Source organism: Lepidothrix coronata, unplaced genomic scaffold (genome assembly GCF_001604755.1).
Source record: "Lepidothrix coronata isolate B3197 unplaced genomic scaffold, Lepidothrix_coronata-1.0 Scaffold24, whole genome shotgun sequence".
Classification (NCBI taxonomy): Eukaryota; Metazoa; Chordata; class Aves; order Passeriformes; family Pipridae; genus Lepidothrix; species Lepidothrix coronata.
Window position 1 is genome coordinate 6,523,532 of NW_016690204.1, and position 72,089 is coordinate 6,595,620.

Sequence of the window (72,089 nt, forward strand, 5' to 3'; positions counted from 1 at the left end):
CTGTAAAGGAAGTACATAAGCAAACAACAAAAAGAGGACAACCTTGCAGAGATATACTAGAAAAATCTTGCACATGTGGGCTAAATTAGTGTCTACATGGTACAGACCTCGGTTCTTTTCACAAGAAATCATGCCCTGTGTGCTTAGGAAGGAGTGTAAAAATAAATCTAAACTATTTTTCTGGACCCTCCAAATAGTAAAACTCTCACCAGTACACAATTTCTCTAAGTTCCACCTCTATACTTAATGAAAACCACTGATAGCTCAGTAAATCCTGGGTAGTTTACCCATTTTTGGATGAAAATTAGTTTTTCTCTCCCATAAACCTGCTAATTCTTAATTTCTGTGTGAAGAAAGCCTGTTACTGTTGAAAATCCCACCACTTCAACCAGCGCTTGTGAACCCCAAATTTTTTTAAAATATCTGGGCTACAGATGCAAATCAAGCTGCTTCCTCATTTGGAAACCAGGTAAAAATAGCCAGTATTTTCACCACCAAAATTACCTGGACAGGGTTTTGTGTATATATATGAAAAAGACTATTACTGTAAAACACAAAAATTATGGACCACCATGATTATGAGATCAATGACAAATTAAAAAAGAAAAAGCAACATCCACTCACAGCGAGAGATTCAATCATGCCCGAGGTGGGCTTAGGAATGAATGCAAATGACCAGAAGAAATGTTCTACTTTGTCTTCCTCGACTTCTCCAGAAGCCACAAGTTCTTTCATTAGGACAACACATGCCTCTGTAGCACAAGATGGGAGAGCATCTATTAATGGTTGCCTGTAACACAAGAAAAAAGTACAGCAAATCTAAAAATGAACAAAATACTCAAGAATCAAATTTGCTTAAAACCAGCAGCACTGATTTCCCTCTAAGCCATGACTCAGGTTTCCTGTTCCCCTTGTTTCTGAAACGGGAAGTCTGTCTGTGGGAATAGGCATGGGACAGGAAAGTCTATTTTGTACACAACAGTCATTCAGTGAGGAGAGAATATCATCCCTCTGATACAGAAACAAGATCTGCTATACAAATGCTTCCTTTAAAATGCTCCAAATATAAATCCAACATCGGGGCATAGATTTAAAACACTGAACTATTTTAGACAGGAAAGAAACCTTTTCTGACTATGTAATTTTTGAATGCAATTACTAAAGGAGCCTTACCAGTTGTCTCTGCACTTAAATGAAGATCTTTGCCATAGTGCTCTTAAGGCCTCAAGAGAAAGATGTCGGAGCTCAAACACGAGGGTCATGAAAAGGCCTGCAGTCTGCAAGTGCACAAAACCAGGTGTAATATTTCTGCTGTGCAGAAACCAGCTTCAGAGAACAGAGCACAACAAGCTGACACCAGCATTGCCATTGATTTACAATTTAACCTGAGAGCAAACCCCCTGTTCTTCCCTTTGTTCCTACATTCCTTCCCTCACTTGCTTTTCTGTCCAGACTGCAAACATACAGGGAGAGGGCTTTTACTTTGGATGTCAGTCAGTCCCTCAGTGACCACCATGCACACCACTGGCATACAAATGAATAATAAACCCAAATGCAACACTGTGGTTACAACCCAGAAGAGAAGATCATAATCCTCTCTGAGTTTGCACAGCAAGATCCTGATTTATGGCCAGAACTGCTGACATAGCTTTAACACTGAATGAAACAATGGTCAACCTAACTTTATATTAGTCTTAGGTTTGCGTGAAAGATCATTTAGCTGAGGTTTGGACAACACTTAGAAGCTTCTTTTTCCTTCTATCTGCAGAATTGCTATAGTTCTATTTAAAAAAAAAGAAAAAAATTCCTCTGAAAGCATAAACATGATATTCTTTACACCCAATCAAGAAGTAGCTAGTAACTATAATACCTTACTAGGGAAAAAAAAGAAAGAAAAAACCTTATCATGCCCTTTTTTGGGTCAGACTGGGGTATAGGAGTGAGGCAGAGCAAATCTGACATACTCTTGCCCACCCTGCTTAATGCACACACAGTGCATTCACTGGAGTTACAGACCAGGCATCAAAACCCAGACAGTCAAATGGAAATTCAGCCTCCAGCAGAAGTGGTGTGATCCTCAAGCCTCTCTGAAGTGAGGGTCCCTTCTCCCCATCCCTTTTTCCATTCTTTGTGAGTATGTAGCTTGTTCACTTAATGGTCCATTAGCTAATCTACATCCACATTGAAATTCAATCTTGTTCCATAATAGCATTAAAAAATTAAACAACGACTTTGCTTCCTTGGAAATGACAGTCTCCACCTCCATTTTCTCATCCCTTCACTGTTTTCCCTGGAGTTGGGGATTTTTCCCTTCCACTTATTCTTGGCTTTGTGTCCTGAAAGAAATGCATAATCTCACCTCATTCAGAGTCAAACAATAAGGGGACAAACAAGCTGTACACGCAGAACAACGCAGCTGTCTCCCAAGCAACCTGTGGCCATTCCCATAACTTCTTTCCTGGCCCAAAGGACGTTTTATTGGTTGAAATGAGGGATAATAAAGATTCTCTTTGAAACGTCTTGTCACACAGAAGGAACACCCTGAAACAGTGGAAATGGTTCGCGACCAATCGAACCCTGTGCTGGGACAGGCATATGATGAATAATTCACCTCTCTTTTAGGCAGTGGCACAGACAGCAGCCACTTGTGCTAATCCTAGTGATTTACTAAACAAATTTCCCACACATGGAGCCAGTAGGCCTCTTTGGAGGCAGAAGTGACATCCCACTGTTACTGGGAAAAATCATCTACCATTCTTTCAAAGACAATGAATTATGGGTGAATTTAGAGAAAGTTTCTCAGATCCACTGCAGTAATTTCTTCTTTCAGCATTTTCCAGCCAGTGTGTAGCCCTCTAGTCTGTGCCTAAACACCATTATATACTGCTGTCACACTGGCAGACACCTAGAATTAAGCATTACAGTACCAAAAGAGGCTGCTTCCATTCTACCTTAGCAAGAACCAACATATATATGGCTCTGTTAGCTCTCCATAGCCCCAGTCTCCACAGCATGCAGCTAAAAGACAGAGCAGACTTGCTTGTAACTCAGAAACAGAAACCTATCCCATACTCCACCACCCAGGAAGGCCACCTGCTGCTTTCCCCTGAGCCCCGGGCATTGTGCCTTCCCCTTAAGTCTCACATCACATATTAAATGCCTATTTGTGCTTGTTAATCACAGCTAAAGACAAGAGAGAGGTGAATACACACAGTGTATTACTGCAGAGCTGTAATCCAGCAGTGAACTCTTCTCCAGTCCCATAGAGCCTTTACTCCATCTCCCAGTATCTGTGTCCCACCCCAGTAAAGAGACAGGCAGAGCTTCTGTTCCTTGACCTGGGACTTGCTCTAGACAAAGGAAGGTGAAGTGCCCTCTATGCTAGGCCTGAAGCTTTCAGTTAACATCCCTTGTGCCTATGAGCATTTACAAGAGATATGATGTTTTGACACCTTGGTTTGATTTACTGTTTATATAGGAAAACAACACTTCAAAGCATTTTATCTTTCTCTAATTTTACATTTAAAAAACGTCCAAAACAATGAATTGCTTCAGTATTTCAAAATTGCTGCTCTCCTGGTCACCTCTTATCTGTGTAAGAGAATTCCCAGACCACAAAGAGCCTCAAGGGAAACAGAGGCTGTGTATAAAAGCTCACCTCATAACTCGCACTGTGTGCTAAGCAAAGCTTCCACACCAGTTCAGTCACTTCCCTTCCTTTGACCTCCCTCTCCATTTCTTCCCTTTCATAGAGAATGCTGGTCACGTACAGATCCTCATAGTCCACTGGAAAGACATAAGGAAAAATCAGAGATCTGCTGGTTGCTGGCCATTTGCTGTGGTTAACCCTCTATGCTGGGGGGGAAATTTCTCTCTGAGTCTTTATTTTTACCTCTATGAGTCCCTCTAGTCCCAGTAAAGCCAAGGGATGAATATAAATGCCTGCAGCCAGCTTGAATTTAAGAACTCAAGAGAATAAAATCTAAAGATAACCGTGACCTGTGTGAGTCAGAGAAACAAGACAAAGATACACATGAAAAAAGTCCTACTTTCCATCAATATGCCTCTTAGAATGGCCCTGCTACATTACATTCAATGTCATCTAATCACTCATCCCACGCTTCAACCTCCCAAAAAATCAACAGGAGATCTGGGTGCCAAGAAAAATAAATGGCTTGGCTCTTAATCTCTTCCTGGGGAAGAATCTTGTCATCTTATGTTGGCATAACTATAAACAAAAGGCATCCTGGAAATTTGGGGTTTCCTTTTAAAGAAAAAAACCAACTATTTAGAAGCAGACAAGAATAATACAAAATGTTTCTCAACATTTAGAGCCCAACTTTAAAATCTTTCCTCAGGCAAGTTGTTTGTTGTAAAATCATTCTCCTAAGGAGAAGCACGCAGAGCAAAGAAGGAGAAAAAGTCAAAACAGCTCTCAGACTGTGTGTGTCAGTTCCATTAGGACTTACAATTAATTAGGACCCATTTGCATAATAATTAGGAATTGTCCACAGGCACAGGAAGGCTGATGCTCTGTGTACAAGGCACTAGGTATGTAAAGTAGGCAAAAAGGAGTTGGCCATTACAGAAAGTCATTTTTGGAGACCCACCCTGCTTTGTTATGGCAGGCTCCAGCTCTTGAAGAAGGGACAGCTCAGCCCAGCCTGTAAAAACACCCACTTCCAAATCATTTAATACATTGGAGGAAATACCACGGGCAAAGAGCTCTCACAGGCAAGACACAGTCCCAAGACTTTTCTAGGAAATAAATTTATTTTATTTTAGCAGAAACCTTTTTTGTGCAGTGTGTCTGCTTCCACCTGAAGGAGCTGCAGCGAGGACTGTGTCTGTGTGTCTGTCCCACCACCCTTCTGAGGGAACAGCGTCACACGGTCGGACTCGGTGCATTTGGCCTCTGCCAGGACTCCATCCTTAATGCTCTGAACACATTCCAGTTTGGAAGACAGGACCTGCTGCTCAGACTGGGAAGAACAGATACTTCAGGTAAAGTTATTGATGACCTGTTTAATCCTCCCAATCCTTCCTCTCCCAGCTTCACAGAGGATTCCAGCTCTGGGAAAGCTGCAGTCCCTTGTCTAGACCTCTGACAGTGCCCAGTCTGGGGAGGTTAACGTGCTCTTTATTTTCAGTCTAGCTTTTCAACACTGAAAAGCAACTGCTGCTAACTTTCAACATCAAATGGTCTCAATTAATTTCAGTTCACAAAGCCTCAGTGTTAAGCAGCTCTTTTTGGTCAGTAGAGCTGAAAAAAGCAAAAGGTTGGTAAACTACAACTAGCTAGTAAACAAGAAACAAGTAATATCCACCTAATAAAATGGCATAAGATACAAACATTGACTGTATTTGCTGTCAACAGTGGAAAGCTGCAAGTCTGGCTCTTAGAAAAGCTCCTATCTTTCCACAGTTTTCTCAAAAGAATAACTTTCTTTTCATAATGTGTTTTTTTCTTGTTCACATCTCTCTATTCCCCTTTTCCATGCTCCACTTTCAGTTTATCACTATAACATGTTTTAATGAGAGTTTAATCCAGGTCCCTAAGAACCTCTTGCCTTTATACTGTAACATTCATCAATTACAGTGCAAATTGGCATGAAAACAAATTCTGTAAATAACAGGCATTTCAGGCAGAATTATATTCGTAATTTCTTTGCTAAGGACTCAAGTTTGGGCAGACACACACTCTTCAAACAAGCTAAAAGGTCCCGTGGAATAATCAGTGTCATTCCCCTGAAACTCACCGACACATGAGGAAGAACAACAGACTGCACAGAAGTAAAACCAGAATATCGGTGGGAGCAGAGGTTTAAGTCCCTTGTCTTTACAAGAATGGGACCCTTTCGCTGGTACTTGGTTGGGCATATTCCCAGAACGTCCACCTAGTAACAAACATACACTGCTGAATCACACATCCAATACAAGGAGGTATTGTGGGTTATTACAATTCATTTTAATAATTACTTTTCTGTAGTAACAACAGAGACCTGAATTCTCCCTGGCAGAACACTGGCTTTGCCACAAAAGCTGTGAAAAGGCAAATAATTTTAAAGACCTTGGTCAAATTTTATAGTAGCCAGGGCCTGCTGATCTGTTTAACCTCTCTGTGTTATTGTGAATCAGATCATTTACAGTTGTATGCTTTTTCAGTTGAGGTTTTGTGGGTGTACAGGGAAGCATTAATTCAGAAGAATGTTACTAATCAGCATAAATTTAATTACATATGGATGTCTCAAGCCTTATAGCAGAAAATCCCTTTAAGCACTGACATGCAGCAATAGCAGGAGAATGAGGTAGTGCACATCATGCTGAAGGTCAGCCTAGAGACAGCTCTTCACAACAGAACCAGAGCCCTTGAGGTGTCTCAGCTGCACTCGTGCAAACACACAGGTGATAGCAGGGTAGGCTGGCCTATTGTTTCAGTCTAACCCAGCAGAACTTGAGCTTAGGCATTAAAATTATTGCAAAGAACTCCGAGAAGCCAGATCGTAAAGCCTCCTGAAATTAATGAAAAAAAGAAAGGAGAAGTAACCATGAATAATGAATATAATATTTTCCCCAGAGAACAGGTAAAGCCCTGGTGTTACAACCCTGGTAACCAAGCAGTGGATTCAACAAGAATGAGAATTTATGACATCCACTACAAAAAACAATTAGGTGACTGCCGCTGTCTGCTGAACCAAGTGGAAAAAAACTATATTTATTCACAAAAGGCATAGACTTAGCATGTCCAAGGGCCTCAGTGAGCTCAGAGCATGACTGTAGTGATGGTCTCACCTCCTCAACGATGGCACCGGCAGCGGGTGCTTGCGCTGTCTGCAGGACACTGAGAATGCCTCGTTTTATGTTCAGTGCCCAGGGCTGCTCACTCCTCACAGGGCAGAGCTTCAGAACTTTCCCATCATGGAAAGAAAAATGAAGAGGATGCTGTTCTAGTATTCCCCTGCAATAAAATAGTTTATTGCTTCTTGCTTTGAATAGTGCAAGTCGGTCTATGACAGGCTCAGATTCCTCAACAGAGCTGTTCCTCCACAATGGATCTGTCTCATTCTGTATCTCCACTCTTTGTAGCATGCCTCTATTCTTCATAAATCCACCCTGACACTAGGAGTCCTTAAAAAACCCCTCATAAAACCCTAAAAATAAATCCTCTCAAGATAATCACAGCATCCTTGACATAATTGTAAAGAATTCACCTGGAGCTGCTTTTATTAGATGTTACAAGTGAATGCACTTAATGTTCTTGTTCAATGCAAGAAAGAAATTCCATTTTATAATTCAGGGTACCTTTGGCATTGGAAGGCCTGTCTGAACTGCAAAGTAACATTATGTCTCTTCAGGTGTCATACACAAGAACAACTGCTTTCCAATGAACCCATACCTTCCTGCTCTGCTAGGTGTTTATACCTGGGCTTCATCCCAAATTTGTTCCCCCACCTCTGCTGTCAGTACACTCCCTAACTGCTTTTGCTATCCCAGAGTACACAGCATTTTCTACATTTGCAAGAGGTCACTTTTTAACACTGATTTTCACTCCTTATATAATGTACTTTAATCATATAATTCCCCTCTAGATGGGGAAAAACAAGCCATCCAAAGGAAGAATTCTGCAGTAGCCCAGTGTTCAGCTCCCATACAGGGAGACAGACAGTTCACCTGCCCATTAACTGTGGAACTAATCGTTCATCTCATCAGCCAGGTCACAGAGTAAGAGGTAAACTTTAAACACACCAACATCTGGATAAAGTCTTTCCAGAGGAAGAGACTGGGCCCATGGGATAAGGGGTTCTGAACTCCTAGGCAACTGTGGCTGCTTTTGCTACTATCTGTGGAAATTACATGCGTGTTCAGAGGACAAGACAGGCTACTGTATGTTCACAATAGGCTGAGGCAAATGCTAATAAGGTTTACTCATGTGAATAATTATTTTCAATAGCCAAGCTTCACTGAATGCTTTCTTTGCTATCTCTATTTTTTGGCTTCTCTGCAAAGAACGAGGCACAACTGCTCTTACAGCTATGAAAATCCTGCAAAGAACTTCACAGAAGATGTGCCTGTACTCTCATTTGAACTCTGATACCACTGCCCACACTGGGGAACACAAAGTTCTTCCTGATTAATATAAAAAGCAATGCATTTACTCCAAGCTTGCTCTTTTTGACCCTTTGAATTGAGTCAATTACCTCAGTTTTCAGTGTTGTTTAAAGGCTGAGAATCCAAGTGGCAGGACAAAGAGGAAGATTACAAGGCTGAGCTTAATCAGACAACAGAACTGCTTTTCTTTTGACAACACAAGAAGCGTCAGCTCGCTGGGAAAATGCCAGACCTCCACAGTTTGAAGAGATCTTTTTGTATAGGCATCTACACTGGAGACTATACCTTGGCAAGTCAACGAGAAACACACTGACATATGTTATGAATGAGGTACTAAAACCAAGAACATAAAAGGAAGAAAATTAAATTAGATAAATAAATGCAATTTAAATATTCTGGAAGGAAAAAAAAACACCAATGTTTTGCATTGTGAGACTCTTCCAAACCAAGAACTTCTGAAACGTACTTCAAAACTCAAGAGTCTGTACAAGTAACAACCACAGCCTAGAGATCTCTGATCCATACAGGTTGCTAACCAGCTAGAGGCCTGGTAATTTGTGCCCAGAATAATTTTAATAGTCTGCTCTCCAATTGTTTTTACATACCAAGGGATGAAAACTAGGTTTAAAAAAAAACCCTGTTTGGACCAAATACCTCTCATTTTGCTGGTGGTGTGTACATCTTGATCCTTACTTTTTCAAAAAAAAAAAAAAGGAAAAAGAATCAAAAGAAACTCTAAACCTAAACATAGTATGAAACACAGTGAACGATGTCCAGTCAAGTTGCTGCTAAGCCATATAGCTTCAAAAAAAACCCAAAACTACACCAGATTAAGTTTTCTACCTTAGACTGTCCATTTCCTTCAGAGGCTCCTCTCTGGATGCAAAACTTTTCTTAATCTGTACATCTTGCACCTAGGAGCAAAGATATAGGCAATGTATTTCATTGTCAAAAGGAAGTTGTGTCACATCAAAGCAATGCTGCAATTCTAATTATGAGATCCAAGATTGAACTGGATCTCATCTTTTAATTACAAGAAAAACAAGGGTCTCAAATGTAGCAATAATCCCAAAGAAAGGTAAGGTTCCATGTCAGCTCCTCCAATCTCTCAGATTGTTATGACAATACTTACTTTCAAAACCATCTGGCAATTCCCCAATACCTCGATGATCACTGTGCTCTCCAGAGAGATGCCACTTCTTTTGTGAATACTTCCCTGCAGGAATGTGCTGGTGACTGCTGAATACCTGTAGCTGTATCTAGCTCTTTTGGGGAAGTACCATTCACTGTGTCCTAGGAAACAAACAAAAAAAATGGGGTGTTTTTTTCAGTTTATTAGGCTTTCCCCTTCCCCTATTTTTTTTTCTGCCTTTTAATCTTTTTAAAAACCCAGAAAGCACCTGGGTTTTTCAAAGCACCCTGTACACTCGCCATAGCTCCTGCACAGAAGGTGAAAATCCTTCCCCTCTCTCCTATGCACAGAACCTCACCAACTCCTTCGAGGCAGGAAGACAATTTCCAAGGGCAGAAAAGGGATGCAGTGCATTCACAGTATGATGTTCTTCTGACACCTTTCAGAGAGCAGCAAGAGCCAGATGAAGTAGATCTGCTGATGCATTCACAGTGCTCTTAATGCCCATGGCTGGGTTTAGTCCTGCACTCGTTTAGACCTTGCTCAGCTTTACAGTCTGGGAGCTTTCTGAGTGCACAGAATGAGAACTTTAGGCAAGTGTGGGCCTGGTAAAGCTTAGTGGAACTTCTCCTCTACCTCCATGAATGCTGATTCCTAAGACATAGGTATCATTCCTCTCAGAACACAACATCCCTACGGAAGGGAAGGAAAAATCCCTCCTTCCTTATCACATAAAAGGCCTGAGTACAATTTTGTTTTACTCACCTACACACTCTGCAAAACAAGAAGCTCCATAACTTAAACTCTCTGAGGATCCTGCAATGACAGGTAAGAGAACAGAAAAGCACTGAAAATGTGTGTACAGCTCAGTACAGACCCACTGCTTTTAAATTTCAATGAAATAACTGAAATCAAAGCATGGTCCTAAAAACAAATAAATAAATCCTTGACGGTTTTTCTACTGAGTACACAGGGACAAGACTTTGCTCTCACCTCATTCCACACATCTTACTCACAAGCACATACATAAAGGAATGACCTGCCTTAGTGTATTTATTGAGGTAAGCATGGAAATGCAACAATACAGTGGCTACCAAGTAAATTTAAAAAAGAGTTTCTTAATCCAAGAAAGAATTACGTATTATCCACCACACTTCTTCATATCCATGGTCTTTTAACTTTATTGCAGTTCAGGAAAATTTCTACACAGCTATGACTTTTACTGCACATGGTCATTCAAGAAATCCTAAGCATCACTGAGAACAAGAGCAAACTTTACTGCCTAAGAAAAACTTTTGCTGCAGCAGCACACTAAGGAACACAAACATCACAACTTGAGCGTGGCAGTTGGTTCAGATGTCCTTTAACAGTGGGGAGCCTGTTCTCCAGCATGACTTTCACTCAGACTTTGACTGGGAGGGCAGCGAGTTCAAGGGGATGTAGAACACACCACACAGATGGAACTGCTGTAGATTCACGTTGGCACTAACAGGGGAAACAGCTGGGGCTGCTGGTACAGAGCTTCCACTCCTCCTCATTCTGCGCACACATCTCTACACACTGAGCTAGCAGGACTTTCATTCCAATGCTCCGATGCTGAATGACCCTAAATGAGCCTGGCAGAATTACATGCAGCAGTTATTGAAAGCACTGCTAGACAGCAAAACATCCACGATGAACTGGAAGAAAAAGACTCTTTTCACAGAGGAGTTTTTGAGGGTGAATGAAATTTTTAGGGTATCCATTTCCTCTGCATCACTGTGATTGCCCCTGCAGGCATGACTGGGAACTCAAAAGGGCTGGGCTAACAGGAACAGCCAAAATCAGATACATAGTCCTGCTGCACTTGTATGTGCCACAGCGAAAGAAAATGTCCCAAGCAATTCAATAATAAGTACAATCATCCCAACCCCTATGCCATGAAAAGCTAATGAGCCTCCCTGTGAAGCAGTAACTAACACCCCTGTGCTGCTCAGCTTTGTCTCCCACTGGAGACAGAAGGTAAAAGAACCTCTTTATTCTGGTTCTGGCTTTTGGGTGTTTTACATATGCCCAAAGGAAACACCCTTGTCAAATTACAACACTTAAAAATCCACATTAATATTACTTATTTCAAACTAATTTTCCCTTCTCTTAATCCCTTTTGTTAAATGTCAGAACTATTGGCAGGAGGAAAGAAGGGAATTCACAGGATTTAGGAAAAAACAAGAAAGGGTTTGTTTCTTCACCCCCCCTCAATCTTACATACATTTTTATTCCCAAATTAAAATTTAAGTTTCTAGAGAGTAGAATTATATTTTTCTTGAAAAGATCTTATCCCACACTTATATTTCTTCCCATCAAATGCTCCTTTTCGTTTTGCAGAATTAATTCTCTGTATAGAACTTCAGGTTTTACCTTCCAAAAGTATGAATAACATTATTTTCAAGCAAACCTGATCTAGTGCTAGAGATACCTGCAAAGTGATAAAACTTTTGGGCACAGAGAGATCGGGTCATGTAATACATGAGAATTATTGCTAGACTATAAATTTTTATAAATATACCTATCTGTACATAAAACATGTGCATTAATTTCAATATTCCAAACATATCACATTTCTCAGTTTCCTTGGAGGGGAAAAAAATCATCCCTAGATCATCCTAGAGTGTGGATCAGGTGAAAAAAGGGCAATTCAGCCCCCCTTTCTTTTAAACAGTGGGAAAAGGCAGTGTTAAGTTAACGACTTTTAACAAAGAAACCTGTACAACTTATTAAAGAACCTTAAAACAAATATGGTAAGACAAACTTGGAAAATCCAACTGTTCAATGCAGCAGCGGGAGGCACCTGAATGCTGAGCTCAGCATTGTTAAACGTGCTCATCACTGGCAGAGTGTGGGAGGCTGAGCAGCCTGGACAATCAGGCACCTGATTAACTTTGTTAAGGTGCCTAAATTTAGGGTTTCTGCTCTTTGTTTTGTTCTTTTTAAATTTTAAATTTTCTTCCTTCATTTATTTTGGTTCTGGAAACAGCCCACACTTATCTCCCTTCAACTGATAAGAGTAACAAATTACTGACAGTTCCTGATCTATTCACACTTTTCAGAATCCCTCATCTGCCAAATAAAGTGAGCACAATTTTAGAACACGATACTAACATACTATTTTCAGGCGAGAATAATAAAATGACTGGCACAACCCCAGTGTTTCTGCTGCTTTCCCTAAAATGCTGAAGGAAGATGCACCCCTTTCCAGGAAGAGCTCTCCCACTTGCCCGGTGCCACCCAGAGAGCTCAGTAAAGCAAACTGCTACACCACGCTGAAAATCGAGACAAAGCTGCTACAAGAATTACCACAAACCTACAAGCTGCAACATAATTTACAACATCTCAAGAGTTTCTCTAGCGAGATCATTCCTTAGCAGAAGTATTCTGCATTGAGAGCAGAGGAAAAAGTTTCTTCTACTTACTCCCTGAAGCTCCTGCCACAACAGCACAGAGTAAAATGATGGCGTGCAACCCCATGGCCATCGAAAGCACCTCCTCTGGCCAGAAGTTAACAAAAACACATCAGTTCTCCTCTCAAAGGCACCTCTGAGCAAGGCAGTGAAAGAAAATTTCCTTCACAAAGCAGGATCTCACTATTTCAACTCCCCTCTTGCAGCCAGAGGAGGGGCTCTGGCAGAGGGGAAGGGGCGCATGTATAGCAAGGGGGAGAGACAGACACACACAAACAATGGTCCCATCTCCAACAGCATTCCAACCCTTTTGCAAAAAAAGAGAGAAGTTAACATATTAGAAATTCCACAAAACTGCAAGGGAAAGAGATTAAGTATATGGCATCACAGCTGAGCAAATGCTCTGCTCTCCAGTTTACCCTGAGCTACTGTTTACTTCAAGCCAGATTCACAAATAGAAATCATAGATAACATATGATAATCCCATACTACTCCCCTCTGCTAAGCCTGCACTGTTACAGCCTCTCTCCTGAATTTACTTGCTCCAAAAGGTAACATTTGCTCACAAAACGCTTACAAATATTAAAGGGAAAGCAACTTCTCACATGTGCTTTGCAAACATCAATAACTAAAGACGGTGTGAGAGAGCAATCCCAGTCTAAAGAGTTAATAAAATATTCCATGATGAAAGCTGGGCTCCTCTGTCAAAATCCCTGATCTACCAAACGCCAAACTCAGAGTCAGCTCAGGTCTGAAACTGAATTAAAAAAAAAAAATCTTACAGGTTTCATGCAATGGCTCAAATTTCCCACAATCGACCCAAAACAGTAACTGAGAAATCTTTCTTCTTCCTTCATGGTGATTTTTTCAGACTATTCTAATTTTGAAAACTGCTTCAGAGATTTGGATGTGGAAATCTTGTGACTTGTTGAGTTTGCCATTTTTAATCTGCTGAGTTACTCAGTCTGGTATTCATTCTAGCTTTTCACCGAATTACAGAATGGGTTCCTTGTCAGCTTATTGAGAGACTCACAGATCTGCCTTATGTTCAAACTCAGATTCAGGCTGCGACCCTGAGGTATGTTATATCTGGAAAGGACTGCTGGAACAGAGCAGCTTGAGGATCTGGGCTTGGAGAAAGAAAATAGAGTGCAATGTCACCTGGTAACAGCATCTAATTTTCTATTTTGTTCAAATTGTCTTGCTCTGATTTTTCAGTCAGAGGTGCAAATCACACTTTTCTAAAATAATCAAATTTGTATTTGAATTTCAAGTTTTAGATTTGCAGCTTCCCATTTCTTAGGGAAGAAACTATATTAATAAAAATAAAAGAAAAATGTTTCATTGTGGGTATATGAGCACACTCCAGAATTTATAAATCTGAGCTTGCTTGAATCTTGACTTTCATAGACCCAAGAACAAAGAAATTTGCAAACGAAACTCCAGGGCTTTTTTGCTGAAAATATTTCAGCTGCTTTCAGTATAGCAGAGATTTGGGGCCCTTTGAATTGAAACTTCTAAAGTAGGAATTAAATGCCTGAATTGCAGTTGACTCTTAAATGCATTCTGGAGCCAAACCTCTAAGATAAAACATGGGTGGCATCAGTGTCCTGTGCACTGGACTGACTTCCCTCATGTGATGGTTGGTAAGTGCAGGATGCAGCCCAAGACTCAAATTTAACATTTTTTAAGCATTTTTTCTACCTCCCCCAAATGAGATTTTTCTAAAAAAAACAATCAGAACAACTCCCCCAAAAGAGGCTGACAAAGAACCTCCTGAAGAGAAATTTCCCCCATGTTGCTGTCCCAGGTAATCTTAAAGTACTGAAGAAAATACTGGCCCGTGTGCTACAGACACACTTTAATGACACACAGGAGATCCACGCTGGCTGTAAGTCTCAGAAAAGTATTCCTCCATTTTAATGGATACAGTACTCAAGTTCGGAAAACGAATTTAATAAAAATCACCATCTGGCACACGACAGGGTAAGCCTGTCCGGGGACACCTGAAAACGGTGCACCAGTATTGCCAAGAAAATCCGACCTTTAACAAACTGGGAAAGTCTGTTCTGTTAAAGCCCCCACAGATATTTTAAACGCGGTGTCATTGTAACACTGATGTTTAACCCCGACAGCCCGAAGCAGGAGGGAAGCGTCCTCGGAGACAGCTCCAAACTCGACTCCAGCGCACTCCCCTCCCTGTGCCTACGGAATAGGGTGTCCGGGAGCTTTGGCTGGTTCCGGACCCAAAATGGGCCTGGAGCGACCCCCGGAGCCCCTCAGGGCACCGAGCCCTGCCCAGCGCTCCGGGAGCGCCGCATCTCCGGGGAAAACGCCCCGACACCGCGAGGGGCCGGGAGGCACCGGCACTTCCCAACCCGCTTTCCCAGAGGAAATCAAGCCATGGAGGGGTCACCTGAAAGCCCCAGGGCTGTGGCCGCTCCCCGGAGCACCGGCCCCGAGCGCCGGCGAACCCGCGGACGAAAAGGGCCAACGAGGGCTGCGGGGAAACGGGGTGATGTGTCCGCACCTCCAACCCTGTGTCCAGGTCTGGGCCCCTCGCTCCAAGGACATGGAGCTGCTACAGAGTGTCCAGAGCAAAGCAAAGGAGCTCCTCATTGCTCTTGATGAGGAGCAGCTGGGGGGTTCAGCCCAGGTGTTTAGAAAAGAGGCTTCAGGGGCGACCTCTCTCTCTACAACTCCCTGACACGGTGGTCAGGCATTGGAAGGGAAGGGTGGAATCGCCGTCCCTGGAAGCATTCAATAAAAACATGTGGATGTGGTGCTTGGGGACACGGCTGAGCGTTGGACCTGGCAGGGTTAGGGTAATAGTTGGGCTCGAGGATCTCAGAGGTCTTTTCCAACCTTCATGACTCTGTGATTCTGTTATCCTGGAGAGAGGAAAATCTTCAGCACTACTTTGTGAACAACACAAGCATTTTACGAGGCATGAGCCTGAGGTAACTTTAGTACAACTAGTTGTCAAGACAGCCCACCGGCCAGGAGAAGGCGCTTCAGAGGCTGTGTGGAGCGAGAGGTGGAAATTGCTTGAGGGTTGTCTTTTTTTCCCCCCTAATGTTTTTGTGACCGCCCTGCAGCCACACCCAAATGCACCACGGCTTTAGGTCCCAGAGCAGTGCCTGTCACACACCCGTTAATGCAAAAGTCCTCTGGAGGTCGCTGAAGCTGCTTTTTTGGGGATTTTTTTGTTACAACGATCAAGCAGACAACCACAAAAGGACTTTAAAAACCGCCTACTCATTCTGAGTTCATTCTCGACACAGGCACAACTACTTTTAGCAATTCCAGACCACACACAGCCACCTGTTCAAACAGACATTAGATTTTCAGACTGTTAAAATCAATTACAAGTGATAACAAGAAGCACTTCCTTTGAAATCAGTAGGTTTCACATGCACCTTTTGATGTCCTGCTTTGAAAAAGTAATAAGATGCTCATTGGCAAATTTATTTCTATACTGGATTCACACCCAGCATATCATACAGGAGGGTATTCCTCTCACAAAAATAGATTAAAAGTCATCCTAAATTGTATAAAATACAATTCACCTGAACACTTCACACCTTCGTCACAGGACTTTCACTTCTTAGTTTTTACTTCCAGAATGACAATACTCACCTCTTGCTGCTCAGTTATGAAGAATGTTTAACTGGGTTTGAGTAGACAAATCACAATTCATTTCTTCAGAAAAGAACTTGTGGTTAGACTGACAGAAGTATTTTCGCAAACACTGCAATAAATAGCAACTTTTGGAAACCACACTGAACTTGCTAACAACTCCCTCTGGTAAGGCTGTCAGCTGCTTTTTACTGGTTTTAACATCTTTTATTTTGGATGACAAATCAAATTGTATTTCCTTCTGGCTTAAGCCTCATCAGAATTTTAACATTGTGTAAGATTCTCTCTATGAAAAATAGAAATCCAATAGAAATAACACTGTCAAAGTCTAACAGAAAGCAATGTCATCCTGGAAAACTAATGCAGGTGGGAGCAGGGGAAGGCTTCACTTGAATTTGTCATGGAAGGCCGGAGGATTTCAGACAGCCTATGCCCTTCCGTACTTATTTGTGAAAATAGGATGAGCCCACAAAGTCAGCATGTCACCTCTGTATGTGGCAACAGAAGAAAAACCATTTGTTCACCACTTGCTTACTACTAAAATAACCATAAAGAAAAATAACCATTAAGAAAATAAATCCCAATGCATTAGAACAAAATTGTTTGAGGTATTAACATCACCCTCCTGTATTTTCTGCACCTCATAAAAAAAAAAAGTGCTTCAGACATTAAAAAAACCCCAGGGTATTCTTACCTGATTAACAGGGATTCTTTCCATCTAAATACAGTGACATTTGATATCTATTTTCTCTCCACTGGTTACTGGTATGTGAGTGTGGAGCCATATTTATGTGTGTTTGTTTAGTTGTATTGCAGGTGAAAGTTTTACCCAGAAGTGTTTTAACTGAAAAACTATTCAATGTGCCTGAGTTGCAGGAAAACAACACATTTTCCATGTGGCTCCGTGTGTGACAGTTGCTCTGCAGGGCAGAGAATGCCATTCATCAGAGACTTGGCCCAAGTGACACTCTGAAAAATTTCTTCCTGTAATAACATTTCTTAACATTTCAGCTCTCCATATGTTTGGAAACAGTCCAAGTGTTACAATTTTCCAATTACAACCACTAGATAGGAAAGACAAAGTTTTTATTTTAAAAAGAGTCAGTTTTAAAAGAAAACCCAAACAATAATTTCAACATAATAAACACAAAGTGCTTTCACACAAGGCAAGTTATATCCTGCATTTGTTTTTCCAAGATAAGTTTAACAAAGTGGTGCATTCTGTAGATAATTCCATACGCAAGAGAACAAACACAGGCTTTGCATTTAAGGAAATTTAAGTACAGAAGGGGCAGCAGAAAGTTTTGCATAATGCTGAACTAGACTGAAGAGCTGCCAACATTGTATGTCCCACTCTCAATCCATACAAGGAACTCAAAGAGAAGCAATGGACTGTGCACATAAAAGAAAGAAAAACACTTTTGTTTTGGTCAGTGTTCTATATTCTGGTGCCACCACCTCAGATTTTCCAACCATCACTCTGGAGAGAAAAAGGGAGCTCAGAGAATAACAACTAGAAAACTTACCAAATTAATGTATGGGAGGATTACCCAGACCAGATTGACTAACAGGGGTACTAACAGAACTAAAAATCCTCCCCACCGTGCAAGCAAATACCAAGTTTGGGAACTCTGCAACCTTCATTGCTTCCTCCTGCCTTGCTCTGGTGATAAACTGACAAGCAGCACATTTTCTGTGACACCCAGTGGGGTTGTGCTGCTTTCCAGTAACACACTTTTGTCTTGCCTATGCCACCAGAACAGAAAATTCAATGCAGCATCACCCAGGCCCCTCAAGAACACGGAGAGCACTGTGGTGGAGCACCAGCAGACAAAAGCACACGCTGGTGCTGCAACATCAACGTGGAAAGCTACAAAACTACCAGCTTTTTATCTCCTTCATTCTTTAGACAGTTAGTAGCTACTGATGTAAATTCTTACGGTATGGGGAGACCACAAACCTTTTAAAATTGCACAAGGAAGCTCTTAAACCACTTGCAGACTGACTCACAAGCAGCAGCAGTTTACAGAAACTAATTAACAGGAGGCCTAGAGGTTGTATGTGATCTACAGAATTATTGGATTTCAAACCTGAAGTGTTGAAAGGCTTTTGAAAAACTAACTTATAGCAGGTATTTACAGAAGGCACATTTGGCAAGAACAGTAAATGCAGTATTTTTTATTTGTATTTATTTTAGTTTTTTGCTTTTACAGAGGTTAACACAGTGTTACCATCATAGCCTTGTTTAAACACCTGTCTGCCTTTTCTGGACAGGTATCATTCAAATGCATCAAATCTGCTGCTTATGACATGGAAATTACTTCAACCTTCAGAGCCTCATTCCCTAGTTTTTTATGATTATTGTCTTAAATAAGCATACCTGAAAACAAAATTTATCTTTTATTTCATTTTAAAAAAATCATAGTACAAGTCAGAGAAACTCCTTAACAAACATTTAGCCTTCTTAATGAAGAAATAGTAATGAACGAGCAGATCAACAGCTAGAAGCCCAGGTCCTTTATCTAATGTTTTTCAGGCAGAATTCAAGCCTTAAGAAAAGGCTGAGGTTTGTGCATGATCTGTCAGTTGACTTATATAAATGTACAAAGAATTTTTCCAATGCTATAACCAAGGCTCTCTGGGATGAAGAGAACACTTCACAGACTTGCAGTCAATGGTAAAAAAAAACTCCAGCCAAACACTGGACAAGTATCTCTTAAAAATTCCTGTGTGAACACCTTTACTGCAGATTAGAGACTTGAAACTGGTAAGAAAATTCAGATACTGGATTTAGTCACCACTGATGCACAATAACCTGAGTTGTCCATTTGGTAAAGCAACCTCCAAGAAAGAAGAAGCCTTTAGGTTTGGTTCTCTTCCAAGTTTTAAAGTGAATTCTAGTGCTCATGAAAAGATGCCAGCAAATAATTTCTTTTGTCAAAGAAGGGCACCTGTCTCTGAGGCAACTCCCTGCCAGTGTGTAAACAGTGCTGTTGCCAAAGCACTGACACCAAGCATGAGCCTAAAGAGTTCTCCATAGGCATCCTCCTCTCGGTCTGTGCTGAGACTGCAGCAAGAACAACAGGCAATGTGATTGAGATAAGATTACCTGCAGAACATCACCAACCTGTTTTGCATAAAGCAAAAAGGGAAATGTTCCACTGCTCTCAGCTGCTGCTGGACTGAGTGGCCCATACAGATTATGTAGACTTTTTACAGACCTAAGTGAAAATCCCCTCAGGCAAACTTGTATTCAAACAACCTAGTAAGAAACATTACTTTTTATTGGTTTCCAGTGACAAGATGCACAGAAACGAGCAGTCTCCATGAAGCTTCAGAGAGGGCTTGTAGAGGTGCTAACCAACTTCATCAATCAATGTTTTAACAGTGCCTAGAAACGTTTGTAAGCACCAAGAAGAGTATTGCAGTTCGGACAGGTGTGATCCACGTCCTTGAGAGCATTAATGCAGAATGGAAACAAGCAGCAGCCTCCTATACACCTGCAAAGGAAAAAAAAAAAAGAGAAAAACACTGGTTTGCCACTTGTTCCATACACAAAAAGTTAAAATATAATTCCTGTGAAATCCATCAGTAAAACTGGTGCTGTGAAGCTTTAGGAAGAACACACATGGCTCTGGAGTCTATAGTGTTCCAGACCTGCTTTAAGGTCCTACAGGACTTAAATGCACATGTAGGCTGTTTGAATCACAAAGGCTCAGGCCTCAGACAGAAAGACAAAGCAAAGCTGAGAGCTCTGTTACTCTTTAGAAATATAAAAGGTCAGGTAAGAAGTAAAAAAGGGGGAAACTGGACTTGACCTACCCCAGTAGGCAGAGGCCACCACAGGACAGCCAAGTCAGAGCTCCTGCCTCGTAGGAGAGACGTGTCACTATCATCTGGTTACAGGAGGGGCAGCACATCTGAACTGGGCGGTCATAAAACACCACTGGTTGCTGCACATACACCGTCTGAACTCTAACTGGGCAGAGAAATATGCTGTTTAATCAGTGAGCAAATAAGGAAAAAAGAACACTAAGCAATTTCCCCTGAGCCAGAACCAGCTATAACTTTGAAACATTAGGGGCTCAGAGCAATGAAATGCACAATGACAAAGAGAAACCACCGTGGCATTTGCTAATGCAAAATACATTGTCTTAAGAATAAGGGTGCACTAAAAACTGTAGAAAGCCAAATGATGTCATTGATGTTAGTGCACCCTGACGGATTCATAAAAATTGGTTCACGTTATTCCCTTCAAAAGTATTTTTTGGAAGGTGGTGAACACCTGTGAACCAGATCTTTCATCTTCTGACAGCACCTGTCCCACAGCCACCTGACACCTCCTCAGCCTGAGGTACAGAAGAGTTTTTGAGGCTTACTGGGGTTATTTGCTGGTCCAGGCTGTCCCATGTATGGGGGAGGGTTCATTCCCTTCATATCTGGCTTCACTCCAGGGCCAGGAACAGGATAAGGGTGAGGGTAGTTCATATTGATTCCTACAGTTTCCTCATAAGAAGGTGGTGCAGATGGGACAGGGTTGACACTCGGAGCAGACATGGTATCTAAAACCTAATAGAGAGAAAATTGTAACAAAAGACATTATTTATTAAGGGCAAGTAGTAAATAATTAGGTTCAATTCAGAAGCAAGAATATAACTAGATTAAAATGGACTTTTACCAGCATAAAGTCTATTGACTGGTATGTGTTTCTGACAGAATTAAAGGCTGATATTGATTTCATTGTTGTTGTTGCCTATTTCCCACTTCCTTCTCACAGGGCAGTAAATACCAGTTCTCCCTTTCTAAGTTAAAAATGCTAAAACAGGGATGAGGGGCATGTTTACTAGTACACTAATCTATCTGGCAGTCTCCTAATTCTCCAAGAACAGTATTTCTGATCCCTCTTGTTCACCTGAAAAATCAAACAGTACAATAGGCCACGTGGTAGTTGCTAGCCAACATGAGCCTGAGTGTTTGAAATGAAGCTCAAATATTTAAAAAACAGTATTTATCTCTGCTGTGACTTGAAATAAAAAATATTTACATTGAAGGAAAAAGAAACCCAAACAATTAAGTATATCCAACTCAACTCAAAGCTTTTATGACCCTCAAAGATATCTAAGCTTGCCATTTTTGCCATTTAACAAAGTTTTAATGAGTTTGTAATGCAACTCTCCTCCACCAATTCTTATTTCATTCCAGAGTATAAGAATGCTGACCATGGCTTTTTCCCAAAATGGAAAGAAACAACTGTGGTTTCAGTGCAGACTTCCTCTCCTCCTTCCCACCTACGCACTTCCTATACTCTGCCCACCATTTTCTGTGGAACATCAGTGCTGACTTCATCATCTCCCTTTTTTTCCTCCCCTTAAGGACCATCAGACAGCTCTCCAAGAGCCACATTCCATTCTGTTGTTGCACAATCACTCTGTGTTCATGCAAATCTTTTCACTCAGTACTATCTGGGAAGGGCAATCTGTATTTGGAACATATGCACACACTGGAAGAACACTGGGACAAAGCACCCCTCCAGTCCATGCCTTTCTGCAGTTCTACTGCTCTGTATACAGAACCAAGCTGGCCTAAAGGGGGGGAAAAGGTGCAGCATTCAGAAACCATTCTACTGAAGTGAAAGCAGATTAGTTACTTATGCTGGCTGCAGAGACCAACAAGCAACAGATCCTGCTTTCTTCTGATTCTCCTCCCCACCAGGAGAGTGGTGAGCAGTTTTTTGGTATTGAGCTGCTGGATGGGGTTAAACCACAACATAAAGCAAGGACCAGAAAATAAAGCAAGTCTGTATCTGGCTACCCAAGTGATGAACCAGGTGGCAATATCACCAACAAAGCATGCTTTTTGTAAGGGCATAACAACTGGTTATTTTCTTAGATTTCTTAGCAGCTTTCATTATCTCAGGACTTTTATTGAATAGTGTGTTTGGGGGATGAAAAGAAACAAGACGTATGTAAATTTGGTTATTCATGTTTGTGTACAAGAGAGCAGATCTCAAGCAGGGCCATCCTGGCTTCTGCCCAGGATGAAGACAGTGCTGACAACTCCTGCTGGGGGCACAGCAGAGGAGCTGGCAGGAGAAACGGGGCCAGAGGAAGGCTGTCAAACAGCACAGCATGCGAGGGACTTCAGCTGAGCAAGGGAGCAGACACCACTGAGAACAAAACCAGAAGATCCATGTGGCTGCCAGGAGCACGAGAGACAAGCCACTGTCTCTCTGCCACTGCCATCCAAACCTAAGAGCTCACAGCTTGTCTCAGAAACTCCTGCCAGGCTCTGTACTCCTGCTGCCCTATTCCCAGCCCAACCACCTTCTCCTGGATATGGCATCCTTCACATACTCCCACTGCCCAAGCTTATTCCAAGAAGCTATAGCCCTCAATTTGAAGGACTTTACCTTAGCAGGCCTCAAGGTGGTAGAGAGCACAGCACAGCCTGCACTTGGCAGGGAGAGAAATAAGGGGGAAAAAAGTTCAGGCAGTAAGAAAATTTACTTGGATTGTTGCACTTTTGTTACACACAGCACAAAGTTGCTGCCCACAGATGACTCTGGTACCTAATCTTTAGCTCTGAGAAGACACCCCTTAGGAATACCAGCAGAATCTGTAGGCAAAACACACAAGGGCACAGAAGAGATTGGCTGGAAGGAAACAGAAACTACAACCAGGGAGTTTTTACCAGAAGCAAACAAAGGGAGTAGTAAACAAGCCAGATAATAATGCAGAATTTCCTCATCAGGACCTTATCTGGCTCTAAATAATTCCATAACAAGAACAAAAGTAGGAAACACACTTTGGAATGAAAAGATGTAACAGTGAAAGTAAAGGTGCATACAAAGTCCAAGGACCTTGAAGAACGTCACCTAAGTAGGTCCTAAGCAGGTGGCTGCTCCAAACAACACCTGTCCAACCTAAATTACTCTGTAACAATCCAGGAAACAGAAGTTAGTTTATTCTTCTAGAAAAAGGTTACAAAGGTCCAGTTCTGATTGTATCCAAGCACTAAAGACTAAATACTAAGTTATGACAAAACTGATGCAAAAGATACCAATCATGATGGAAATCAAACAAGTTCATTTGCTTTAATGAATTCTTCACTGAGGACAATCCTCCAGAAAACTGCCACTTGCTGAACTGCCTCCACTGCTGCCAGCTTGGTTCAGGTCACAGAAGCACTAATTCATCTCAAGTACAGACTGGCAGCAACAACAGGAACTGTATGACTATTCAATACTCCCACTGCCCCAAATACTGGTGTACACCTAGTGCAATGCAGACTCTGGATCGGTATCTTGATACCAAAAGGAAGCTGGGTTTTATCAGTGCTCGTGACTATTTTCCCCCTTTCTTCACAAGACATCTATTTGAGAACATATGAATTTCTGACCATTATAAGACAAGCTTGATTTTCTTGCATTTTTGTGAGATGCTCTAGAAACTCCCATCTATCATGGCTCCAAACTTTGTAGTAAGTTTTAGCCTTAACTCATCCCCTCTGCTGGTCTGACAGTGTCCATGCTGCCTCCTCACCACTCACGTCTGTACCTGTCCATGTGGACACTGCTGCCCTCCAGGATCAGCTGTCTTTTCCTTCCACATTCCACCTGGGAATAATCAACTCTGACCACACCAGGCAAGCACAAGCAGAGCTCAGCTATGCAGCCAGTCTCCCTCAGTGCCTCATCAGCCCTGTGAGCCAATTCCTCTGCTGAGTCAGCAGCCAGTCCTTATCCCTCTTATCGTATGTGCCACCTGTCCACATATCAAAAAGAAAAAAAAAAGTAATCTAAAATTCTTGGTGGTTCCTCTTTTGGTAGCTATTTATTCAGCCTTTCCTCACTCACCATCCAAAAATCTCCCCCTTAAACCCTCAACTACAAGGATAAGGCTCTGTGGACACACATCTCCAGACTGCAAACCTCAAAAACAAAGCAATTGTTATTTCTAAGCAACAAAACCAAATCCACTTGCAATCCATGTCTGCTCTTCTCTAACCAAGCCCATTCCTGTACACATTTCCATGGTCATTCTTCAAAGTTCTCAAAACAGGCTCCAGGGAGCACCTCTTAATTTTACACTTTAGCTGACTATGCTTCTCAAGTCAAAAAGCCCTTTCAGCCTACAGAGAACTTTGCAGGGACAAAAGACAATGTGCAAAGAAAAAGAATTTCAGTCTTAAGCATCCAATTAGGGCTGGAGTCACTCCATCCGGGGTTCCCAACAATGACACACGCCTTTCTGCTTTCTGCAAAGTCTCTGGAATATCGGCAATTGCCTTCCTTATGCAGCACAGGTTTCATCAGGATTTCAGTGACGTAAACACTTCTGCAGAGACCTTGTCACAAGTTTGTTCACCCTTCCAGGTTACACAGGGCTAATCTGCTGCACTGGAGGCGTGGTGATACATCAGCAAACACCAATGTTTATACATTTCAGTAGTCCAACAGTCTTCCCAGTAGACTAAGTGGAAACGTGAAAAGGTTTGTTAGAAAGGGAACTGTGTACTCAGTCAAGTGTGGGATTTACAGTAGCTCAGACAAACTAAGTAACCAGAAGCTTGTGCAGAAGGACAGACGTGGCTACATGCACAGTGTGTAGGCAGGGACAGTAATTTGGTAACCCTGGGGACAGGGACTGCTCCTTCCCACCATTCTCACACTCACACTGCAGCTTTGGCAGACTGACAAGGGAACAAGGCAGCAGCCAAAGATGTCTAAACTGAGTAAGTTCTAGTGACAGTTTTTGTATTATCAAGTATCCCACAGCTATACTTTTAAAAACCACTGACCTTCTGTTTTCTTTAGAAAAGTTTTCCCCTTGTGACTAAACTACAGAGCTGAATCAGGATCTATCGCCCCCAGTCACAGTGGCTGGTTTTGGCTGGGGGTGCACTAGGAACTGGGAAGGGATGCTGCTGAGACAGCTGACCCCAGCTGGGATATTCCAGACCATACAGCATCACACTCAGCAATAAATCTAGGAAGAGGGTGGCTGGGAGGGAAATGCTGCTCAAGACGGGCGTCAGTTTGCTGGTGGTAATTGTTCTCTTTTGCATCACTTGCTGGGTTTTATTTCTCTCTGTAATTTTCCTTTTCATTACAACTATTATTATTATTATTATTGTTGCTGTTGTTGTTGTTATTTTATTTGAATTATGGAACAGTTCTTATCTCAACCCATGAGGTTTCTCACTTTTACCCTCGCAGTTCTCTTCAGCCGGTCCTGCTGAGGGAGCAGTGAGTGAGCAGCTGCTGGTGCTCAGTTGCCAGGAGGGGTTAAACCACAACACAGCTACTTCTGCTCAAAGACCATCCTCAGCTCTGCGTCACTGAAGGGTGAGTTCTAAGAAATCAACGCCCCTTCACAGATTTCAAAATGATCATGATCATAACTTCCAACGTGAACACTTCTAGCCTCGATAGTTAACTTTCAATACTAATTTTTAAATTATGTTGTATGTTCACTTCTTACTACTGCTTGCTTTTGAACAACTGTTTCTATTTAAAAATGATCACTGTGCTTTTCCTGCACTTTCCTTTTTTTTTTTTCCCCCCCCTTTACTGAAGACAGATGCAAACAGGTCTCAGGTCTTCACAGCACTTTGTGGCAACCACCTCTCCTATACCTGCCTTTTTTTAAAGTTAAAGTTTCAAAACTGTAATACATATAACATTTACAAAGTACTACAGTGAATAGTATAATACTAAAAGCACATGAGTCCCTGTAAGTTATCTATCAAAACGAAAACTCCTAATAAAGATCAAGAGGACATCAGGACTACAAAAAATCTCTTCAAAAATACTGAGTATTGTGGAAGTAACCACAACTTCAGCTTTTCAACTTCATTTTTCTAATGTTCCTTCTGCTTTAAATGTGAACTGAGAGACTGAACTATCACTTCACACAGTCAGTGCAAGCATGTGTCTCAGTCGGGGTCACTACTTGGATATTACGCAGGGGACAAGGGAAAAAGAAGGTAATAACTCACCTCTCTGCTTGGTATGCAAAAAACAAACCAATCAACCAACCAACCAACAACCCACCCAGTAAAGAACTGCTTACAAATACAGCTTTCCTAACCCAGTTTAGCCAAACAAATCTGTTGTTGCCCTTCCCATAATCTCTTGCTAAGAATTAACACAATTTAATCCTTAAATTAAACAATTTCTATACAGTTCTCTTCACTAGAAATGCCAAGCTGCCCTCCAACACCACGTGTAATTAGAGGGGCTCCCTGCACAGCAGAGTTTAAGACAGCTACCGATCAGTACCTGGAATGAAACACCGGTTGAAGTGAATTTTTGTTAAAAATCCAGCAGGATATACAGGTTTATTGCAGTACTGGGGACTTTTCCAGTTCCCAGCAGCAAGCCCTAACCCAGCACTCATTTGGGCCACCACCCTGGTTATCTGAACTCTGGACAACTTCCTAGTTGGCCAACTTGCTGAGAAATATTATCTTAAAGTCGTTTAAACTTCTCAGGCGTCTTTGAGAGAATAAAATTCAGTAATAATTACAAAAAAAAAAAGACTTTGACATACTATTATTTTAGTAAGACAAACAATGGCACTGAGGTCACACGGAATTTTATACCGGTAAAGTAGAAATAGCACCACACGCTGAGTTCTCCCCGAAATAAACCAAGTAATCAAGAGCCTCGGAATAACCCTGCGAGCGGCTTCACCCCGGCTGCTGGTGGGGCCGGACACCCCCTCCCCGGGGTAGGGCAGGGCCCGTCCCAAACGAGCCGTTCCCGAGCGCATTCCCGGAGCCAAGGGGCTGTTCCGGCTGCCGCCCAAAACTCTCGGGAAAACGAAACTCCTGCCTGGCCGGCCCCGAGCCCGCTCCTCCCGGGCAGGAGCCACCGCCCGCGGGCTCCCTGCGCTGTCCGGACCGTCCCGGGGCCGCCCGCCCGGGTCTCCCCTGCGCCCAAGCCCCAACCAGCCCGCGGTGCCCCGGGGGCTCCCCCGGCCCGGCCGGAGCGCCGGGAGCGGCTCGGGAAGGGCAGCGCTCGGGGCCGGGAGCAAAGCCCCCCGCTCTGCTCTGCCCTGCCCTGCCCGCGCCCGGCTCCGGGCACAGCCCTTACCGCTCCGGGCCGTGCCCGCCGACCCTCCTCGCTCTGCTCGCCGCTCCGCTCCGCTCCGCTCGCCGGGTGCACCCCCGTCAGCAGGGCTTGTCCCGTCCAGTCCCCACCCGCGGTTCCTCCTCCCCTTCCCGCGGCTGTCGGAGGAGCCGCCTCGCCCGAGCGCTCCCGCGGACCCACCGGCAGCGGGAGAGGCGCGTCTGGGCGCGGGCGGCGGGGAACGGGAAAACTGGGTGGAAGGACAGTCACTCCTGACGCACTTGGCAGTCGCCGGGACCGGGAACTCCGCGGCTCTTGCCAAGAGTTCGCTCACAGATTGACAAACCAGTGGTCTTCAACTTTCCAGGCTCCGTGTTCTGTAACTCTTGAGGAAAAAAACCCTCCCCTAATTCTACGATGTCCCGTAGGTTACCAAATCAGTTATTTCAGACAACGTGCAAGAGCACATAAAATGATCAACAAAACCTTCAACAGGTTCAGTGATTTTAGTTAGTGCCTTTACAAGCAATTAAGTTGGATTCAGTCTTTGGAAAACATGGAGTATGTCACTCCTTTCTCTATCCAGCTCCAAGAAAACACAAAAAGTGAATTACTGGCCAAATCCCTGAAAGGGATTCATCAGGGATCGCTTCATATGCTGTAGTTTGGGTGAATCTACCTCAGACTGAAGGGAATCAATGACCCCTGTGGGCTCAGCAGGGATTGTGCATTAGGCCTTTTGGCTGAAAGCATCTAAAATCAGTTAAAGTCCTATTTTTGTATTTAAAACCTTTCTTGGACCTCTCCCTAAGTAACATACACAAAGCTTCAACTCAAACCCATCCTGGAGCAAGGAGTCAGGTTTTATAGGACAAAAGGGACTCTTATCCCAGTGACAGTGAGCCCAACATCAAGCTCTGCGGTCACATTAATTACTGAATCCCCTGCAGGTACTGGTGCTTGGGGATGTCATCGATGTTGGAGTATTGAGGGCATGAATACTCCCATTCCCTGACTCAGGGGGAACAGGGAGAAGGTATAAACTGTGATTCAGCAGCATTCAGTGGGATTAGAACTAGACATAGAGGTGAATAAATTTATATCATTTTCAAGAAATCACATTATATATTATTTTTCTCAGGAGCAGAACATGAGTAATTTTGGTTTTGGTGCCCTGGATTATCTAAAAATGGAATAATTGTTCTCTCAGTAACTAAATTCCCTTCTCAAGGTGGCTATGAGCATCTTAGAAGCCAGAGGAGAGGGAGACCATGACTGAACACATCTCCCAGGGCAAAATAAGGCATGACCTTCAACTGGAAGCCTTCTTGCTCCAGTTGCCATGCTCTCTCCTGTGTTTTTTCTTGCATCTAATGAGAGGCTGGCTCATGCTCCTCCTTGGGGATCCCAGCAACATTTCTCCTTTTTGCCTGACCACTGTTTACATCCAGTGTCCCAGTACAGCAGGCGGTCAGCACCTATGTACCAGTACAGGAGTGTATTTCCTCTCACTAACCGCCCTCCTTCCCACCCAGCTCACCATTCTCCACTTCCTGCCTTTCCAGACATTTTGCTGGATGGCACCGGGCAAAAGAAGAATCACTTTTAGTCAGTCAGTGGTTGGCCAGGTCACCACAGGATCTGGGAGCTTGCTGCAAACAGCACAGACATCACAGTTAACAGAACGTTATGTAATGGTCAGTGGAACTGTGACAGTTTAGTAACAAGTCAAGTCAGCCCAATCCACTTTAGGGGCTCTGTGGCCGCCCAAAGTAACAAATTGTAAGACTTTTCTGATGAATATTCATATCCTGGCTAATAAGTACGTGTGCTATCTTGAGCCAACCATGCAGGTAAGGCAGAGTTTTCCTCCGTGTATTGACAGCTGTAATAAAGTAATGCCTGCTTCTTAATACCACATCGGTGTTAAGGAGTTTTATTCCCAATTTTCAGTGGCAAGTTTGTGGAAAAATGGCAGGTTTGCTATGGAGAAATCCATGGGGCTGAGTCGAGCCGCTTGCTTATCTTACACCTCCCTTGAGTGAGGCTTAACAACTGCATGGTGTCTGGGGTGAAGGGTGGGGCTGTTTCTTCAGTAAAACAGCACTGTTTGTGAATCTGTGATTGTGAATATTCTTATTAAACACAACCAGACTTACAGTGCCAAACTGATAATAATCAGAAATTAAGTCCAGCTGCTTCTAGACCCTCTGATCTCCAATGCGAAGGAGGTTATTTTCTGCCAGATTTCAGACTCTGATGGAATAGAGCTGCAGCCTGCCAGCCTGGCTAGGGTAGGCAGGGTGCTCCCCCAGCAAAGCAGCACAGCTCCCCCAAAGCTGCTGCCCATGTAGGAACCCACGGCAGTTCTCTTCCTGCAGCAGAGCAGGTGACTGGGTGGGGACGCGACCGGCGCCAGCTCAAGGCGTGAATGAGGAAGCCTGGCTAGAAATTGCTACATCTTTTTTACCTGTCCCCCTGCCCCCATGAGCTGTGTACCTGAAGATTATAAACATTACTTATTTTTAAAAAATTATAAGAAAAAAAAAGGCCACGTGGCAATTTCATAAGCTTGAAGTGTGAGTGCAGTACGAGGTAACCACGAGCAGCTCTGCTGCATCACCAGTCCCGTGGCAGGATGTGCTGGGCAGCCCCACCTGTTCCATCCACTGTTACACCTCTCTGAGCTCTCCTGAGTCATCACCGGGGCTGCCAACAGCACCATGGAAAGGGAAAAGTACACAGAGTACAGTGTATGTTTGGTCATCACGCTAATTACACATATTGTATTACAGAACACCAGCAGATGTCAGTTTAGCCCCAAAAATGAACGCTGGATTTATTCGCTTTTGTTCCTAAAGCAGCAACTTTCCACCAAAGAAGCTAAATGAAGTTCAGAAGTTGATGTACATTTGACAGCCTGTTAGTCATATTTTACATACTGCAATATGGCCTTAGTGTGTAAAATAAGTAAACCTTAATGTCACCTTATTTTTCTTCCAGACCCACTCTATAGTAGCTTCAGCACTTTGGTTGTACTGTCAGACAGTACAGTTTTGTTCTCTAGGCTACTTTTAAGTGAGTGCACATAAAAGCACCTACAGTAATTAAAAATAAGCACAGCCATAATAAACTTCCTCTCATGTACTATTACTGCAAAACTCCTGATCACAAAATGCTTCAGAGCTAATAACCCAATCATTAACAGCTTGCAGAGGCAGGCCTAGGTAACACTGCTGTATTGTTTCTGCTTGGGTGAGCACTAGCTCTGTTCAATATAAACAAATATACTGACATGCAGTTGTCAAACTGTCTGATGTCAAGAGGTGCCAGATTCATGGGAAAGTATGGTGCAGTTTGATTGTGTGAACAAGAGCAGAGCCTGGGGTCAAAACTACCAGGAAGTGGGTTACCTTGAACCCTGGTTCCCAAACACTTGGCTTAAAAAAAAAAACAACAAATTGTGATAGAGGCTTTGCAATGTTCATTTGGGAGCTAATATCTTCAACTGAAATTATCCCCAAATAAATTCTGTGTGTGACAGAGGGCACGGGGGGGGAAAAAAGAGAGAGAAGTTAGAGAGACTACAAATACACCCTCCCTTTCAGAAACTGCTTTGTGAAGATAAATGCCCCATGATTGACAGCATCAAGGCTTACACTATTGCTCCACACCAATATGGAAGTCGTAGGGAAAAAAACCCCAACAAAAAACCCCCTCACAATAGAGAAATGATGACTTCAATTCAGCTCTCAGACACGTTATCTTGCATAAAATCCTCTTCTTTCTCAGTTCCCATTTTCTTCCAGTGTCTTCGCCCTACTGGCCACTCAGACACTTGTGCTCTCTGGTGGGGCTGAGGTTTCCTGGCTGCTGCTGTTCTCTCTGTTGAGCTGCAGCTGCCCATTTACTTACCTGAACTCCTTCCCCTAGAGGCTGTCCATGTGCCAGACAGACACACAAGGTGTCCTTCCCTGCCTCCACAGAGCAGGGTCACAGACTGTCCCCTTCCCAGGCAGGCCAGCTCTTAGTTTAAGGTATCACAACAGCTCCTCCTGATACTAAACATCTCCCACCCCAAGCGTGCACCCTCCTCACTGTACAAACCCTTCTTAGCATGATCACTGAGGAAAAACAGACCTCTTTTTTCATCTGCAGGTTGGTTGTATGTGGGGTAATATGCTTGTGGAAGACAGGAATATTAATGGATTTACCATGTGAAACAGAAGTAGCATATCTAGTCTAAAACTGCAAATGATCCCCCAGGGTTGCAGTTGGTTGACAGAATTGCTAAATTAATCCAAACCTAAATATTAGTGCTTTACTGTCCTTCTAGTATTACTTCCTTCTTAATTACCAGCTCCCATAGTGTTATTTGATCATCATAACAGCTAGTAACAGCTGCCAGACTGCAAAGCACTGTTTCACACTACAGCAAAATATTTAAGCATGTAAATCATATCATCTCCCCTAGAGAGCGAGACAGCAGCGTGGTGTCAAAAGAGGTAATGATAGATTTCTTTTTCCCCAAACATTTGGCACTTCATGTAAAGAATTACAAGGAGAATAACCATTCAGTGCCAGTAATGGTTCTCCTAGCATGAACAACCAAAAAGAAATGATAGAGAAGCTTCATATTTAAAAACAGCAGATCTGTCCTGATTAAGTCATCCATTATTTGATGGATTATCTATTAATGACATGAGAAAACAGAAAGGAAAAATTATGATTCTCTAACCATTTACCCTTCGAATTCATCTTCCTACTCCCTTGACAGGGTACAGGAAGGATGTTATTTTAAAAATAAAGCTGCCGGATTATTTTTCCTGTAGACAGAACTGAAGCATGATTTCCACTGCTCTGATGCCATTGCTGAATGAAGAGGTGCAAAAATCCCATCTTGTTGCCCTTTCTGCAGAATAGTGCCAGATCTGCTGCTTGGCCAAGCTGTGGTATAGTCTTGGCTGTAAATCAGCCTTGCCAGCTCTTCTTGTATCTGACCACTGAAATCACTGATCTAAATCTGACATTCAAACTTCCTGCTGTTTTGCTTAAGGCAGCACAAGATGTGTTTTAATTAACTGCTTTGATCCAATTCTGTGGATCTAAAATGAGTAAGCAATAATGCAGTAGTTTCTTGTGCGTAATTCTGATACAATTTTCACACAGCTGTCATCTGGGCACCAGAATTATTGCAATCTAGTTGGGATATAGGCAAGAAATAAGAAATATGTATAGAGATTAAGACTATATTACTAAAAAATCATAGTTATCTGATGAGGTTTTCCTTAGGGCCTCAAATATCCACTTCTCTGAAAGCCTGTTTCTAGCATCACTCACACACATTATATGCAAAGCTGGATGACAATAAGCATTTATTGTCTTGTGCTCCTCTCACTTTATGCAACAAACATTTGAACTTAGCAGTAGTAATGCTTGCAGTAGTTATGGTAATTGTAAAGTTATTGATACTGAATTCTGTATTGCTTTATAATCTGTAGTTTTTTTTAACTTAGATCATGATTTAAGAATAGCTTTGCCATGGTGTTTAGCATTTCACTTCCCCACCTCTGGCAGGAGTGCCTTCATTGAAGACATTCCAGTGAATCTCTCCAGTCCACATACAAATTAAACACCAACAGTTTTGGCTCAGAAGGGGCCAGTTCCTGTTCCAGAAACTCAGACATTACATACCATATCTTGTCACTTGATACTGGTTGTCTGTAGGAAGCAGTCAGCCAGGAAGCTTATCATCTGGGGACCAGATCAGCACTTGTGTCATTGCTACAGATCTAAAACAGCAACAGCAATGTGAGGATTAATACCCGTTTACCAAAAGGATGACTAATCATGGTGAAATGCAATACCGTCAGCCATTGCTACACGTTAAGAAAGCACTTCTCCAAATCTGCTTGCAGCCTTGAGTGGCTTGTTAAACTGGATGCCAAGTGTTTAGGGCCCTCTTTAGTTGAAATGAAACTGTTGTCTTTTCAGACTAATCCTTTGCGATAAGCAAAGCAAGCAACAAACTATTGAATATGCTTACAAAGATCAGTAATAAAGATAACAGAACTAGAGACCCTCAGGTGGGATTGTGAGAGCTGGCTCATCTGCTGTATGCACAGATTCTGTAAGTCTTGATTGTATGCACAGCTCCTCCTGAATTTGCCCTGCAGCAAAATCACGTGTTGTGTGACACAACCACAACAGAGTCTACAGTAACTAAAAATAAACTGCTTCTCTGCAAATTCATGGCTCAGTTTAGTCCGGCTTGTAAATAGCTTTTCAGCATTGGTCAGCAAACACCGTTCCTTATGATTATCACACTGTGCACAACCTCACTAATTGTCATTAGAGTTGGCTATTTTAGTATCTTCACAGATTGCAACATGTGGGTCTGGCCTCAGATGTTTGTTTAGTAAGTCATGAGTTCTCTTACCAGCTTTTGTTACCGACATTTGTGTATCTGACCCAGCTGCTTTGCCATTTCCTTGAGAGCTTTCAGGTCGTCAGAGTTGCCTGACAAATCTGTTGCTGTTTCCATCCCTGTGGTACTAAATGTGTTGTACCTGGATGGTGGGAAAGCTGGATAATCAGTCACATTTCCAGTATCTCCACATGAGCAATTAGGAACATCTACCCCAAAGCTGTAGGCCAGACAGAGCTACAGGCACAGTGAACCTTAATGTTTCTTTAATCAGCATGTAAGTGACAATATTTTATTTGTTTATTAATTTTTATTAATTAAATGAAATTTAAATTAACCTCTTTTTTTAACAGAAAATCGAGTTCAAATTAGGTTTTAAGTCAGATCAGCTTATTTGAAACTTTTTCATGTTAGAGTTGTATTTTCAAGCAAAAACTTCACCCTTTGTTTTACTTTTTACGTCCTTATTCTTGGAAACATTTACCGTAAGATTGCTTTATTTTAAACTTTAGAAGAACAGGCATTGGGTTATCTCTAAAGGACTTTTACAAAAGGGAAATTATCTCATTCAGCAAGCATAATATTTTGACAAACATTTGGGATTTTAGAGCCTCCCTTGTAAAATGAATCCTTATTGCATTTGTAAAGGACTTTTCAGTCACTAAAGAGTGTCTAAAGAGTTGTCACTTGCATTCTACCAAGAAAGAATCAAACTAGCATAGGTCAGTAAAGAGTATAGATGTCTTAAAAATATTTGTACCAGTTGCTGATGTCTGTAATAAGAAGAATATTTTTGCTTTCATTCTCGAAGCAGGAGAATTTCTAAAATTATTTTCCTCTCATTGTTGGCATGTAGCAGTTATGCTGCAGTGACAGATGTTTCTTAGGATTGATTTGTTCCCAGAAGAACATTGATTTAAACTTAATTAAGAAGAAAAGTGCAAAGAATTTTACATTTTTTTTGTTTTACAGCTGATAACAAGTGATTCATAACCAAGCAAACTCAAGTAACTTCAACTGAAAAACAAGTAGCCAAGAAGAAACATTGTTTGCATTGAGGTGCAAATAACTAAGACAGAAAAATATCGTGGTCTTTAAATATTTGTCTCAAGGACTCAGACATAACGTGACTTGTCCACAAGATGGCATGCACTGTACCCAGAAGGGGCTGGCAGCAAAGTACCATCTGTGGGACAAAAAAACCCTTCCTTGGAATTGTCCTTAACTTCCTTATCCTTCTAGGCAAGCACAGAAGAAAACCTGTCTGTAATTACTTTCTTGATCTAAAAATCTGCTTGTCTCAGAGATGAGCAAAGACTTCAGTTCACATGGAAAACAGATAATGTCTGTCATCCAGGGGAATTAGTTTTTCTCTTTGAGATTTCAGGTGGCTACAGCCAAGTTAAGTCATACACAAGAGGCACAGGCACTGCAGGGAGAAAGATTATAACCTTACCAGACATCTGGTTTTTACCAGTCTCTAGATTACTGCCTGGAAGAAGCAGACAGTGGGAAGGGAAAGAGCTGAGAATTCTGAAAGGACTGACCAAACAAAGAAAAACTCAGAATGAAGATGGCAGTGCTTCGTAGGAAGGTGAAATTTCTAAGGGTCTATAGGAATTTATCCCTACATACCTGATAACCAAAAAAGCATCCAATTCTTAGACCCTTTACAAGTCTGTTCAGATTAAAAATAAAGTCTCACGATGCTCATTTTTCCCTCCCCCTTGAGATTGACATTTTTGTCACTGCAAACTGGAATTAGCCTAAACCAAGACCATTGGACAGGTTTTCCTGCCCATCTGCTTCCCAGCAAAAGCTGCCCTAATTAAGTATCATTGGTGGCTCTTCAGAAAAATGAAATGTATTTGCTTTCTGTCCTATAGACAAACTTCCAAGGGATTGAGGAATTCCTGCTACAACGGGCAACCCTAATAGAAATGTCAGAGGCCAGCCAGGGGTTAAAGGTGTCTCTCATGAGATACTCGCAGCAATGTGACGTGAAGTGGCTAAACCCCACAGAATTATAAGTGTGGCAAATACAGCAGGTGGGATATACACAGCACTGCTCCCACAAGACGAGGGCCCTTTCTAGTGCTGACATCACAGTTCTGTTCACTCTTGACCCTTTCACAGAGGAGAGCAAAGAATGGCCCGTGTGCTGCAGGGCGAGGGTTGCTCCGTGTCAGTGCTGCTTCCTCCGCCTGCTGCAGCTGAAGCTTTGAGAAGAAATGAGCTGGGTGATGAGGCTGCTGAGAGTGAAAGGAAGAGTTTTTCAAGTGGCATCTCTCACCTGAGCACAGTGAGCTCCAATGGACTAGTGAACAGGCAGTGCTCTGAGCTGTGAACCGGCTCGTAGCGGGTGTGAAGGGGAAATGACGCTTAGAAGAAAATCATTTTAAGGTTAACAGCTCTACAGAACTTGAGAAAGTGCTCAGCAGTGCTATAGAGAAATATATACACTAAAGGCACTCTTTTTGACATTTAAACTAAAGAGACTATGGAAAATTTGGGCTAAATTTCATTTTACACAAGGTTAGGGCTCTTTGTGAGAGCGAAGCAATAACATTGCTTACAACCATCACTCCCCCAACTTCTACTTTGCACCCCTGGGCTTTATTCCAGCAGTAAGTTCTCTTAGACATACATCAGGTCTTCTTACAGGCTTGGAGAAAATAGCTGAAACCCCCCAAGTACTTGAAAATAAGAAAGCTATATGAGGGGACAGCTGGTAGAATTAAACATTGGCAGTCAGAATATCCAAGTTTAGATTCCTATTCCTTTACTGAATTGCTCTGTAACAGAGCAAGTAATTCCACTGACTAAGATTAATTGCCCTTACTCAGAGCCCACAAAGGTGACCTCTAGCAAACTACCTGGGAAAGCCAAGTCCACAGCTGCAAGAGGAGGTGAATCAATGAGAAGAGAATATGGAATTTCTTCTGTTGCAGATGATTACTATGGGATTGTGTTCTGAGCAGATGGAATGGACAGTTCATTATTTATTAGTGTTTCATTAAAAAAAAAAAAACAGAAGGGAAAAAGACCAATTTAAAAATCACCCAGGTGTAGAGGTAGAAGTTATATAAATTGTTCATTAAAAATAATAAAACCCCAAAAACTCACCCTACCTCCAACCCTCCCAAACACCTTATATCACACACAGACACATATAAAAAATATAATCTGCATTAATTATTCCAGCACTAAAGTGGGAGCTACACATCCATGCAATGTCTCCTCTCCATTTCAAGCACAGATTTCCATAGTGTGCAATGGAAATGCCCATCAGAAAAATCTTTTACTCAGGCACACAAAATTCCTTTTGGTATTCCATCTTATTTGAAGTTATACTGCTCCATGAAGTTACTGGTAACTGTTGGCAACAGTATCAGTATGCTGCCTTTACTGAGAACTTGAAATATCAGATGAAAAGTTGGTCTAGAAAAACAGGCATTTTATTTTATCTTCTATAAATCAGTATGTGTGGACCTATAACTCTATGTGACGCTGTTAACACATTCCCTTTCTGTTTAGTTCTGAGCTGGAATATGCCTACTTTGTTCCAGAATGCCCAAACTGTTCAATGTGCAGCCATTCCTCGTTAGTTCAGACGCTGGGTTTGGACACCCAGAGGAAAGGCAGAACTGTCAGTTATGAGAGCAGCCTAGAAGAGCAATGTTAAATCAGTGTGAAATCAGCATCTAATTGCCCCTGTAAAGGAATAATGGCAATGCAACATACTTTTTAATTCACTGTCAGCCTGTCAATATTTTTCAAATCGGTTATGAATATGAAACATACCTAAGAAAATGAATTAAAATGGACAAATTGGTTAAACTCCTGCTGGCACATTTAATTTTTACCCTGAGTGCCCTACCATGAGCATTCTAAGAAATGACAGTGTATCTTTTTATTATAGTAATGAATCAACTTGCAGACTGCATGCAAGGCATAGAGCAAATACTGCATTTATTCCGGTTCAAGCCTGTTCCCACAGAACATCTTTTGCAGTGCTATATAAAAGTGTGGGTTTAGGTCAGCTTTTATTACAGACTGAATTGTTTGTTGTTCTTAGAGATAATGGGAAGAGTCCCATTTAATATGAGTCAGTTAGTTATTGTGGAGAAAAATGAAAATTAATGAAGTGTCTTTTAAACTAAATCAGTGGGAATTGTGTTTCCTTCCCACTATACTTTATGTATTCCCTGAAGAAAGAGCCCTACATCAGACTGGGATCAGAGATCTGTGTCTACCTAGCAAGTCTGCCAAGTCTTATTGTTGCCACAGGTTCAGGCCTTTGAGGTTTTTTTCTAATTTGATAACCTGAGTGCAAGAACTCAGTATATTTGGAATTATTATTTCAGAAATCACACAAGATTCATTCTTTGGGAATTATCATAAAGAATCTCCAAACACTTTGTACCCATACAGCTCAATTACAGACATTCCTGAAAGTCACAGAGTTCAGGAGGTTCCAGACTCAGCATTCTAGAAATGCTCAAAGGGACAGGCTGGTTCCAGTGTTCCAGGAAAAAACATACAACTGCAGCTGGTGGTGCAACACCCCTCTGCCGGTCAGCTATGGTATTCTGGGTCAAGAATAGAAGAAAAAAAGGATAGATATTATGAAATACTACTTTCCTCTCCCCATCGGGTTTTGATTTCAGAGGCCCTGACAGCATATTGAAACTGTCAGAGGAGCAGTCAGCTTGCAATGCTGCAAGTCTCAGTTTAAAAAATCACAGGGAAAAAAAGGATCCAATTTCCCTGATTTAATAACAGGTATAAATTTCCTCCAAAGACTTTTACTAATTTCCCAAATTCAGGCTAATAAGGTTGTGGCAGATTTGGAGTTGCCCACCAAGCTGAGTTCCACCACATTCAGAGTTTTGCAGGATTAATGTGCCAGAAGGGAGCGATGTTGCAGAGCAGGAGACAGCTGGCACAGATCATGAAGAATCTACTCACCCGGCATCATTTACTTTCCCCCCTCACTATGGGTAGACAATGGATGCAGATATGAAATATTACATAGATTCAAACATTTCTCTTTTTTTTTGGAAGCACTGATCAGTTTTGTTTTCGTAGGAGGGACTGAATTTACTTATTAATAAACACTGCTGTGTTAACTTGCTGCTGCTGGGCTTTTTTAATTGGGTAACAACCAGCCCTATGTGGAGGCTAGAATTTGTAATGCTGTAGTGTTAAACATTTAAACTGCAGTATCATCCTTCTGGAATTGAGGCTGTGTGTTCAACCATACATTATTATTCTGGGGATCACTGACCTGAAAAGAAAGAACGAAACCTGCTTGTCTTTGCTTCAGTACAAGCACACTGGATGCTTTTAGCTGTGGTTTTCTGAAGCATTCATGAAATCTCAGGGCAACTCAAAAAACTCTTTCTTCAGCAAGAGCTGCATTGAATTCCCAATTATCCAGGGAAAGCTGGATGGGTGATAACAGCCCTGTCAGGACTGTAGCTGACAACACTGCAATTGGAATTCTGCTTTTTCAGCAGCTGTGCAAAAGCAAACTGGGAAATACAAATGACTCCTTGGAAACTGCAGGATATACTACTTAAAGCTGCTCTGAGTTTTCAGGATAATGAAAATAGGCTTCCCAGGTGACAACTAGAAATCATAACACCATCTTTTACCCCTTGAATTAGATAAAATTCAGATCTGAGAAATATGATAGTGCAAAAAGATAGAGCTGCAGCATTGCACACCTAAAGGACTTGAGCATCAGCTTTTAGGTCTTTCCCCATGCATTTATTTGCAACACAGCATTAGATGTCCTTTTAAGTGAAAGGCCAGGGTGCTGCTGGAAGCTAAACCCCCAGAAAATTGCTGAACCTCACAACAGAAGTACAAGACCAACAGTAAAAGAAGCAGGTGAAAGATCCTGGAGAAAGCATGAGAAAATGTGCTACTTGAGGGAGAGGGGAACCTCTGCGCTTTTCTTATCTGTCAGAGCTGTATTTCCACGAGCACCAGTGTACCTCCTGACCCTTACCATGCTGCTAAAGTTGGGCACTGCATGAGGCTCCCCATGGCAGGATCTCCCTGGGGCCTCCCTGGTGCTGCTGCCCTGCATGAATGAACCTCCTGGGAGACATCCAGATAGCTTCAGACTTCAAGAGAATGTGGCAGCACAGTCCACGGCAGGATTTTCCTCAGTTTAGAAGAATTGCCCATAGCAACTTGCAGCCAGTTGGAGAAGCAGATAAGAGATACTTAAATATCTGTACTAGAAATGGTAAAGATACACTTTGCACCCCTTCAAATCCCCACTACTGAAGTCAGTGAGGTATCTGTGGTTTCTTCTCACAATATTTTTCTGTCTTCTCTACAAGGGAACCAGAGGGGTAGTAAGTCATTTGCTTATATCCCAGATAAAGGGAGTCTGTACAAAGGATGTTAAGATACATGTTAACACATTGTGGTTGAGGATTGTATGAACTAAATAGCACCCTGCTGCTTTCCTGGGGTGACCACAGGAGGAACAGCAGAAAGAGCTGTGCCTGTGCAAAAACCAAGAGACCACGTTGCTGCCAGAAAGCTCAACAGTTGGGAAGCTGCTGCTTGTTCTGCAATGAAAAGCAAATTCTGCTCAACTCCAGAGCCTGGAATGCTGGCTCCCCGTCCTCTCATTAGATTGGAACCTGTGTGCCAGTACACATGCAGTGTCCCTGACTGCCATACAGAGTCTGTGAGGGTTTGCTCCTCTGGCTGAAAGGTCACACAGCTCAGAGGAGCTGGTGTGTCCAGGCCTTGTCTGTGCAGCAGGAAATATTGTTAACTCTGTGCAAGATTGCAAACAGGACAGATGCTCCTGCAGCCTGAGAGGGAAAGCTAACTGAGCATTTTTATATATACCTTCTTCCCCCCCAAAAAAAACAAACAAAAAACCAAAAAAACCCCCACCAACACACACAAAACCAAAACAAAACAAAAACCAACCAACCAACCAAAAAAAACCAAACAAAAAACCCCACCTTCAGTCTGCTATATTAGATGTATTTATTAAGTAATATAATTCAAACGTATTTCTTGTGCCTGTTGAAGAAAAGTCACTACTAATGATTATGGATGTACACAGCTGCAGATTCTCTTACCTATTTTATTCTGTATAAATTGCCAAATAATGGCAGTGCTGCCAAATAATGGCAGTGCTGCCAAATAATGGCAGTGCTGCATGCAGGTCACACAGCTCCTTGACAGCTCCTTGCCCTGTTTTAAACACAGCTCCACTTTCTAGCAAAGAGTTTTCTTAAAACTGATGCTTCTGGTTATGTGAAAAAATGAGATTCCTTTACCCAAGATTTAGTTTTTTCAGGCTCACAAAAAATAATAATAAAAAAAGCATCAAGAAAAGGCAAAACTGCATTTTAAAACATCAACTTGAAGAATTATTTTTGCATTTGAAATGTAACTTCCAAAAGAAAAGACAAACAAAATACTAACTATAGACAGCAAAGATTTATTACGACAGGCAGTATTTAATTGGATTCCTACAACTATTACTTTACTGCACATATTACTTTTAAAATCAATTTCTACATCCTTTCCAAGGATGTTTTTTCCCCGGCAGCAAGAGCAATTTGTAGCTGCCCACATCTACTAGCTTATTACAAAACAGTTTTATGTTCCAAATCACCTGTACTCCTTTTTATTTTTTTTTTTAATTTTTAAACTTCTAGAAATAGAATACTTCCAGAAGATACAAACTATTCCCTATATGTGAACTCAGTTCTCTTTTTCTTCCTTCCATCTGCATCAGGATGGCAGAACCACCATCACCCTCTTTCCCTTTAGCTCCTTTATTAATTAGACACAAGTCTATGACATCTACTAATAATTGAGGCATGGCAATAAAAGTTGAACTTAATTCCACTTTGTTGTTTCCATCATTCATGAGATATTATTCCCACCCTAGCTGTGGATCCTTCAGTCATCTTTCCTCCTCCACCTTGTGTTCCCATGCCATCCCATCTCTGGAACCACAGGAGCTCTTCCTGAGCTCCATCCCACAGGATACAACCCTGGCTGGCTGCAGAGTCCACTGTGGGAGGGCCATGGGAGGGACAGACTCTGGCCCTACAACCTTGTTCTGCTTCATCTCCCAGCACCACTCATTTATTTCCATTAGGCAGGGCCTTCCTGAAGCTCCACAATGTGCTGTTTTTTCTTCAAACCATTAAATATGTGTTCAGAAGGGAATTTATACTTTCAGGGATCCCTGCTGTCAACAGGATTTTCACAGGTTGTGAGTTAAAGAACCTATTTGCAGAAAATTACTGTGCAGCTCCTGCACGGTAATTACTCTGACAGCTCCTCAATCCTCTCTCAAAGCAACACTAAATACATCAAAGTTTGGGACCTGCTTTAAGACCATGAAATAATATTTATAATAATAGTAATAATAATAAAAAGTAAACCAGGAAGGCATTCCAGATCACCAGTAGTGCAGAATGTTACCCTCCTAGGCAATGAAAGTGGTTGCAGCTGCCTCTCAATAATTCAAAATGCCATTTGACCACAGCTGATCTCGGTGCTAATTTGTAGTCTTGCTTTCCCCTTGATCAATGTGTAACTGAACATTAACTCAGTGATTAATCCCCAGTAGATACAAAATAAACAGTTTGAAGTGGGGTGTAACATAGTCACAAGTGGATTTACACAGGTAGCAATTCAGTCATTTACCAATGACATTCAATCTCAGTTTATTCAGCTTTCACCGACGTTCTCCTGAAATCGTGTACAAGAACCTTCCTCCTCCTTCTTTCCTTTTGGAAATTCCACAGGGTAATCTGGACACTGCATCCACAGATACAGCAATTCGGAGAAACTTTATTGTAAAGGGATACTAAAAATACACATTCTCATAAACTATGCCTTTTGTCCCAAAGAAAAAAGAAATTTTTGCCAGTATTTTGAACCCTAAAATTATTATGGATGATACCAAGTAACAACAGCAGATAAAAGAGAATTCACCAGTTAAATGAAGATGATAAACTATGTTCATCAAAAAAAAGCAAGTTTTACTCAAGGAGAGATAAGAAAGGGGTAAAGAAACTTAAGGGTCAGAAATACTTAACTTTGCCTCTGCAGATTTTGCAATTTAGGAAAGAATTTGTGTATCACACACAGATGGATGTTTATCAAAGCCATGCCACAGTGAACAAAGTGGGGGAAGCAACTTTTCATCACAGATCTTATTATAGGCAAGCTTTACATTCCACTGGTGATCCCTCAAACAAAGGACTGCAGGAGACATGCTCAAAGTCAGGAGATGAGAACACAACATCCTGTGAGGATTTGCTCATTATTTCACAGAGAATGGGTGCATAAAAACATCTTCTTAAATTCTTAAAGGATGGGATATAAATACTTTTTTTCCTAGCACCCTGTCACCTTTCCGGTGTTATTGACAAGTCCTCTCAAGAGGAATTCTTTTGTAAGTCCAACACACACCCCTGGTTCTCACCTGCAGCTGCCCTGTGCATGTTCCACTCACCCTGCATCCCAAGCTATGGCCAAGGCGTGGACTCTGTCCAACCACCCAGGACAAACACTCTGAGCTTTTACAGAGCTGCAGGCCTGGGCAGCTCTTGAGAAGGGATGACACAATGGCTTGCAGCTGAAAGGGTCCTTTGAAACAGGCTGGGTTTTCAGAGCTCTACACAGCCTATTTACTGTGGTCCAGCTCATCAGGAAAAGAGATATATTATCTCTTCCCACAACTCTCCCCTGAGTTGCTTGAGTTATTGAAGGCCTGGACATGACAAAAAAAAAAATGGGCTGTGTAATTTTAGGTGTTAGGATTGCATATATTAATGTGCTTTTTAATCACAGAAAGACCTAGGGAGAAAATTTAAGGTTGAAAGAAGATGTCTTTATTAATTTTCTTTCTAGGGCATGTAATTCCCCATCAAACATGCCCAGATAATGCCTTGCAGCCAGCAGCACCCAGACACACACTGAGCTTTGTAGTTCATGGAAGCTGAGTTTGTATCTAGGACATAATTGCTTAGCAATGTTTTATATAACATTTAAAACCCTTCAATAACATGAAAACTAGGCTTTATGTATTAAAAGCCTCTTTAGACTTAGAAATTCCAGTGAGCCACAATGCCTTTTCAATTTAACAAAACAATTGCAAAGATCTTGTATATAGGTGAATACTTTACCCTTTCCACGTGTTTAATCATAAAATGAAAGCTCTCATATGCAGTTTTTAACCATAGGAGTTAGAGAATAATAATATTCCATGAAACAGTCCAACAAAACATCTGAAGGCAAAAGGATGAGCTGCACTTCCAGTATCCAAGCCTAAATAGCTAAAATAACCTTTTCAAATAAGCTATCCACTCTAAATGCTTGGTGACTGTAGGAAATTAATAACATGGCCTTTTCAGTGATGCCCTAGCAAAAGCAGATGATAGCACTACAGCCCAGACCACAGATGAGCTAAATCAATTTAAGCCCTACAGGAATTATTAAAAAAAATCAAGTTATTTGTATAAGTACATTCCTTAGTTATGACCTGAAACCATTTCCCACCCAAAATAGCGAGGCAGCATGCATGTGAGAAAATCACAAGGTTGCATTATGGACTGAGTGTATTTTTTACATTAGAGAAATTTTTCAAGCTTTTCATAAGCTGGGCTTAAGCCTTTTTGATGTCATTCCTCATCCACACAACAATCACCATTGTATAAAGTTCTGATGTAAGTACAGACACTTGTATAAAGTACTTGTACTTATTTGCTAACAAAAATCTAATGGGAATGGCACATCTCTGCTTCCCCTTCTCAGTCAGCTCAAGTACCTGTTCAGTCAGAACCAACTGTTCTGTTCTCCTTCCACAGAAATCAGCCCTGACAGTGCAGAACCTGCTGCAGTGCCCACACAGCACCAGCTCTCGGACCTCAGGCAATGAGCCAGCGTGCAGGGAAAATTGCAGTGACCCCTCTTTTGGCATAAGCCTCAAACGTTGGCTTATTGGTCAGGCTGCCTTTGCTACAGTTATTTTTCTGCACTGTTGGCTGCAGGAGCCGCAGCCAAGCAGGTAATCAGCTGAAACTGCTTTAGACATCTATTCATCCCACCCGATTTCAGGCATCTAAGGCATCTGAACTGTTAATACAGTCCTCCAAATTGCACAAAAGAGGTGCCCAAAGACAGGCTTAACTCAAGCATTCTTTAGCAAGTGCTCAGCTTTGTAGTTGGTGATTTAACGCACTTTGTACTTACATGTTTTGTTTAATAAAGGACGGAAACTGTGCTTTCCTACAGCAGTTCTACTATCTGCAGTTGGAACTTACTGCATCAATGAAACTGGTATGTTTGGAAAGGACTTGAAGTCTGTGCTCCAGGGGTGCAAAGTGCCCTAAAAAGAGCACACCCAGGCCTTAAGCTCAGAGCACAGTCTGCTTCACTCCTAGGAAACTCCAGAGAAAAATCTGTGTGTCTGTCAAGAAACAAAGGAAGAGAGAGGACTTTTGCATTGATTCTCCCACTAGAATCACACTGCCAGGTTCATTCCTGCCAGACTGTAGAGATGACAGCCACGGGTCTTTTGTTGTGACTTGGCACTTATTTAACACCTCCCCACCCCACAAGAAAAAAAGATGCAATTTGAAAACAAGTGATGTTGAATATGCTGGGCTGAGTGAGACTGCATTCTGGTGTACTTTAAATTCTGAGACCTTGCTCACACAAGAAAAAATACAGAGTTTAAACTGCAGTTGAAATAAAATGAGTCATATCCAATCTAGTTAAATCAGTGAAAATCACTTCAAGGATACCAATCTGATTACTGCAGATTGTCTCATTGCAGCTCAACTATTACAGATACTCACAATTAAATATTAAAAGCTGCTTCAGACTCTTAAAAGATTAATTTCAGTGTGATTTGAATAATTGCAAAATTCTATTTATTCTAAGCTATAGGTGTCCATATAACTTCTTGTATTCTAAATGCTCAAAAAACCCCCCAAGCTGAACAAACATAAACATCTCATTCCTTGTAATAACTGAAATATATAAATATAAGTTATTTCCCTTGTTAAGGGAGTTGCCATTCATCAACTCTTGCATCTCATCCCTAGCACTTAACTTCCTTAAGCACCTTTGGATTGTCTGGCAGAAAGAGGGCAGCACAGTAAAGTTGGAGATCCAGAAGAAACGGGATTACTTTCAAAAACACTTCGGTGAGAGCTTTAAACTCTTCTACTTTACATGCAAAAAGCATGCTAAAATTGGGGGAAAAAAAGATAACTAAATATAGAGTGCACTAGTTTGGTTCCCTGTCTGACAATTTGTATCCTCTGTTAGGCTGTAGTGAAATCTGATGTTAAATGACAAGCTTCATTCATGCTGCCAAGATCCTAATGAGCTTCGTTCCCAGCTTTCCGAGTGAGGAACGAGATTCTTTTCCCATAAAAAATGCTGGGAAGTGGAGAGGCAGCAGACACAAGGCAGCAGTGGCAGAAGGACTGCATGAACTGCATCACTGGCCGGGGAATTGGGAAGGCAGTGGAAGAGGAACATTGTTTCCCTCACAAAAGAGTCAGCTATAATGACACAAACCCAGAGTGAGGATCAGACATCCCCACACCACACACACAATACTCCATTCTTTCCTCTCAAATTCCATTCTAACGAACAACTGTCACCCAAACCCAAAACAAAAATTGGATTCCCTACAAGAAGAGTGCAGAGTATGCACTGTGATAACAAGCCTTGTTATCACTGCACTGTGATAACAAGCCTTGAAGCATCAAAAGGGATATACCTTTTATGTTGTTGTGGATTGCAGAAGCATTTCACTTCCTGTAGAAAATGGTGAACAGGACTTTGTTTCCACCTGCCCACAGACATCCATAGAGACTGGTGTGCTGTGTTAGCTGAACTCCCACTTCCATGGTAAAATCTCTTCTTTGTAGAGCTCTCCCTCAACTATATAAAACATGGCCCTGGAAAGAGCGGTTGAGCAATAACATCCCTAGAAATTACAAATGAAGGAATTATCTTGTCTTAATGGTTTTTATACATAGACCAAGGTCTTCCCATGTCCATGAGCTGTGCCTACATTCACTGCTTCCATAAAACTGAGCGTGGTGGTTTTAGATCCATGGGGTTTCTTACATAATAGTTGGATTCCAGGTGTGTCATGAGTTGAACGTATATCACAGTCTCTGGAGGAGCCTGATGTGCAGACTGAGCTGAGAAAAGCAGTGACTGTACTAGACATTGGCTAAGATATTCTATCTCTGTTTGTCACACCTTGACTGGATAGTTCAGAACTTGCAAACAGCTTAAAAACAAACAAGCAAGGAATTTATGTAATAATTTTGCACATGTTCTCGCAATTTCACTTTCAAACAGGGACTGTCCTTTAATTCTGCTGGACAATTTGGAAGGAAAAATACTGGAAGTAAACTGTGGACATTTTGTAATATCATCACAGAGAATGGAAGGGCAGCAATACCTATTGCTATACCTACCCCAGGAGTTCCTTAAACAAGAGAAGCCATCGGTGTGAATGAGCTGCCATCTGTCTTCTTTCCTAATGTTCTATGTCATTTCCAACACGGCCTAGTGAATAGCAACAATAAATCCACTAGGAATTATTTTGAAGATGGACACCTCTGGTTAAAAAAAAAAAAAATTCTTTGCCACATCATTCACAGGGGGAAATGAATTAACTCGTATCAGCATTAAATTATAGACTGTGGTAGTATTGTAACTCCTGCTGGAAAATCTGCATTGTGCAGTTCAGTTGCTAATCAGATCTTCAGTTTAATAAAATTGTTTCCATTTAAGTTTAATCACATTTGCCATTTGCTGCTGCCAGAGTTTCTAATTGCTATTAGTAAGGGCTTTCAGGACACTGGGGAACTGCACATTCAGTTCTTGATCTGATCCTACTTTGTGCTCCATCATACAATGGACTGCTTAAATAATTATTTTTTAATCATTCTGTGACTATTCAGCTGGAGTTCTATCTCACAGGCTACAGGGAGATTGGATGCCCTTTGAGTACTGATGCAAGACCAAGAACTCTATTTAGTAACAAAAATGTTTGTGGGAAGTGAATTTCAAAGCACTTGCAGCATGCTGACAATCTGTGTGCCATCATTTAAATCGCTCAAGTACCACCACAAGATGTTCAATTAAGCACTGCTGCCTAAATGTAGGGATTGTGATTGAAAAATTGGAGAAATAGCTTGGAGCTATTTCAAGATTACAGAAAATTTGAACATATACAAATTTATAAAAATAAATAAATAAACATCAGTTCTGTGCAAAAGGCCATGACATTGGGAATAGTTTTTTCAGATTGTTGTGTTTGGAACTCTGCAAAACTGTAGCAGGAGTTTTCTCCTTACACATGAATTGAGTGATGAATAGAACAAACAGTGCCCTCTTCTGATAAGGGTACGTTTGAATTCAGAAGTATTTCTTACACCTTGTGTTTGAAAATGTATGACAAAAGCAGAAATCAGTCATGGAATACCACTAAGGGTTTGCTCAAAATGTCCAGCTTCTCTGCCTTTCTAACTGAACCAGTGATACCTGAGGCACTTACAGAAAATAGATGTTCAGCTTTGGATATAAAATTAGTCCTGTGTTAGCAATGAAATAATCTTCTACCTTATTTTTCCAATTCAGCTTTCAATAGTGGTTTATCACAAACACATAAGTGTACATGACCTACCCTTTGAAACCAGTGAGAATGCTAATATTCCTAGAGGATTGTTAGCTCAGCCTATTTGCTGTCTTGCATACAAATTTCTGAACAGAATTTATTTATGCTAGAATCTTAAATTGTGCTATTAAGACGTTGAATGTCCTGTGACTAATTCAAAATATTTTTGTTTCCTCATAATTGCAAATGTACAACTTTCTCCCTCTCTCCAAATACTGGAGTTAATTTTGCCCTCATCTGTAACTATCCAGTTTCCATATATTATAGCTGCAGTTAGAACTGCAAGGGCCTTGTTTTGCTCCACTGAAATCAATACTAAAACAGCAGTTTAGTTCAGTGACAATGTGCACTAAATGAGGCCTTAAACTTTGCTGCCTATTGAAGATAGGCTTGAGAGAGGCTGAGAAATAGGGTCTTGCAGCTCCTGACTGGCTCTCCCTGATGAGCTCCTGCAAGACTGCTCACGTCTTCAGCTTGATGCTATATAATGGCAAGAGTATTAGCAGAGAGATGGGATTAGACACAGCCTGCCACAGAATTTCATCAAAATGCTTGGAAAAAATGAATGAAGAACTCAAATTCCCTGCATTTTGCTGTTTGACATGCTTAGATATCACCCTATCCTTATGTTTTAATTTTGTGCCATGCAAGAAGTTTTAGAAGCTTCTTAATAAGTGCAGGTGAAGCTGACAGAGCTTTATGTCTCCCTTCTTTAATTTGGTTTTACTCTGACAAAGTCCTTTCAGTAACTGTCAAGTGAAAGCTGTCACACAGTGAAAACCACCCAAATATGTACAACAAAATGCTAATGCAATGTTAAAGAGATTAACAGAATCTTGTGAGCACAGACATTATTACACTACACCAGTTGCTAGTTTCTCATGCTTTAGAAATTACTTCACTGCCACAAAGCTACTCAGGATTCCTTCTCTTGAAAAACAACCCAAATCTACAGCTATAGCCAGTATCAGACTTCTCCTACAGTCTGTGCAGGAACTCCAGAACGTTGGTACAAATATAGGAAGAAGTGACGAACTCTGGAGGCAGAATATTTTAACAGTGCTAAGAACTGACATCAGAGCTGGGGTTTCAGAAACTGTGATGATGTGCTGCTCGTGCCATTGGGGCTGGGGCCAGACAGTAAAAATTCGCAGGACAGAGAATAGAAAATAACCAGTCTCCCCGTCAAATAGGCAATTCTGCCACTGCCTCGGGCAGGCAGGGAGAGTGCAGCACTGCCCAGCAGCCGGGGCTCACGGGGCACTGCACGCTGAGCTGGGCACGGGGCCATTTGCTGGGTACCTTCAACAATCAGGCTGGGGCAATAGTTGTTTTAAGACTCGTTGAGTACAGAAAATCTCTCTCTACAAGTGGAACAAGGACATTAAAAAAGGACGAGGAAGAGCAATTACAGTTTAAATTAAGAACTATTGCAATAAATTCAGGATATTTAGGAAGAAAGACAATTGTTTTACTTAGTCTGAAAACACAAAGGAAGCAAAAGTATTTTATTCAAATGCAAATGCTAATGTTGGGTTTTTTTTTTCTGGTTTTACATATTTCTCCACAGAGTAGTGGATGAAAACAAACAAACGAAATATATTCTTCACAGTGTGAGATGACCAAAGTGGCATTTGTCACTCTGATTGTAGCAGAATTCAGCTTAGTTTTTGGTGGAGATGGAGTACAGACCCAGAAAATGGAAGAATATCCCTCAAGCAGCTGGGTGTTTACAATGTTATGTGCAATTATCCCAAGAGAATGTGTGCACATGCACTTTATATGAAGAAGATTCAAATGCTCAGCAGCAGAGCTATTACTTGTAATTACATGCTCCATATAATAGTGGAAAGTGTCTAATATAGAGCCTTTCAACATGACTTGATCTGCTGCATTCCTACAAAGGTTCATGCACTGAAGCAAACAATGCCAGAAAGTTAGTTCTTTAAGCTGTGAGTGTGAATGTTATCCTCTTCAAAAGGGGAAGCAAATGTTCATATCCTTTGCCCATCCTTAGTGAGATATCACTATCTGCTTTACATCAGCTGAAATTAGCTGCCACTTGGGAGCCATAAAGAACTATCAATTACTTTTTATCTGTTGCATTTAATGAGCTGTGGTTCTTCATATTATCTGGGGAGGAAATTTATAGCAATACACCTCTTTCAAGATAGTTCATATTCATACCTTATGAACAATAACCTGGCTATGAGGGTTTGGATGCAAAAGTGTTCCAAATGTCAAACCAGCTGGTACCACTGATACCAGCAGTTTTGATACCTATTCATAATTAATTAAAGTTTTGTCTGAAATCTCAAGTTCAACATGACTTCACACTGACAGTTAGACTGGAGATAAGGCTCTTCAAACTCAGTGTGCATTTATCTCTACTCCAGACATACTGATTACACCGTGTCCCTAAAAGCCTCCAAACACTTCATGCAGTTTTCCACAGGCACTCAAAGCAGAGGCTCATTCTCCATATCCCTTGGCAATCCCAAAGTCCATTTGGGCAGCATCTGCACCAGAAGCACCATCACAGGTGTCATGTTCTGTGAAGTTAACTTTTTAAAATGATGGATCCCTGCACACCACTTAAAAATGAAGGCCTCATTTGCATGAAAAGGTACTTCTAAAATCCTCTTAATGGAAAAAATATTGAAAATCTACCAAAAAACTACCTTTGCTGTAGATATAATTCAGTGGACTTAATTTTAATTTTCCTTCCACATCTCAAAAAATTAGACCTCATAAATAAAACTTCAACAAGCTGAGCAGGTATTTTGTGACCTTTAGAAACAATCTGGCGAGTTGATTTAAAGTACCATCCTCCATCATGCCTTAAATAGAAAGGCAAAGATGAAGATATTGTCCCTTTAGGCACTAAAAGCAAAGAGCAGGGCTGATGTTACCTGCCACAGAAAGGAAACTACACAGTGATAGTACCGAAAATATATTGCAAACATTCTCCTTGGTTTAAAAGATTCTAGACTTCTTTGTAGCATGGCAAAAATAGAATAAATATCTTGATTCTCCTGCCTAATCCTCTGGTGCTAAACTTCTGATTCCTGCACAGAGCAGGGCCAGGCAAGTTCTGGGCACCTTCTGCAGACCCAACACTTTCTTATCAAGTTCTGTGGAGCAGAAAATGCAAATCCATTCCTCTGGCTGGGATATTTTAGGCAGTGGATGAGGAGAGGGAAGAGAATAAAAATAGGTTTATTATCATAGTCCTTGAAAGGCAAAAGTGATACACAGCAGGCTTAAAGATAAATTAGGAAAATTAAATCTTTTCTTCTTCCACACCTCTATTTTTTGTGATTTCTTTTGGTATTGCTGCACATTTTGAGGTTAATCTGGTAAGCAATGTCTTTCATAGGAAAGCTAATTCATTTACAATGGCTGAGTCCACAAATTTTCCAAGAATCCCAAGGAGTCTACTGCAGACAAGTTATCACAGGATAACTTGTCTGCAGTAGACTCCATGTTGTTCCTTCCCCCTCCTTTCACCCTCCTCTTCCCTCCATCAAGTTTAAGGACAGTGAGGGTTGTCTTCAGTCACAGACTGATAAATAACATTTCAGATTTGCTCTTTCTCTGTATTAATGCAGATTGGATTTACAGTTCTCATCTGACCTGAGTGACTGAGAGCTGTACTTTGCAAATAAATTGCCCCATCTAGTACAATATTCTAGATATTTATCATAAAGAGATGATCTTCCTTTCAAATGTATAAACTGAGATATTAAACCTAGGTAGAGATGATCTCTAAAAATATAAATGAATCATTTTAATTTGAAAATATCAGCATCTGTTGAGACTGCAAAATCAAGGTTTAGTTTGGAACTGGCCCAGGCCAAATAAATCTTTACAACTGAAGGATAATATGACAGCAGAGGTAAATCTAAGCATTAGGAACCAAGTAGCTCCTTTTCTGGAACTTACAGAATTGTAGATCTCATACAAGTTCTTGTTGATCTGGACTTCTTTATGCAATATCTACATTTGGAATTAAACATTATGTAGAAAAGAGAGGAAAGGGAAAAATAGTTAATCTTTGAGACATTGTTTAAAAAGGCAAAGTCATTATTATAGCATGTAAAAGATGAAATTAAAATACATTCCTGATAAATGAACTAGCAGAACTACAGAACTACATTTGAAATCTGCATTTTATTTTACTAGTTTATCTTTAACTATGCACAAATTTCCAGATGCCAGTGAATCATTATAGAATGTTTTAATTAAAAAGTGTCTCCACTGGCTGAGTGCATGAAGGTCTATTGAACACAATATCTCTGCTGGTACAGCCAATACTGTTTGACCTCCCATCTCTGTGCAGGGTAGATGGAATACAACCAGAAAGCACATTAGAACAACACAGCTCAATATTTATTGGATTCCAAGTCCAGGCCAGTTCCCTTCTTGCACCAAGTAGTCTGACAAAACTGAAATGTAATTGGCTTAAAAACAAATAAAGTGATGCATTATGAGGGAGAAAATGTTGCAAATATAAATCCACTGCACCCAGGACTGAAATACTAATCTTCACAACTATTTCAACGCCATTTTTCCTCTAATCACCCTAGGTTTTAATTCCTGCAGGCAGGATTATAATGACAAAGAGCTGGTCAATATAAAGCATTTATTCAGGTCTGCTGGTCATTAAGGAGTAAGAATGTTTTGAAGCTTACAATAATTTAGATTATTCCCATTTTATGTTATGTGGCCATAAAAGCATGTCCCCTCATGATACCTATGAAGTCAGCATTTGATTTTCAAGGTATTCTTAATGTACAGAAGGAACACCAGACACATGTTTATTGAAATGACTGGTAAAGCAGTAGGAATACACTTTTCACATTTCATCCCTCTGTTACATTGCTGGATTGACAAAACAAAATAAGTAGTAAATCTATACTTTGTACTTTTCACCTGAAACTTTGAAAACAAACACATGCTATATTTTAATAGAGTATTTTGCACATTTCTAATTTCAATGTAAATAAACATACTGGTTTATTAACACCTCACAATAACTCCAGGAAAGAGGAACACTGATGGACACCCTGATTTAAACATGGACAGTCACACACAGATTGTGTTGGGAACAAAATCAGAAAACCTGTTGTGCCTCAGCATTAAACAAGAGCCAAGAGCTATGCCTTCAGCAGAAGGAAAGTGGGTTTCCTTGCCATTTACCACACCTGTAAGGGAGTCGAGTTAAAACATCTCCTGGATAGATCAAAAGTTGGATTTTTTTGTCAGTGAACAAGCCCCGTTTAGGTCATACTTTCTGGAAATATTTAATAAGAGAATAATTTAATTGGCTAATGTGCAAACGAGTCCCCATCCAAATGAAGAGAAGTTCTGCTTTTATTTCAGGCCCCAAGGAAGGATTACGATGTTCTACCAACATTATGCCAGGAGCAATATCTTTTCCACTTCTCGTACCTCCTCGCCAGTGAGGAGGCTGGGGGGGGTGGCAACTCCACTTTGCCAACAACACAGTGTAAAAATAAGTAACCAAAGTATAAATTCCATGTGACTGCACATCTGGATTCCCCTGATTTTATATTCTATTTCATTGAATCATTGATTCATAAACCTGACAAAAGTCTAAAGCAGAAAAGATGCAAAATCGATCCTGAAAAAATGATCAAAAATGACAAAGCACATTTAAGCACCTGTGCAAAGAATTCATCTCACTCTGAAATACCTGCTTTCAACTACTCAAAGATACAGTGTGAGAACTTCCAGGCAAACACATCTAAATTCCGGAAGCAGTAGCTTTCCAGGACTTTGGAAGAAGAGAAATGGGACTTCAGGAAGGACCTGAAAGCCTTCTGCAAAGCCATGAGGAATTTTGATGAAGAGATCAAAGTCTTTCAGGAGGAGACCAAAACCAAAGGCTTATGGAAGAAAATAAAGACCCTCTACAGAGAGTAATGAAAAAAGCATATAAGCATTTTTGAAGGATACATTAAACAAATAAGATACACAGGGCAGTTTTCTGGAAAGAAAAAGTGTTTGCTTACTTTTCTTCATTTTTCATTCTCTTTTTACCCAGAGAGCTTTGATCACAACAAACTGAATCCAGTTGGCTCAGCAAAAAGAAGTAAGTCACTAATGAATTTCAAATCCTGAGGAAAATCTTCTGGCTTCAAAGAGAACATCATAGCTGTTGGCAGTGAATGCTTTTGTGTTAGTCATTATTTGTTTGTTGTTAAAAGTAGCTAATTTTGATAGATGTTAATCAGATTGCTTTGGATATATGTTAATCAGATCTCTAGGTATTACTCAGCAGAAAGTTATCAAGGCACTCCCACTCCTGCAGTGGAGCTGGCAGTAACCAGCAGTTCTAATTTGGAGTAGAACAGGCTGTAACAAACCACTGAGGAGAAAGGTCAGACTTAAACCGACTTACCTCCTGGGGGGAAAAAAAGGTAACGGAAAGGGAGATGAAATGGTGGTAAACAAGTTTTCCTCGACACTCCCTTATCCACCAGCACGACTGCTGGGACATTCAAACCCAGGCACTGCCTTTATTGCCTCCAGCCAGCACTGCCACAGCCCCAGAAACTGCATAATGTTTTATGGTATCAGTAAAAGAATGAAGTTGATTAATGAGGTCTAGAGGAATGTGTGGATTTTTCCCTCTCACGACTCAGTCCTTCTTTTGGACTGACTTCTGCACATTGATTTTCTTCCCTGAGCAATCAATTCCACTTTAAACTGTTTTGAGCCGTTATTTTGTTGCTACAGGAGCTTCCCCAGTTTGTCCGAGTTATCCTGACGTGCAGTTATCTCACTGTTCAGTTTTTCCTGATAAACCCATGACACTGAAATCACCTTGATCCAAATGTTTGCATTTCTCCCACTTTCTTTGCCCGGCCCCTTGCACACAAGCACTAGAAAACCTCCCATGCAGAATGGTCTTAATACATTCTGGACTTTTTCTAATTTATTTACTGAATTTTTCTTTACTTTTGTTTTTCCTTAGATATATTAGGGGCATAATTAAAACTGCTACTTCAGCTTCATCATGCTACCGACTTTCTTCAATAACACTTTTTACTCTGGTAGTTTTTAAACTATTTAGTCAAAACCTGCTTGAAAGATCCCTTTCTGATTCTCCTACCTTCGTTGGTTGGTGAGTGTATATCAGCTGGAGACACTTCTATTCTCTCTCTCCTCAAAACAAAGACTTGTTCATTTTCAGAAACAGTTTCCTGATACACATTATCTGTTTTTAAAAGTGGGTTTTTTCCCATCTAAACAATATCTGCTTTTTAAATTTAGAACTCAATATTTTTGCTCAATATAGTCTCTTTGATGAAACACTTCAACCATTTCCAATACTCCTTCATAAAATTAAAGCCTTAAATGCTTTAATATAGAGATGATTATGAAGCAAAAATTTGTGCTGTAATAAGACCAGCTGAAGTACTTGTCAAGTGCAAACAGAAGAATAAAATCCATTTCATGCCACTTAGAGCTTCTGCAACCTTTATAACACTATGACTGTTTTCTCATTACTTTTCCTATTCATAGGATCTTTCCCTAAGCTAAGAAAAGTAGTGAACCTCAAGCTATTGGGAAAGAGTATAATGAAAACAGCCACGTGTGCCACTTTTCATACATTATTTTGCTGGACAGAATAACCCTGTTATATCTCTTCTTTCAGAAGGAGTTAATATTAGATTAGACAAGACCTGCTTTTGAACAGAATCTCAAAAGTTTCTCCTTTTGTCTTTACAACTGAGTCTAGAGACAGTTGATGGTTTGAACTCTTGTTCAAACCTGCAAATTATGAACATAAATGTGTATTTCACTTCCAAAGAGGGAGCCAAACCAGTTAAATGCTTAGTAATAACTGCAGGATTATTGAGAACATCATGTTTGTATACATGTGGAGTGCAAAGGACAAGCAGTGATGAGCAGCAATACTCAGACAGAACATGTGCCTTATTGGGCTGCCAGTATTTCAACCTTGACTTATTTCCTGACAAAGGAAAAGAAAGCATGATTCTCACTTCCTCCCTTGAGGTTGTCAGCACACTATTAACTTGAGAACCTTTAAAAATCAGCAATCAAATGATTAGTCTAGGACAAAACAAGGAAACATCTGTCAAAAGAATAACTGCAATACCCACTCCTTGAAATGAATTAGCAGACTTCTGGAAGCCTATCGAGTCCATTATTCCCTGCTGGTTTGCATTCTTCTAAAGGACCATAGTAAGTAAGATTAACCAAAATGTAAGGGTTTTCAGTGGATATATTAACTGGAGATAGGTTATTTGCTTGCACAGAACTGTGTATGGAGCTCCAACATGCTACTGAGGTAAAACACTTCGTGCAACTGTGAGAGTGGCTGAAAACAACAGATGTACAAGAATCAACAGTCATAAGTTGCAGCAAGGAAAATCTCTGTTAAATCATTAAAAAGAATTCTTCACAGTGAGGGGGAAACACTGGAACATATTGCAAACTGAGGCTGTGCAATCTCCAGCCTGGAAGATATTCAAAACTCAAGGACATATCATATAGATCAGCCAGCAATTTTGAAGAAAATCTTTCTTGCCTTTCATATGTGGAATGACTGAGTACCACAAAATGCAGATATTTATGCGGCAGGGAAACAAGAATATAAAGAATTTTTCTCATGAATAGGTTACTAGAGGGGTATTAGAGATTAAAGCAGGAAGATGTGGAAGGCTGGCCTGGCAGAAGGCTTTGGGCAAAGGAGAGCAGGAGTTAGAAGAGGAATGAGAAAAGCACTTTCTCCGCCTACAGTTAATTTTTCTGTGAATACTAAATAAGCTCTGGTAGCCATCAAAATATTAGGATATCTGCCTCATCAATAAAGGGATGAAAAAAACAGCTCTGTTTATTGTGGAGATACTCTGGGGTATCATACAGTGCTGCCACAGTATATCCACATAGCCCCTTGTCTCATTGAAGTGCTCAGCCATTCACTGAATTATCATCCTTCAACTGCCATATCCCACTTCAGAGCCTTGGGAAGAATTTAATCTCTGTCTCTGCCCACTGAGGGCTCAACATCAGTGAAAATGCAAAAGCAAATACTAAAGAATAAAAGGGCAAGTCAGCTAAAGCTGGCTCACAGATACAGGAAAGGGAATGCTAATCCTTCCTTAGGAACTGTCAGCATATCTCCCTTTCTCCCAGCAGCAATATTTTAGACCCTTCTTCAAAAAGGGCACCCTGAGTATGAAAATCCTCCCGCTGTTCTGCATTTCTTTGACATTAACTGAATGCCTATTTGAGCAGTTTTCTTGCAAGCACAGAATCAGACACTGGACTGCAACTGCAGGGGCATGAGATTGTCTGGCTCCCTGCACACTGTTGATCCAGCACAGAACAGACACCTTAAAGGTTTCTGGAAACATCATGAGACAACTACAATTTTTAACCTGGTTACAGTCACTCCTCTATGTAGTTTCCAATGCAGGTAGTAACAGTGTAAGATGAGGATCTTAGTGTTTCCTCAAATTAAATAGCCCATTTACATGTAATTATAATTTGGAATGATGAAGCTGCACAACCAGCTTCTGCTCAGCCTTGGGATAAAAAGTGGTACCAGTCTGATCAGTGCCAAAGCACAGAGGTGAATGGTTGGTGCTGCCATGCCACCCTCAAAGGGTACCAGCTGCAGAAATATGCAGGAGGAGTTGGTGGCTGCCTTCTCTCTCTAGAGAAGCTTCCAGATACCAATTTTTCTATCCTTATATGTGAATTTCTTCACTTCATAGATAATATAACTGTTCCTTTTAACTGAAGAAGCAGTAGCCTGTGTGCTGAGATAAATGCTATGTGTTCTCTGCCTGGTGCCCTTTAGGTACTCTGCTACCCAGGGCAGCCCTGGATCATTGGGGTTAAGTGACTTAGCAAAACTCAGTACAGAGAAAAGCAAGTAAATCCAGCTACTTGACTTCTAACATTTAAAATTAAAATACCAGTATTGTGTTACTGTAGCAATACTTAAACTCCTCATTATTTTCAAAGAATTTTAAGTTCAATTCCTCGCAGTCAGGTCATTCCAGGAACATCTATGTCAGCATTTCTATTCTAATAGCCTCCTATTTTAGAGGTTTTATAACTCACCTACCTATAAAAATATACTTCAGACCCAGGAAGTACAGTCTCCTTTTCTTGGTATTACTTATGAATATAGCACAAATGTTATTTTAACCCAATTCCACATTAGTTCACGGGTGAGTTAGAAAAGCAGAAGTCTTCAAGATGGCATTGAAACAGTACTGGTTGTGCAGAGAGGAAAAAACAAGCCACATCTGTTTGTCTGTTACATTTACAGGTGACTGAGGATGCCCTAAAACATGGCAAAGAGAAAGTTTTATTCCAAAAATATGTAAATATTTTTTTCTTTCTAGCTTAAAGAAAATATTGTTAAAATGGGATATCACAAAATCATTAAGAAGGATCCTGCTAAAATGAAAGCCTCACTTGATACTTCCCATTTCAAACTTCTCACCCAATGTTCCTTTCTCTACATTTATAGTACGAAGTTTAAAATATTTGTTGCAGTGATTTTTTTTTTATCCTGGAGCCAAATAGGCAGGAATTTCGGTACTTGAAGCACCAAATCTCTAAATAAATGAAGTATACAGTGGCATGATAATGAAAATCCCTCTCTCTGACCTGTCACCAAAATTAACATAAACTGGTTTTTTGGGTTTCCAATTATCCTATTATGATGCCAGAAACATATATTTTCCTGGAGGTGTGGAGCTCTGGGATATCCCTGTGCCTCTTGCAAGCCAGCTGACTGCACAGTTGCCAGCTCCAGCCCCTGGGGTACGAGAGGCTGAGCAGAGCTGTCCCTGCTGCTTCACTGCCTGGGAAACTGGAAAGAAATAGAGGATTCTAACTGACATTAGAAGCTGCCCAACTGCTCTCCTGCTTTCATCTGAAAATACATTCAGTCTAAACCATGTCCAAACATTAGAAATTTTCTAAAATCTGTCCTTTTGTTATGTAGTAGACATCAAAAGGTGAGAAAAAATAATTTTGCCTGTCATCAAGTGGAAGAAATTCTCTCTGCATTGTTCCACTATCTGGATTAGGTTATTTTAAAATAAGGTTTTTAAGGAATATACACTTAATTTGGAATAGTTGTGCAGACCTTCAGACTAATGGGTAGCAGTGAAAAGGAAGAATTATTTACATGGAGAGAAGGATAGATAGAAAAGTTTGAATTTAAAGTTCCCAAATTGGCTTCTCTTCTTGGGCTTGTCAGGATGAAGAGGTTGCAGAGCTGTCTGAAGTGGCCTTCTGGCATTTCCCCAGGTTGTACAGACCCTTTAGAACAGTTCTACTTCTCTTTTGTCCTCACACCTCCCATCAAGTGCACGTTTCAGAGAAAAGTCAAAGCACTTCTGCACTCTGCTCAGTGCAGAAAGGGAAGCCTGAATAAAAGAGGCACTCTGGAAAGCATTTTGAAAACTGACAGTACAAAGAGTCAGGATGTTCAAAGCTGCAGAGCTGTAAATCAATAATTTTTCCTCCAGCACATAAGTGCTGTGTTTTTACCGTGTTCCTTCACTTGATGTCAGCAATCCACCACATCTGTTGGCACCGAGCAAAAAAGTTCATTCCCTGTGACAGTAATCTGACACCATTCACTTCGAGTCCTACTGCCCATTTTAGAAATAACAAATTTCACAGCTTCTTTGTGTTTCCATTTTGTTTGAGCAACTGTGGCAAAAAGAAATTAATAATAAAAAGAAAATACCAATAATCGTATTTCCCTCCCCTCCACAAAATATTGATTTTAATTTTGAATTTCTTTCCTGTGTGTGTTACTGTTTGCTTTCCTAATCCTGCAAGCATTCAGGCCTGTCCTGTTGCAGGAATCAAGGCATGCATCTCCTATGGAGCCAATTACTTTCCATAAATTTAATCTTCTCTTTTACTCTTTTTAGGAGCATATGAGAGAGTTTAGTGTTATTTTTATGCTCTGTGGTAGAAACAGAGAAAAAAACCAATTTGCTTGCAAGAGGTAAAAAGAGGCAATGGCTTAATTTAGCAAAGTGAAAGCCTGGACAAACTAGCACATAGTCTATAAATATCAAGAGATGCTCACTATGTATGTAAACATTTTCTATAGAAAATAATATAATGGAGTTACAGCCCCATTTCCCAGAAAAATCAGTTTAGAGATCCTGTAGTAATCTCCTCTGCCTATGCTAGAGAGTTTAACAATTCATGAGAACAAGACAGCTGGATTAACTTTTTCTTAAACTCTTATTAAAACATTGTCAATTAGCTAAAACTAATTTAGCACATTTTAAAAAAAAGGCAGGGGGAAAGTATTCTGGTAATCTGTGTCTGCAAGTGATTTTAATGCATCCCCACAAATTGTGCTGCTGCAGCCTATTTTTAGGTAGAGATCCAAGACCTAGAAGACCCCATAAAGCTGAAAGACCGTGAATCATTTCCATGTATAATGAAGCCTGTGGGTAGAGAGGTCAGCAGGAATCAGCCCAGAGCCTTTAGCACGGGTACTGGAGGCTTCTCTCACTGAAATCAGAACAGAGTGTGTGCTGTTACTGTCACCACAGCCAGTTTACAGGAGACTCAGAATGTATGGGAAGGGTCATAAGGAGTGCCCACATATCCTGTAGCTGAATTCCACCTAATGAACCAAGAGCTTGTCGCTGTTGCAGACATGACTTGGTTTGTTTTGAAACCAGATTTACCCAGCTCACACACCTGAGAAGTGAGGGAACTCTCACAGTTCCCAAGCATGGGAGTGGTGGATCCCAAAAGGAACTCCAGTCACTGCATTTAGTCCTGTGTGGGACAGGTTCTCCTCTCAAACCTCGTCATTCCTGGACGTGTCACCGCTCCAAACACTGGTGAAACGCAGACATGGCTGGAAATAGCTGAGTTATTTCAAATTCCTGTAGCAGCAAAGTGCTAAAGCTTTTCACAGAGAAGCTTGGACACCTCTAGCACTTGGCACAAAGTAGAGGCAAGCTCGCTGTTCTAGGAGGTGGCAGTAGGAAATCACTGTTAAGCTATTTTATGTAAAAAGCCTGGTTGTCATCTATATTTGTATGGGTCACATCATGCAGAGTCTTTCATGCTGTGAGGAGAAAATAGCATTTGAAGAGCATTTGAAGAGTTTTGCCAGTATTGCTTTGGAAATGTGGTTCCAGCCATTGGTACAGTTCATGTGACTCCTCCATCTCACATTCTGACTGTGCATGAGGAACACATCAACAGCACAAAACAGAGGTGTACTATAAGGTATTTTCCAGAAGAGATGGGGTCTTTGTGTGAGGGAACATCAATTGAAGAGCTTAACAAAAGTTCCCATTTATAATAATAGGGTTGCTGATTCAATTTTAAAACTGTGCCCTGAGCTGATTCAGCAACAGCCAAAAAAGCAGAGCCAAGATGGATTTAAGGTGCCTGCCAAGTTCTTGATCTCTAATTCTGTTATTAAGTGTATCTAGTAATCTGGTGTCCTAATTACAGCTCTTTCCCTTTTTTTAAATAGGCTCTTCTCTGCATATTGAAAGGGAAAGGTGAAGCAAACACTGGGAGGAGGGGGAAATGTAATATCTACAAAGAATGAAAATGGCTTAGGTTCACTGGCACCACTAAGTCACTTCAGAATTTTCTGGGAAATTAAAGAGGGGAAAAAAAAAACATTTAGAACATGAATATGTGTAGTCTATGCTGAAAAGAGTGCAACAGAGTAGGATCAAGCCTTCTCATCCAAATGGGTTTAATTTTAACAAAAAACCCCCTCAATTGCACCATTTAATGAATGTGCTATAAAGAAATATAAATTATAATTATCACTGGAACTGTGTAGCATCTATTTTACTTCTTTGCAAGCTGTAATAGTATATAATCTAGTGTCCTGAAAGCTTTAAACAGGTGAATTGCTCAGAAGTTTCCGTGGACACCAAGCTAGGATGGCTGACTGCATGGCAGGGTGGGGAGTGTTTAAAGGTGACTCTTCCATGCTGCTAAAGAATCTCTTTGCTGTACCTTTACTTAAATAGAGCTCCAAGGTTTCAGTTTGCAGTTTGGATTTGTAGAGCACTGCACATGCCAGCTGAAGAAGCATCATGTCACATTATCTTTACCTGAACAAAACCAGGCTACAAGCAGTGACCCAGATGATGCAAAACCCACTGCTGCTCAGTCAAATGGGCTTTGAATCCTTTCTACTGTTTGCATGGGCACCACCACCAGAGCATAAAGTCATAGCAAAGTTCTAGCTAAAGAAAGGGAAAAGGGAGATAAAAAAAATTAAAAACAGGTTTATACTAGCTAACTTTAAATGCAGTTTTCACTGGAAGACCCTCTTATGACTCCCACTCATGGATTTTCCTGTTCAGTACAGTAAATCAGCTCACATATGAGTGTGGGCCCCAGTTTCTGTCACTGGCTGCTGCAATGTAGACAGTGACAGCTGCTGGTGTTTATTTTTATTAGGTTATGCATTATGTAATCCGAATGCAAATGTAGATTTGGGTTTGCTTACGTTTGGTGGAAAGGAGAAGAAAAAGTTCCAATCCCTAAAACTCCATACATGATAAATAGCAATCTAATACAATAGGAAAGGACATTCTACCAGAACACATGAAGAGCTTTCTAAGTCTTGCTGTTAATCTCCTGAAAGTGGACAATCCCTGTTTGATTTTAAAACAGTGCAGGCAAGGGTTCCACCTTCCTCACCCTTCTGACACACACAGAATTGCTTGCAAGGGAAAAAGTCAACTTATTTGAGGGAACACAACCAGCCTACACTGGAACAAAAGTGTTTCTGCCAGGAACATACAGGTCTGCAGAGATGGGTACTAATGCAAGGAAAACGAATTCTGGCTACACATTGACACTCCAGCAAACAGAATTAACCTCTATTGCTACCTAAAATAGAAATATGAGATATAATAATCACTCTGGTCACATCCCTACCCAGACATCTGATAAGAAATAAGCTCCAGGGGTAACCATATACTATATAAAGCTAAACTGCTCACTGTTATAACTTTTCACAGATCTAAATAGCACCTTAGTAGTACCTACACATTTTGTTAATTTTTTCTGTTAAAAAAATGTGTACCTAATGCCAGCAGACTGCTTCCAGAATCATTTCAGGTCTGATAACCTATATCCCATCTCCAATTCCATTTGCAATATCCAACAACCTCCAGCACAGCATGTTCTCTTTGCTAGCACTCAGCCAGTGCCATGGCCAGCTGTTAACATGGGAACCATTACTGTGTCTAGCTCTGGAGAGCCCAGGCTATCCAGAATATCCATTAGTGTAGCTGCAGTAATGAATAACAGCAGAGAAACTTCACAGGAAAGTCTAGTAGATATGAGACTCTTCAAAAAACAGAGGTCTCTAAAATGGAGAGCAGGTGTTCAGTCAGGGTGTAAGAGCATCCAGGGAATAGGCAGGAACAAGAACAACATCATCATTGTGTTTGAAGGGCAATGTACTTTTCAATGTAATAAAGTGATCTGATTTCTTATAGCAAATATCAGCTTCAAAGAATATGCACTTGCAATTTTGGAATTCTGAAAGGCAGTGGAAGAAAAAAGTTCAAGTATTTCCTACAGAAGTTGCCTGACTGGAGGCCTCAACATAAGGAATACCAGGTAGGTTTTCTTGTGCAGAAAAACACAGTGCTGTTGTGAATCCTTGTGCATTCACCCTGGGGAATGTGCAGGGCACGTTGTGTTGGAAGGAAGATATCTTGTCATTGGTGACTAATGCCTGGTGGGTAATCCTGCAGCACAGCCCCTTATCTGACAGGGCTGCACACACTGCTGACTGGTGGCACATCACCCTGCCCTGCTTGCCAGGCAGGAATGCAGTGCCTAGAAAACCTCTGCTGCTGACACCTCCTGTAAACTGTTTGTAGGGAACAGCTTCACCGGGGCAGAAATTCTGCTGCAACTGAGGATTTTCTAAACTAGAGCTATTCCAAACAAAAACACCACAAAAATCACATTTACACTGAACTTTTGGAATATGCAACTTAACCCACATTTCTCTGAAGAAAAAATTATAAAACCAGAGTTCTTTAAAAGCTGAGTCATTAGGTCACTAGGGAAAAGGCTGTTCTGATCCTTGCCCACAGTTTACAGGTCTCATAACTCTGCCCTCCCTGAACTTTGGAAGGAATTGGCACTGCCCAAATAAGCATCTTAGCTGATGAAACAAGGATGTAAAATTTTACTTGCAAAATAGTCAAGCACCAATGCACACTTCTGGAGCACTGCTCACCATGCAGAGTTAACACCTTGAATTCCTTTATCTGCAAGCTCTCTCCTCCCTAAGGATTTGCCTAAGGATTTACATATGTTGGTGGCTATAGTACTCTCCCTGAACTCTGTTGTCCTTGCAGCTTTGTAGCCTTCTTCAGGACATGTGATCCTCCCACAGTGACCAGTGCACCATCTACCACTGCAAACTTCCATTTCACACCCTCTGCATCTCTGCTACCCCTGTCTAAACCGATCACAGAATACTACCAGCAAATCATGTGCAGCAAAAGGCACATACTCTGAAATTTAGGATTTAAAATAGCATAATGCAGTTACTGCAGAGTAGAATTGGTCCAAGTTATATCCATCTGCAGATTTTCAGAGGGAAAGTACACCTAATCTTAATGAGCTAAAAATGTCTTTACTTGAGACTTGAATCAATGGAAGTAAAAGAAAGAGGGGAGAGGTGCAGGTAGATTTGGTTGTGGCAATCTAAAGGAGAATGGAGGCCTTTGAACAAACATCAGAACAGCTTATGGGTCAGCTTGAAGTATAACGAGTAATTGCTGGTATTGAGGAAGTTAATCTGAAGATCTTAATTGCAACTCAAACAATCACTCACAGTCAGACTACTGTATTTAATAGTCTTTCCAACTAATAGATAAAATAGCTACTTCATGTATTAAATATTGCCTGTGTTAAATGTTCTGATTGTTCTGATGCAATATTCCTGTCCTGGGTTTCATAGGTTATGTTTAGTCCCAGAGCAGTGAACAACAATGCCCAGGCAAAATTTACCAGGAAACTTGCAGGAAAAAACGGTGACCAGAGTTAACAAAAGACAAGATGGAGCTGTTTGAGTTGATTTGTCAGTTTGGGTTTAGGTTTCCAGATGATTTCCACTTTCCCTGTTTACATCACTCAAAAAACCATTTTGTCTCTAAATCTCCCTCAGCTTCTCCACTAACACCAGGCAGTTAATCATGAAGTACAGGAGCAAATGTTTCCATTAGACTTCTCTTCTTTATAGGTATCAGCCATTTAGTGTTCTCTGGTTTTTATAATGGCTGACACTTCCAGTTTGAACTGTTTGCTGTGAGTTGTTTTCGGGATTGCTTCTAAAATTCAAAACAAATCAGATAAATTGGCACAAATGTTGAGATAACAAGGGATTTCTTTTTCTCTTGGCTACAGCAGGGAAGGTTCAAACTAGGCTTCATCTAGAGAGATGTTTCACTGCAACACAATCTGTCACAATAAATGCAATGCCCTGGGGTACACTATGGTTTGTGTCACTGCTCTTACACTGTTTCAGGAAGTATTTGTTGTAAAAAGCAGAACTATGGTGACTGTCAAGAAGTTACCAAACATTTGACTACTCAGTCTCAAAACAACACTACTCCAGTCTGAATGTGTAATTCTATGTGAATGTAACTCAAGTACACCATGAAGCATATGGATCAAATAGCTTTTTCTACTCTGTGTGCTGAAAAGGTAAAAAAAAAAATTGTTTTAAACATGCAAATTAGCAATCTACAGAGATTTCCTTTGGGTTTCCCCAGCTAACACATTAGGCTCCCAGTAGGCTTGTTAACTCTGGCATAGAGCTTTAAAAATAACTGCTGCAGAAAGGAAATGCTTTGTACAATGCTCATCAGCCTTCAGGTACAAAATCAGTCTCCAGAGCATGGGACAAAAATGTTTCAACACAGCAAAAGACATTAAATGTATCTATTTGCCTCTTTTGAAGCACTACAACTGAATAGGGGATAGCTTCAGCTATAATTAATAAAGATTATACTTTTCTATGTCAATATGATGTATAGCACTGTTTTCACCTTTCTAATTATCATCTGCAGAGTTACATATAAAAGCTGCTCTTTCAGGACAGAAGGCAAGGCATGCCAGCAGAAGCACCTCTTGTCCCAGGTTAGGCTACAGCCTTCAGAAGCCTAAATTTAAGCTTATGCTCAAATGAGTTTTGAACAATCCATTTTCCCTGGCCTGGATTCACAGTCTGTCATCATGAAGTACCACTTACAGCACTAATCAGAATCAGAGAACTCATCATTCAATTATGCTGTCACATAAAAACCATCTTCTGAGGATTTCCTTTTAAATAGATAAGGTGGGTATTTTTAGCATTAATGTTGATGTGAATTGATTCTGCTATTCAGATATAAAGGGAGTCCATTCTCACACTAATCTTAAAAGTGCTTTTGCACTTTGCCAGTCATTTACACAATTACGAATGTCTGAGTACAAAACCCAACAGATGCTTTCTTAAACAGAAGGCTATGGGAAACTGGGTTCAGCAGAGTGCTAGAAAAGCTTCTGGGGCATGTACAACATACCCTGGTAGAGGAAGCAAGTCTTGTTTTAGTACTACCCTGTGGGTTGTGCAAAACTTTTAAAAATTAAACTTTGACCTGTACAAACTCTTCATATACTTTCATTCCTCTTCATGTATAGAGCTGGATTAATAATTTCTCATTCCTTTCTGTCAGGCAAAATAAGAAAAGGTAAAACCTGCTCAAGTTGCTTGGTCCCCTTCTCTCTGTGCATGTGCTCTCCAGTGGACCTGCAAGTAAAGGTGAAGGTGTCACTCACCCTCCTCGAACAGAGACTGGCATTTTGTCCTCTTTAACAATCCCCCCATGGGCCTGCAAACCAGCTGTTTCTAAGGAACAGCTAAAACATCCTCCAGAAAAATGTCCTGTGAGAAGTAGTCTGTTTCTCTGATAAACTTTCTAGAGTGCAAAGATAATTACTGAACACAGTTTGCTCCAAGGAGTGCTACAAAACAGCAGAAAACTGAACAGATACTATATGTGTGATAAACATCTGCTACATATTCATTGTCTTTCCAAGTGGGAATGGAGGAAGCACATGTTTTATTTTACTAGCCACCATTAAGGAACTAACACAACATATGGCCCTAATTAAAGGAACAAATATTGACAGTAGCTGTTAAAAATTTAAAGGTAATGGATATACAAAGAATATACTTAGAGGACACAGGGTGTGACTGACAGAAGGAAACTCCAAAAATAAGTACATTTAAATAGCCACATTAGCAGACAAGGAGAGTGTGATGTGAATTTGCAACGATGGAAAACATTTTTTTTCTAACAAAACAAATTACAGGCAAATCCTAATCTGATCATAAATTTCTCTGGCAGTGGTCTAGTCCCTGAAGAGAACCCAAAGAATCTCTATAATTAGTAACACTTAAAATCAACATTGCTGGAAACTATGCTGGGGGTCAGAGTGGCTCCAGCAGAACCAGATGATTGTGACAGTGGCTACAACTGACCCCAGAATTCTTCCGCAGATAATTCCCAGTGAGTTCCATAAGCACATGTATTGTTTTAAAATGTTGAGTGCTTGTGAGATGAAAACATCAAAGCATGAGGGTATGCTTCAAATGATAGTATAAATCCAGAAAATTGTCAAATCTCTTTATATAAGTTATGAATATTGAGGAAGAATCTTACTGATAAACTTGCCATTCTTTTTCAAGGAAGAGAAAACTGTTCCCTGTACTAGCATGTTGCATGTTCACAGTTTTACATTATTAGTGCACAGCTAAGGAGCAACAGTAAATAAATGAGAGAAAACTCTCACCTTTTCATCCCTAGCACAGTTGAAGAGCAATTACTCAGCTGCTTTAGCTGAACATGCCAGTGTTCTTCACCAGCTCCTGGCAAAGCAAGAAGCAGGTTCTTTCTGCTCCCCAGCTGTGAGGATCTGAGGTCACTAAAGCCTTGCCCCTGTTCAGTATTAACTGGGGATGGATGAAGGGGGCAAAGCAAGAGAAGCTTTTAAGGAATTTTGAAGGATTAACAGCCTTCTGCTTTCTCCACAGCAGACTGAAAATTCCCCATACAAGCCTGCACAGAGCAAGCAGCCCATTTACAAAGATAAAAAACCGAAGTGAATGAACCTGCTTTGTTCTCTGCACCATTTACTAAATATGGGCTACAAAATCACTATTAAAACTTTCTCAAAGGCAAAAAGTTTTCAAATTATGACAAAAGAGATTGCTGTTCTTCTCTTCAGGCCTGTGCTATTACTGGATGGCTTTTACCAGTCAGCTCTGTCGTAATTGCATTCATGGTTTTTGTACAAAAGGCCATGACCCTTCTCACTGAAGTGGATTGGGACACTTGCATGCAAGGGAGACTCCACCCATGGTTATGTAAGTAAAACAAGAATCTCAGTAGAGATTCAGGTATCTAAATGGGACTTAGATGTCTTATTAAAGTCCTGGCCCAAAGGCTACCTCTGCATCTGCTCACTTGACAGAAGGTTGCTGCCATGGCCAATACTGGTTTGCCAGACAGCCCAGACCATTAGCTATCAACAGTGAAAGTAACCCAGTGCCTGTGCTTGCTCTTCTACTGCTTTCAAAAAAGATTCTGAACTTTTAAGGATACATTTAGTAGTACTTTATCATCTCTTCTGTGGTGGTTGATGCATAAAGACAGTAGAAACTGAAGCTGCACTACACTTAGTTCCAAAGCTTAAATAAACCATTAATTTTACGTTAAACAATGACTTTTCTAAAATGTTCTTAACTCTCAGGTATTCCACACCACTGGGCATTTTTGATTAAATGAAACTCTAAGATGGTGTGCTTAGGGCAGCATCTACAATGAATCAGCTGCTCTGTTAATGCTGCAAACTGGCTGGATAGGATTCAGGAGCAGTCCAGAGCTACCTGTCACCCTAGGAAGGTCTCCTGCCACACCAACATGTGTGAAAGGGGCTGTACAGCTTCCAAGTAAAAGACGATTCATGTCTGGATGGCTTTGAGAGCAAGCAGAGGAGGTGAGGCACCCATCTGGTACTGGGTCATATTTAGCTTTTCACTGACTGAGAATGGAAAGAGACCATGCACTTTGTCACATGCTTATGGTGGGCACTGCATTAATGGAAGGAAAAATTGTTTTTACTTCATAGAAAATTGTGGAATTCTGCTGGTTTGGGCTAGAATAGAGGGAGGGTTTTCTCACAGTAGCTAGTGTGGGGCTACCTTTTGGATCTGCTCTGAAAGAAGGGTTGATAATACAGAGATGATTCAGTTACTGCTGAGCAGGGCTTACACAGAGACAGGGCCTTTTCTGCTCCTCACCCCACACCACCAGCAAGGAGAATGGGGGTGCACAGGGAGGGGACACAGCTGGGATATTCCCAAGAGATATTCCAGACCATATGATATCATGCTCATATAAATCTGAGGAAGAAGAAGAAAACATGTTCAGAGTGATGGCATTTGTCTTCCCAAGTAACTGTTAGGTGTGATGGAGCCCTGCTTTCCTGGGATGGCTGAACACCTGCCTGCCCATGGAAAGTGGTGAATGAATTCCTTGCTTTGCATTTGATTTACCTATTAAACTGTCTTTATCTCAACCCATGTGTTTTCTTACTTAAAAGTGAGTGAAAGAGTAAACTCATCGAATTCTCTGCCTCATTCTGCTGATGGAGGGCTTGGCTGCTGACTGGGAGTTAAACCACAACAAGATAAACCAGCAACTGTATTGTAAACCAGGTTTTTATACAAGTCATGCCAACCTCTGAACTTGATCTTCTGTCACAGTCCATTCCCTTAAAACTCATTTTGTCAGAAACCTCTTAAGACTTTACATGAACCTCAGACAAGTTGGGATCTGTTTTACCAGCAACTATACCACATCAGAGAAGTTGCAATACTCCTTTTTTGCTCTAATAAGGACCAACTTCAGCGGAAGGGTGACAAAACCCTGTATTGGGCAATTTCCTAATGCATTTTTGTAGTTACTGCCCCAACACAGCATGAATTACTAAATATAATGGGCATACTGGGAATGATCTTACTGGATGTTTGAGACAGACACACTCACTGAGCCAGGAAGGTTGGTCCTGCTGTCTGCTCGGAGCCCACGGAATGAAGACTGGCTGGGGTTGGTGGTGGCCAGCAGTGTTACCAAACACCACGGTAGTCTGGGGTGGCCTCTGTGGGAAGGGCACTCTTGCCCCGTTGCTGCTCAGAGAGCCAGTAAGAGGCCTCTTGCAGGATCACAGAGGTGCTGAGGGAGCTGAGTTCATTTAGACTTCAGAAGTGGAGGCTCAGGGAGGAGCCCATCTGCAGGAGGTTGCAGTAAGGGGGGGGCAGTTTCTTCTGCCGTGCCCCCATTGCAAGGAATAGAAGAAATTGCCTCAAACTGAGACATGGGAGATTTAGATTAGATATTAGAAAAAAATGTTCATTCTTTAGATGGTCAGGCACGGGAACAGGTTGCCCAGGGAGGTGGTGGAGTCACCATTCCTGGAGGTATTCAAGAGGCACCTACATCTGGCACTGGGTGATGTGGTTTAGGGGTTACAGTGGCAGTGCTGGGTTGATGGTTGGACTGGATGATCTTAAACGTCGCTTCCAACCTTGATGATTCCATGAGTCTATGATTCCAGGAGTCTGTGATTCCATGAATCTGTGATTCCATGATTCTGTGATTCCATGAATCTGTGACCCACGATGCTGTGACTCCTCAATCCCACGGCTCCAAGCCCGGGCGGGGCGGGGCCCGGCGCTGTCACGGAGGGAGGGCCGGGCCGAGCGGGCCCCGCCGTCAGCTGTTGCTGCCCGGGCCGCGCTCGGCGCCGCCCGTTCCCCGGTAAAAGGCGGCGGCGCGGGCGGGGAAGGAGCTGCCGCGGCGAGGCCGGTGGGTGCGCGGGGGCCGTGCGGGACCGTGACTGCGGGGCGAGCGGAGGGGGCGGTGCGAGGGTAGGCTTGGCTGGGCTGGGCTAGGCTGGGCTGGACTGGGCTGCGCTGGGCGCCGTGCGGGGTTCGGGCGGACCCGCCGGGGCGGGGGTCGGTGAGGCGGGCGGGGGCCGCCCGCGTTCCCCCCGCGGGGCCTGGGCCGCCCCTGCCCGCTCTTTGTGTCTGCGGGCGGGTCCCCGCCGCGCTCCGAGCGCCCCGCAGGCCCCGCGTGGGCCCCGGGGGCGGCTCGAGGCTCCCCCGGCCCGGCCGCCCGTGCTTGGCTTGGCCCCCGCTCCCCGGGCTCGGCCCCGGCGCTGTGCGGCCGCGCTGCAGTCACAAGGCGATGCCTCACGGCTCGGCAGCGGCAGCTCGCGGTGGGCGCCGGGCTCCTCCCGGCCGGGGAGGCTCGTCCCTGCTCGCTCCGTGCGAGGAGTTGGGTACGTGCTGCAGTCTGGACTGACCCTGGAGCTCACGGCAGCGCAAATTGTTCAGACTGAGTCTCGTTGCTCGGTCTGAGCATCTG

At 41.4% G+C, this 72,089-nt stretch overlaps 2 protein-coding genes and 1 long non-coding RNA gene across 7 annotated transcripts in view; 2 read left to right on the forward strand and 1 right to left on the reverse strand.

The window, feature by feature from the left end:
• Nucleotides 1-18,697: 18,697 nt before the first annotated feature.
• On the reverse strand, nucleotides 18,698-29,057 carry LITAF (lipopolysaccharide induced TNF factor). Of its 3 annotated transcripts, none has more exons than XM_017808907.1 (4): nucleotides 28,932-29,057; nucleotides 20,697-20,886; nucleotides 20,140-20,296; nucleotides 18,698-19,817 (listed from the first exon to the last, which is right to left on the reverse strand). In XM_017808907.1, exons 1-4 carry the CDS (start codon nucleotides 28,932-28,934, stop codon nucleotides 19,709-19,711), a joined length of 459 nt encoding a protein of 152 aa, XP_017664396.1. In that variant the 5' UTR covers nucleotides 28,935-29,057; the 3' UTR covers nucleotides 18,698-19,708. The 3 variants fall into 3 exon arrangements, with proteins under 3 accessions (XP_017664396.1, XP_017664398.1, XP_017664397.1); XM_017808909.1 differs by lacking the exon at nucleotides 28,932-29,057 and adding an exon at nucleotides 27,416-27,545; XM_017808908.1 differs by lacking the exon at nucleotides 28,932-29,057 and adding an exon at nucleotides 27,416-27,507 and having other exon boundaries at nucleotides 20,697-20,879.
• A 77-nt stretch (nucleotides 29,058-29,134) lies between these two features.
• On the forward strand, nucleotides 29,135-35,273 carry LOC108494405. 2 transcript variants are annotated; one of them, XR_001873834.1, is made up of 4 exons: nucleotides 29,135-29,244; nucleotides 32,169-32,275; nucleotides 33,897-34,095; nucleotides 34,791-35,273. It is a non-coding gene; the product is annotated as an uncharacterized LOC108494405 (long non-coding RNA). The 2 variants fall into 2 exon arrangements; XR_001873833.1 differs by lacking the exon at nucleotides 32,169-32,275 and having other exon boundaries at nucleotides 33,888-34,095.
• Nucleotides 35,274-71,420: 36,147 nt separating this feature from the next.
• Nucleotides 71,421-72,089, forward strand: part of SNN (stannin) — a 7,431-nt gene continuing 6,762 nt past the window's right edge. Inside the window, exon 1 of one of the 2 annotated variants that reach the window (XM_017808910.1) lies at nucleotides 71,421-71,528. The gene's annotated coding sequence lies outside the window, so the exon portion shown is untranslated. Of the gene's footprint in view, nucleotides 71,529-72,047 lie in introns of those variants that run through there. The other variant, XM_017808911.1, reaches the window with a different exon arrangement.

Coding starts and splice junctions, on each gene's coding strand:
- LITAF (XM_017808907.1), bottom strand. Junction 20,297..20,696: donor TGGACCAGCAAATAACCCCA/GTAAGCCTCAAA, acceptor TTCTCTGCCCAG/TTAGAGTTCAGACGGTGTAT. Junction 19,818..20,139: donor GGTGGCCTCTGCCTACTGGG/GTAGGTCAAGTC, acceptor TTTCCTTTGCAG/GTGTATAGGAGGCTGCTGCT.